The sequence below is a fragment of the Hordeum vulgare genome, chromosome 4H (assembly GCF_904849725.1).
Source record: "Hordeum vulgare subsp. vulgare chromosome 4H, MorexV3_pseudomolecules_assembly, whole genome shotgun sequence".
NCBI lineage: Eukaryota > Viridiplantae > Streptophyta > Magnoliopsida > Poales > Poaceae > Hordeum > Hordeum vulgare.
The window spans coordinates 568,239,549-568,311,134 of NC_058521.1; the positions used below are offsets into that span (position 1 = coordinate 568,239,549).

General features: G+C 47.3%; 5 protein-coding genes across 5 annotated transcripts in view; 2 read left to right on the forward strand and 3 right to left on the reverse strand.

Moving 5' to 3' along the window:
- The window catches only part of LOC123449603 (2-hydroxymuconate semialdehyde hydrolase-like), a 3,128-nt gene extending 996 nt beyond the window's left edge, over positions 1-2,132 (reverse strand). Inside the window, exon 1 of the mRNA XM_045126879.1 lies at positions 1,177-2,132. Coding sequence (XP_044982814.1) covers positions 1,177-1,857 — 681 coding nt within the window. The 5' untranslated portion in view covers positions 1,858-2,132. The remainder of the gene's footprint in view (positions 1-1,176) is intronic.
- A 775-nt stretch (positions 2,133-2,907) lies between these two features.
- Positions 2,908-10,988, reverse strand: LOC123449604 (2-hydroxy-6-oxononadienedioate/2-hydroxy-6-oxononatrienedioate hydrolase-like). The gene is made up of 4 exons (XM_045126880.1): positions 9,926-10,988; positions 3,532-3,627; positions 3,377-3,444; positions 2,908-3,255 (listed from the first exon to the last, which is right to left on the reverse strand). Exons 1-4 carry the CDS (start codon positions 10,673-10,675, stop codon positions 3,144-3,146), a joined length of 1,026 nt encoding a protein of 341 aa, XP_044982815.1. The 5' UTR covers positions 10,676-10,988; the 3' UTR covers positions 2,908-3,143.
- A 16,491-nt stretch (positions 10,989-27,479) lies between these two features.
- Positions 27,480-35,030, forward strand: LOC123449605 (tubulin--tyrosine ligase-like protein 12). The gene is made up of 15 exons (XM_045126881.1): positions 27,480-27,875; positions 28,347-28,604; positions 28,910-29,034; positions 29,816-30,017; positions 30,192-30,317; positions 30,434-30,690; positions 31,137-31,244; positions 31,322-31,463; positions 31,579-31,741; positions 32,323-32,480; positions 32,604-32,927; positions 33,034-33,108; positions 33,337-33,406; positions 33,480-33,637; positions 34,683-35,030. The coding sequence occupies exons 1-15, from the start codon at positions 27,573-27,575 to the stop codon at positions 34,830-34,832; spliced, it is 2,619 nt and encodes an 872-aa protein (XP_044982816.1). The 5' UTR covers positions 27,480-27,572; the 3' UTR covers positions 34,833-35,030.
- Positions 35,031-35,175: 145 nt separating this feature from the next.
- LOC123449606 (germin-like protein 3-1) lies at positions 35,176-36,224 on the forward strand. The gene has a single exon (XM_045126883.1). It carries the CDS (start codon positions 35,393-35,395, stop codon positions 36,089-36,091), a length of 699 nt encoding a protein of 232 aa, XP_044982818.1. The 5' UTR covers positions 35,176-35,392; the 3' UTR covers positions 36,092-36,224.
- Positions 36,225-39,087: 2,863 nt separating this feature from the next.
- Positions 39,088-39,993, reverse strand: LOC123447100. The gene is made up of 2 exons (XM_045123670.1): positions 39,719-39,993; positions 39,088-39,604 (listed from the first exon to the last, which is right to left on the reverse strand). The coding sequence occupies exons 1-2, from the start codon at positions 39,801-39,803 to the stop codon at positions 39,354-39,356; spliced, it is 336 nt and encodes a 111-aa protein (XP_044979605.1). The 5' UTR covers positions 39,804-39,993; the 3' UTR covers positions 39,088-39,353.
- Between the last annotated feature and the right edge of the window lie 31,593 nt (positions 39,994-71,586).

Below are 71,586 nucleotides of genomic sequence, written 5' to 3' on the forward strand. Positions count from 1 at the left end.
GAGGATCCCATGTTTATAGGGGGGAAAAGGAAAGGCAAGAGCACGAATGCAGTTGCATCGGCGTTAATGCAGTGTGATTTTGTTGTCTGTTTCGATCCAAGTATAAATGCTTACGAAATCTGGCATGGAGTAGATTGATTGTTAGGCGGGAGGCGTCGCCTACTACTGTAGTACAGCGTTGTGCTTGGAATTGGAAGTTCTGGTGTTAACTGAATTACTGAAGCCTCACAATGTTCTTCTTTTTTCAACCGCTACTGCGATCTTTATTTACATCAACAGGTCCGTCTTTCGGAAACCTGAGTTATCACTGGCCGTTCAGTTTCTGCAACTCTCTAAGAGCATCTCTAGTGGCTAGTGTATGTGGTAGTCTAAACCAGATATAGACTACCAGAGGTGAAAAAACGCCAGCTCGTGTATAAGGTAGTCTAAATTTTACACATCCATAGGGACAACGAGCAAACAACAATTGCCTGCCCCGAGCTCTCTCCCGCTCCGGTTTCTTCAGTTTCGTAGATAGCAGTCTGCTGGGGAGGGCGCGAGCGGCGGCGGCTGCGAGGGGAGGGCGCGAGATGCGGCGGCTGTGTGCGCGAGCGACGGCGGCGAGCGCGTGTTGCGAGCAACCGAGCGACGACTGCAGGGAAGGCACGAGCGCCGGCTATGAGGGCGAGCGGCAGCGGGGGCTGCGTGCGCGTGCGCGAGCGAGCGTGCGCCAGCGCGTGCAGGGGAGGGCGCGAGCGGCGGCTGGCTCTGTATTTGCCGCCGGCTCTGAATTTGCTCCTCTTTGTATCTTATATTATTGAAAATATAGACTATCAAATTTAGACAATCCGTTAAAAAACAAAGGTTGTCTAAATTTTTAAAAAATTAAATCATTGTCTATATGACGATATAGACTATCATTGTCTAACCGAACCCTTAGAAACTGAATACCATTTACCTGTCTACTTTCAAAAGAAATGCTGGCCGCCCAGGTTTTGCTTTTGTCGCGGCAAAATGCAACATAAAAAAGCCGGTGCACCGCTGACTGCCGCATCTTAAAGTTTTTCTCATGATGTCACCTATGGTTTGTGGCAGGATGATAGGCTGACCTCGTTGACATGCTTTTGCTTGCGAATAACATTCGAGACTTGACTAAGAAAAAGAAAGGCACAAGTGGCATCTGTAGTGTGCGCGCACCTGGATGAAGTCCCGGAGGACGAAGTCCGGCGTCATCATGGCCGGCGGGGGGCGGTACACGGCCATCTCCATCAGCCTCCTCATGGCGGCGGGCTCGGCCGGCAGGAGCAGCTCGTGCGCGCCGCGCCACCCCTCGCCGGCCCTCTTCAGGAACGCGCGGTCGTCGGCCGCCGTCTTGAGCAGGTCGGAGCTCGCGATCACCACGGGGCCGACCCTCCGCGGCCCCGCCGCGCGCGCCAGCCAGTACGCCACGAACCCGCCGTAGCTCGTGCCCGCCACGGCCACCCGCTTGCCCTTCAGCCCCTCCACCGAGTCCAGCAGCGCCGCCAGCGCCGCGGCCTGCGTGGCCTCCGACGGCGGCGGCGCCGAGGGCGAGTCCCACGAGCTGCCGCCGAAGCCGAGCAGGTCCGGGACGATGACGTGGAACTGGCGGGACAGCGGCCCCACCTGGCAGCGCCACTGCCAGGTGGCCCGAGGGCCGAAGCCGTGGATGAGCAGCAGTGGCGGCAGCCGCGGCTCCCCCGCCGGCGCCCAGTAGTGCACGGTGCATGTGGCCGTCGACCCCCCGTCGCCGCCGTCGGGGTAGGGGAGCGTGACTGAGTGCGGGCGGAGGCCGGCGGCGAGGAACTCACGGCGGGCGAAGTAGTCGATAAGCGGCACGAGGCTGAGGCTGGCCCCCATGGCTCTATGCCTCTATCCACCGGCTGTGCCCCCTGACCGATCAAGCAGAGCAACAGCACGGCCGCTGCTGATGCGGCGTCAAGTTCTTGGTGTGCAGCTGTGCATGGAAAGGGAGTGAGAGCTCCACCGATGTATAGCGATGTGCATGTGCTGGTGGAGCTTAGCTTAAAGGTAGACGAAGGATTGTTCTGGTGGGGGGAACGGAGGGTTCACAGCACCCCGGGAGTGCAAGGGAAGAAGGGTGGTTGAGTGGAGCTTGATTATACTACCATCCGAAAAGTCGGCCATGGTGGCGCTTTCAATGGGGCCACGACGACGCCTCAGCAGCGCCGTATAAACTCGCCATGCTGTCATAACGTGAAGCAAGCTTGAGCTGCGTACGGAGAGGGGAGTAAACTGTCATGCCACTGGTTGTTTCCAAAATGCCACTGTTAAAGGGAGACGATTTAAAATACAGGTTGAGTTGGATCAGACAGTGATGCATAAGTGGGAGATTCCAGCATCGTTTCTTTAGAGGGAGGACCGAATGAGTTGTTCGAGTGCAATGCAAACTGTGAAGTTGTGCGTGCGTCAAGTGGGCAGATTGCGGCAAAATAATCCCATATCAGCATCAAAGAATATATATATATATTTGGCATGGACGAGAGCCATTAAAAAGATGCAGCTGAGGTTACTTTGACGCGACTTGCACTTGCAGCCACGGGAAAGAACGGAAACAGACTGTGAGACAGGGCACCAGGCAACCACACAGAACCAAACAACTTTACGTACTGCCAATCCAGCTAGGACATTGCTTCTAGAACTCTTGTATGGCGTGACGTAGAAACAACGACCATGCAAAGTTGCTGTTGCAAACCCATCAGAATTCGAGCCGAGCATCAATATTGGTTTCGAAAGTGTTTAAGAACAGTACATATTTTTTTTTTGTAGACACGACTCCGGAGCAGCAAACGTTTACTATGTTTATGACCAGAGAACAGCCTCTACAGTGCAGTAGAAACACGGCGAAGCAGTAAACATATGGCGTAAACGTGTAAACTTGCAAGGGCATTCAGAACACACTCCATCTCTCTTTTTCTTTCATCTTCTGAGCGAGACATTTAGATCATACTAGATCTTTCTTTACACACAACATTACATGATTACATGCCTAAAAAGACTATAATGTACACCATTTGGGCCTCCGGGATAACTCCGTGTATATATGTTTTCCAGCAAGTAGTACGTAGATGCTCTGAGTAGGCTTCAGTTCCGGGCCGTGCCAAATTCTGGCCTATTCAGTTCATCTAGGATAGGAGGAACGACTTGATGAAACTATTGACCTTGTCGGCGCCCTCCAACTGCAACGCGTGACCCGCGTCCTTGATGATCTCTAGCCTGGATTCTTTACCTAGATGCCTGCACTCACCAACACAAAATGCAACGAGTGTTATACTAATCCTTCAGCAGAAAATACATAAGGTGTTTGCGCTAGTCAAGTAGTCATGCAATCTAAAGTATTGTCCTGTCTTTTTTTTACCTATGCAGTTTGTAGCCAAGATCGACGGGGAACACCTGGTCCTTGTCTCCCCACAGAACTAACGTTTTCTGCACAGCTACTCGTCAAAAAAATGAAGAATCCAAAAAAGAAAGTGACGATGGATCGATGTTGCTTCGAATGAGCAGCTAGCTGACCTGAGTGAGAGCCGGGAGGGGATCGATGCCGGCTCCGCTCTTGAGTAGTTCTCGCAGCAGCTCTGTTCTCTCCTTTCTCTGGTCCACGAACATCAGCTGCAGCAAACACAGGGCTTGAACTTCAGAAACGGCGTAAAGTTCAGTACATCTGCGCTTGTAACTGTATTGTCCCGAATTAACATGCATGGTTATGTGTTACTCCCTCCGTCCCAAAATAAGTGTCGCAAATTTAGTACTAAGCTAGTATAAATTTTATACTAGACCACCGACATTTATTTTGGAACGGAGGGAGTATAAGCTATCTCGTTCTACATTTTTCATGCAAAGTTAGAGTCTCTCCTGAAAATTACGAGCATGCTTTGAGAGGACTGAACTAAGACAGTCGTTGCACTGAGCACGCTCTGCAGGATTACGAATAGAGGTTGAGTGCATATGCCTTCCCGCGATCGAGCCATCAGTTCCACATTGTTGATACCATGATGCATGAACTAGTAGTTGGAAGTGGGATTCTTGTGCATAGCAAAGATCCGGCCAGGTTTGATGTATCGAGGAGATTCTTGTGCAGTTACTTGGATTCGCTGCTGTGCATCACACATGAACCCTTTGCTGATCCATGCAAAAGTATATCAGCGATAGTTCCTGTACATACTCTATCCAAGCCACTTAAATTTAAGTCTGATGCTGTGCCCTTGAGATGGTCTCTTCCATTGCAAGGATGGTCTAAACTGAACTACGACGGTTCTTTCTCTCCGGATGATAGAGTTGGGTCGGGCATGGTATTGCGCGATGAGAGTGGTGCGGTCATTTTCTCTTCGTGCAGGCAGCTTTTCTCTTGCCGGGACGCACTGGAAGCGGAACTTGGCGCGTGTATGGAAGGACTCTCTAGCCTTGTCACCCGCGATTTCGCTAGTGAAATGGATTCTTCAGTAGTAGTGGACGCACTGAAGTTTTTTGATCGTCTTGTGATCAAAGCAACCCCGATCCTAGGATCATCACCCCACTTTGCTTTTTCAATTGCTTTTTGCTATCAATGAATCAGCCAGCTATTGCTGGAACATTAAAAAAAACATTCGTCAATCTCAGAATAAAGTTAGTAATTCTTTGGCGAACTTTGCTCGTTTAGAAGGTAGGACTACGACCTGGCTAGGGTCTGGGCCACCTGAAGCTATTGAGCTGAACAGCATTGATTGTAATTTTCTGAGATATGAGTAATAGAAGTTTTACCCGCAAAAAAAGTTGGAAGTTGGAACATATCGTCCTGATCGACATATACAACAATACAAGTGGAGTTTATTGCGCCATGTATCATGCATTGTTCGATCTTTGGGATGCATGCATGATCCGTAGGCCGAGGCTTTGCACGGCATCAAACTATTAGTGCTAGCTCACCCGCCTAAAAAAACTATTAATGGAGTATCTTTGAGGACTTTTAGCGGGTTTTGATGCTTAGATTAGGTGTCTAACATTCAATAATTTAAGAATGTCATTTTGAAGCCCAATCAATTAAATCATCTAGAGCATGCAATATTTGCTGGTGGCGGCACCTCGACCACAAGGTCACGTCCATTCCACCGCTTCAGCTTTTACATGCCTCCCCTCCCCCTTTGACCGGCACGCCGCAACACATGGAGAGCGGTAAGCCGCTTGAGTCGACATGTAAGGCATGTGTCAATGCATCGTTTCTTAGCACGTTATCATAGGAGCATTAATAACTTAAAAGACTACTAGCCCTCTTTCTTAGATGTTGTTTTTAAATTTATGATTTGGTGCTCATGCATATATGTGATTGGGTTATTAATCATTTTTACCTATGATGGTATGCAAATGTTGTATCTTAGCTAAGACACAACTCTACTCTCTCTCATCATTAACTAATGTGACACATCAAAACGCCTATGAACCCGCGCTAAGAAACCTCCATTGACACAAGCCTAAGATGGTACGGACAAACAATACAAAGGACTAAAGGAGTCTTAGCAGTGTAAATTCGATACATTGCGTGCACTCACACTCTTGAGTTGTCATTCCACTCGCTTCGGCGCCTCCTCTCCCTCCAAGTCCTAGTTGCAGCTCCTCACCCCGTTGACAACCCCTCCCTTATACCCCCCTCCTCCCTCCCAAACACACACACACACACACAAACAAACAAATTAAACTCCCCCTTCCCTATACTAAAGTAGTATATACAATACAACTTTTAATTTGTTTTGACCTCAATCTCCAATGGCAGAAGGCCAATTTATATGTATCTTCTCCTAATGGAATCTATGATGAAGGAATGATGACAACATGACATGTCGCCACTACACGTAAGACATGGATTGATCTTAATCTGATAGGCTTAAAAAGCAACCATGTCGTAAGTATAATTTTTTTATGTTGATCGAGTCCAGCACAACCTCGTTGTTGGCTCAACCATTCTCAACCCCACCCCGCCCCCCATCTCCCACCTTGTTGGCTCAGCTTGCGTCATCGAGATGGCCTTGCTCCTCCTTAAGTCATCAAAATTGATCAAGATCATGGGGCCATTGGCAAGTCCCAGACTGGCATTCGGCGCATCACTGACGGGTCCGGTCGTGAGACGGGTCATTCATTCCTAACATCGGTGTTGTCTAAGTCAGTCCCAACACTATCAATGACAACATGAATGTGGCTATTAAGAAAAGGCTAAGATCATTACAAAAGAGCTCAGCCGAGTGTTTGTTATCTGGTACCTATCATATACAGGTGGAGTTTATTGTGCGGGGCCTATTGTGTATTGTTCGATCTTGGTCATCATATGCATAGTGTTCCAAGGCTGAGGTTGCATAGCAATCATCAAGCTATTAGTGCAAGTGTGTATATCTTTGAGGCCTTAGTACACTGTATGGAGGTTGCATCAATTAATTCGGATTGGAAAGAGTAGGTAATTTAGGTGCCTCAAGACCAAAAATGTCATTTTCAAGCCTAATCAGTCAAGCAATCTAAAAATATCACCATTTCATCTCACGCAGATGCAAAAGACACACGCACACGGCCGTGTACCCATGGCATGGCACTGACATATGTATTAGTCCCTTCATTCTTAAACAAAAGGCATCTTAAAGATTTCAATACAAACTACATACGAAATAAAAATATATGAATATATACTTAAAATACGTCTATATATGTCTGCATATAGTCCGTGTTAAAATATCTAGAAAGGCTTGTATTTAAAAAAATACTTATATTTAAAAACGAAGAAGGAAGTCGTAAACTGGCCACTCGTTGCCTTGCAGCTCAGGCGTTAATTAAACGGTTCTCTCCACTCAACACAGAGCATAGCCGGCGATGAATAAGCCATAGATTTGGGTTTATTCCGGGTCTATTCGTGCTCACTTAATATCCACATACAACGTCAATGTATGGCCTATGGATGGGGATGTAGAGCGGCATCCGATCTGCCCCGCTTCCAAGTTAAAATATCTTAGGTTAGTTATAATTTTTTTGCTAGATTTATCATAGTTTTAACTAATATTAAGTTATGCGGGTTTATGCGGAATGCCCGCCCGATGCAAAGGCCGAGGGCTTTCCTCCTTTTCAAAAAAAAAATGCTACAACTTGCGTCATACATTGAATCGGTACTAAAACTTAACTTGGACGTGCATCTACGGTGCTAATCACGTTATATATATGCACAACATGTTGACGAAGCACACCAACATGGCACGGGACCCAATGTCGGTGACCGGAAGGCGAGGACGGGCGTGAGGCCTGTTTTTTGTTGCAAAAAAACACCATGATATAAAATAAAATAAAAATCTCACAAAAACATCTTAATTTTTTTTCTTAAAATAACCCTGAAATGTTACTATGATAATTGGGCAACACACGTCACGACAAAATACAACAAAGGAAACTTGGGACGCAAAAATTAGCACCGGCCAGGTTCAAACACAACACCTTTAACGCTAGCTCGGGAATGCTAGTCATCACACCGTGTATCACTTGATGTATAAATGGGAATGAGAGTTCTACCTATAATGACCTATTGACAAACACGCACCTAGGGCTTAAATGAACTGCAGTCACCGCGGGCCATTTTCACATGTTAGTTCTTTTATTTTTTTTCATTGCATTTTGTAAGAATACATAAATTAAAAACATCATAAATACAAATAAATTAACTTGTTTAATATAATGTTTCTTTAATTATCAGAAAAATATTTAACATAATGTTCATGTATTTCTAAAATATATTCTTATTTAACATAATGTTCATGTAATTCTAATTTTTTTATCATGTAAAACAATATTCATGTAATTCTAAACATATTATTATTTAAAATAATATTCACATAATTCTAAAAAATGCTTTATTTTAAAGAAGGCAAATGTTATCCTATTATATGCAACTATTATTTCAAAATATTTCTGCATTTAAAATATTTTTTATGAATTATAATAATTTTCATAAATTATAAATAAACCATGCATTATTAATGTATTCAGAAAATATATACATTTACTTTTGGCTGTATTCATGCATTCAAATAAATATTATGTAATCACTTCATGAGAAAAAATATTACTTAGAATATTGTTCTTGTATTTCTAAAATACATTCAATAATTATTTTAAAAAATAATTATATAATTTAAGTAGTAAATTTTAATTTTAATCCTTTTTAAAGGAAAATAGTAAATATGAATTTAATCGTTTTTTAGATAATTTTAGTCATATTTAGTATGAACAAAAACACTATCATGATAATAATGAACCGCGGTCAGTGCAGCCCATTTAAGCCCCATGTGGATCATTATGTTTTTTGGTGCAAAACATGGGTCAGCAGGTATAGCAAGACAACAACCACAACAAGCGTGATTTGACTCGGTTGCTTGTTCCTTTGGCTTGTTAGGATCGCGTGTTTGAACCCTTGAGTTTTGCGTAAATATTTGTTTCCTCTTTGTATAGTTTCCTGATGGATAGGCCTTGCTGGTTTTTCAAGAAAAAAAATCAAGTTTTTTTTTGTGATAAAAAATATTTTAGGATGTTTTTTTTGGAAAAATCCCTCCTTTTAAGTCACTAACAGTGGGTCCTATGCCACGTTGGTGCGCCTCGTCGGCATGCTAAGCGTATACAAACGTGATCAGCATCATAGATGAACACCCAAACCAAGTTCTGTCACCGGTTCAATGTATGCTGCAAGTTTCAGCATCAAACTGACTTTTATTATCAAGTTTAAGCATTTATTGTGTAATTGACTAAAAAAATAAGAATACATAAGGTTTCAAAAGAATTGGAATACACACGCAATACGTCAACCGGAGGAACGTAAATACTTCCTCTATAAACTAATATAAGAATATAAGAGGATTTAGGGGCTATTTGGTTCCCAACCTAAGGTTGCCACACCTAACCTTAGTCATGCCACAATACTTTAGGCATGTGTTTGATTCATTACCACACTTGTGGTTTGCCACACTTTTATAGGTATATGGTCCACATGTCATAAACTTAATTTTTTACCAAATCTTACCACACTTGAGGGGTCCATTTTGTTAGCCATACTTTTTATGACACTCACACTTTGCCTAAAGTCAGTTATGACAAAGTTAGGCATGAACCAAACATGCCCTTAGATAACTGGCAGCCACGTTCGGCGATCCACATCGCTGGGGCATTTTCCTAGCACAGATTTGATCTGCGGCGGTGGACAGTAGCGCCGTCCGCTAGCGTTTTGGGTTTGGACGGATGCTACTGGCGACGTACGGCACGTGGGCCACGTACGTACGCACGCACGGACCCAGCCGAGTGAGACCGAGCCAACAAGGAAAGGAAACCGACGGGGTCGACACGTCCGTCCAGATCTGCTTCCCCTAGCCCCGGGAGTGCTCCCAGCCTACCGATTGACTAGTTACTCACTCCAGCTCGTCTAGGTGTTGGCAGTGGCACACGTGATCGATCGGCTCAAGTGGCGTACCGCTACTTGCTCTGGCACTTGCGTGTACGGCTGAAACGTGCACGCACGCACGCGCTCGATACGCCAATGCATGCTTGCAAGCTGCTAATGATGTTGGCTGCTGGGTCTGCCATGGATCCATCCGACTCCAACTCCAAGTCATGTGCTGCCGTGGCGATCCTCTTGCAACGGGCCGTAAAAATTGAAGTTGAAGACCAAGCGCGCGACAACGCAACCAAACCACGTGATTTACAATGCTCCGTTTAGCTACTGGCATCTCGTCAGATACAAGTTAGTTAACCTCGTGGTAAGTTTGTGACACGTCCGGCGTCGCCGCTCGAAAGGGAAAAAGGGTCCGTGGCACGTCGAGGAAAAGACAATATTGAGATGCAGTAACTTTTTTTTTTATATCGAAGTAAGTAGAGAAAAGTTAGACAAACACGTAGTAGTACGTGTGTGCGTAGTACTGACCTGGATGAAATCGTGGAGCACGAAGTCCGGCAGCCAGGGCGGGGGGCGGTGCATGGACCGGTGCACGAGCCGGCGCAGCCCGGCGGCGCTGTCCGGCAGCAGCGCGTCCTCCACGGCCATCTCCTCCCGCGCCGCCAGCTCGCCCATCTCCTGCACCGTGGCCGCGACGCCGCTGGTCATGACGACGACCCTGGCGACGCTGTCCCGGGCCTCCACGGCCGCCATCCGGTACGCCACGAAGCCCCCGTAGCTGATCCCGGCTAGGTCGTAGCGGCTGACGCCGAGGAGCCGCATGGCGTCAGCGGCGCAGCGGGCCTGGAAGGCCACGGAGCGGAGCGGCGAGGCGGAGCGGGAGTGGGAGCCGAAGAAGACCAGGTCGGGCGCGTAGAGGTGGAAGCTGCGGGAGAGCGCGGCGAGGTTGCGCGCCCACGTCCACTTGGCGTCGCCGCCGAAGCCGTGGAGGAGGAGCAGCGGCGGCTTGCCGGACGGCGAGGCGGGGCACCAGACGCGGAGCGTGGTGGCGTGCGGGCCGGGGAGGCGGAGGGTGACCGGGCGGAGGCGGAGCCGGGCCACGAGGTGGAGCGTGAGCGCGGCGTCGCGGAAGGCGGCGAGGCGGAGCCGGAGGAGCAGACGGAGGAGGAGCAGCGAGAGGGAGAGGAGCGCGAACAGGGACGACGTGGCCGCCGGGTGCTGCTTCGCGGCGGCGAGCGCGGTGGCGCCGCCCGCCGCCGATCCGGCGCGCGCTTGCATGACGTGACGACGCCGGAGCGGGCTCGATGGGCAAGGCTGTAGCGCACAGCTTCTTTCTCGGCGCGGCCCCCGATGGATCCGGACCAGTCGCGACGTGTCTCGCGTGTACGGAGTGCTTGTGTGTGTAGTACTGTTTATATATGCGGCTCGTGTGCTCAGTTCGAGTCGGATGCGGGTTCAAAATCAAGCAGCCGGCGTGACCCGTGTGGTATAGCAAGAAACCCAAAGCTGCCTAGAGTTTATTTATGGCGCTGTTTGCTTCTACGTCTTGGATTGTCATACTTTACCACATATTTTTGTCAAGTTTGTCTAGATTAGTCTATATCTATACCTAATATATATATATATATATATATATATATATATATATATATATATATATATATATATATATATATATATATATATATATATATATATACCTAATAATAAAGCGGCTATTGCTTCCGTAAAAAAACTCATCACGGTATTTTTATAAAAAAACCCTGTAATTTTTGTTATTCAACCCGCGCTCTATTATTTACCTGCAACGTAAAAGAAAAAAACGATTCGCTGCAAAAATTATACCCGTACGCATCGCTTCCTCCCGTCGACCCTTGGCCACCCTGACCTGTGCCCAGGCCGCCGCCACACCACTCGCTGCCGATCTCAACCCACCCGCCTCCGCGGATGTACCTCTCCCCGCTGACTGCCCCCGTTGCGACGCTCGAGCGCATCGCGTCGACCCTGGTCCACCCTGGCCTGTGCCCAGGCCGCTGCCACACCACTCGCCGCCGCGGTCGACCTCAACCACCAATGTTGTTGATCTCAACCCACCTGCCTCCGCGGTCGTATCTCTGCCGCTTGCTGCCCCCGTTTCGGCGCTCGAGCACAGCTTCTGGATCAAATCAACGCGACAGCTACAGCGACTTGGGATGATGTGTCTGCTCGATGCAGAACGGCGACGGCACGCGGATAAGGCGCGGCGGAGCGAAGTACTTGCAGGTGGAGGCGGGCCTCCATGCCTCACACGGGGAACTCCGAGGTTATGGCGCGGCAACGACGACTCCTTATGGCCAGATGGAGGCGCCTAACCCTCATCGTATCCCCTCCTCCGGCAGGAACTCATCATCTGGTGAGATCCCCTCCCCATGCCTCCAACCGTGTGCCAAGCACCGGCAAGAAATTTTGTTTTGTGGGGATTTGTTTGCTGATGAATGAATGTAAGATTTTATTGTTGTAGAGACAGAGAATGAAACACCACCTTCAGTTTGTCATCTGATCCCACATTCTCTACCCCATGAGTGAAATAAAATAACAGTCCATTGATCAATTCACGTAGCCTCTTTGTTTTGCTTTGCTTGTCCCGCTCAATTTCTCATCATGGTGGAATTAACAATGGACGGGTTGATTTCTCAACAAAATAGGATAGGACTGACTACATTAGTTAGTTAGCTTATTATTTTAATAAATCAAAATGATTATAAAAAGAATAAAAGCGTGTGGTATTTTTTTCTCCCGTTGCAACGCACGGGCCCTTTTGCTAGTAATAATAAAGAGGCTATTGCTTCCATCGGAAAACACACCGCGGCATTTTTATAAAAAAGCCCGTGTAATTTTTATTATTCAACCCACGCTCCATCATTATTTTAATAAATCAAAATGATTATAAAAAGATTAAAAACATGTGGTATTTTTTCTCCCGTTGCAACGCACGGGCCTTTTGCTAGTAGTTTATAATAAAAGGAGAGCCATAAGTTGGCAACCCTCAGTGACCCTTGTCACTTTTTTGTGTATATGAAATTTGGGGTCTTAGTGTGGTTTGTCTAAGGTGTGGTTTGAATCAAATACACATCCAAGTTGATCAAATTTGTCTAACATTAAATGTGCCAATTTTTGACAAATTTAGAGGTTGTTTGGTTCATGACTATCTTTGTCACAAACTGACCTTAGACAAAGTATGGCTGTCATAAAAAGCGTGGCCAAAAAAATGGTCATCACAAATGTGGCAAGATTTGGTAAAAAATTAAGCCTATAACATGTGAATCATATAACTAAAAAAGTACGGCAAGCCACAAGTGTGGCAATGAACCAAACACATATCTGAGATGTTGTGACATGACTAAGTTTAAGTAGGCTGGAAACTAAACGGGCCCTTAATCACAAACCAAACAACCCTTGTAGCTCTAAAGGAAAGGTCGAATTGACCCTTTCGAGCGAGTCGGATCCGCGCAGGAAGGGCACACGGCTGCACGCGGGTGTACGCGGGAGACGTCCCATTGTCCCTCGAAGCCGTGCCACAAATCTCTTTACGACTCACTCTCCTCTCTCTCTCCACTTTGACTCTCTTATCGCTCACTCTCCCTTCTCGACGGTGAGCATCGATGTCAGCAAGATCCGAATGGCGAGCACCGACAACGACCATGCACTTGATCACCGCTTCGTCTCCCCTTTGCAACCTCTTCTTCAATGGTGTGAAGTACTTGTCTCCACGATTTAGGGATTGATGTAGACATCGATTTAGGCATGGATTTATACTTTTACAATTCAATCTAGGATCCGACTAAGGGTTCAATACGACTAGAATTAGGGTTCAAGTTGGGTTTGATTTAAGCTTGGGTTTAGTGTCTGACTTAGGTTTTGATTTAGGGTGTAGATTTTTTTTTTCAAGAACAAGCAACAAGTGTTGCATGTCATTTATATTAGGGTGAACTAAAGAAAATTAATCGGTTAAATGAGATCGACTAGGACAAAGCTAGAAGATCCAACACCGCCTACAACATGTTGGAATTATGCCCTAGAGGCAATAATAAATGTATAGTTATTACTATAATTCCTGTATCAAGATAATAGTTTATTATCCATGCTATAATTGTATTGAATGAAGACTCATTTACATGTGTGGATACATAGACGAAACACCGTCCCTAGCATGCCTCTAGTTGGCTAGCCAGTTGATCGATGATAGTCAGTGTCTTCTGATTATGAACAAGGTGTTGTTGCTTGATAACTGGATCACGTCATTGGGAGAATCACGTGATGGACTAGACCCAAACTAATAGACGTAGCATGTTGATCGTGTCATTTTGTTGCTACTGTTTTCTGCGTGTCAAGTATTTATTCCTATGACCATGAGATCATATAACTCACTGACACCGGAGGAATGCTTTATGTGTATCAAACGTCGCAACGTAACTGGGTGACTATAAAGATGCTCTACAGGTATCTCCGAAGGTGTTAGTTGAGTTAGTATGGATCAAGACTGGGATTTGTCACTCCGTGTGACGGAGAGGTATCTCGGGGCCCACTCGGTAATACAACATCACACATAAGCCTTGCAAGCAATGTAACTTAGTGTAAGTTGCGGGATCTTGTATTACGGAACGAGTAAAGAGACTTGCCGGTAAACGAGATTGAAATAGGTATGCGGATACTGACGACCGAATCTCGGGCAAGTAACATACCGAAGGACAAAGGGAATGACATACGGGATTATACGAATCCTTGGCACTGAGGTTCAAACGATAAGATCTTCGTAGAATATGTAGGATCCAATATGGGCATCCAGGTCCCGCTATTGGATATTGACCGAGGAGTCTCTCGGGTCATGTCTACATAGTTCTCGAACCCGCAGGGTCTGCACACTTAAGGTTCGACGTTGTTTTATGCGTATTTGAGTTATATGGTTGGTTACCGAATGTTGTTCGGAGTCCCGGATGAGATCACGGATGTCACGAGGGTTTCCGGAATGGTCCGGAAACGAAGATTGATATATAGGATGACCTCATTTGATTACCGGAAGGTTTTCGGAGTTACCGGGAATGTACCGGGAATGACGAATGGGTTCCGGGAGTTCACCGGGGGGGGGGGCAACCCACCCCGGGGAAGCCCATAGGCTTTGGGGAGACACACCAGCCCTTAGTGGGCTGGTGGGACAGCCCCAAGTGGGCCTATGTGCCAAGAAAAAGAAATCAAAGAAAAAGAAAAAAAAAGAGGGAGGAAGTGGGAAGGGAGGGGGACTCCTCCCACCAAACCAAGTCCAACTCGGTTTGGGGGGGGGAGTCCTCCCCCCTTGGCTCGGCCGACCCCTTGAGGGTCCCTTGGACCCCAAGGCAAGGTCCCCCTCCCTCCTCCTATATATATGGAGCTTTTAGGGCAGATTTGAGACGACTTTCTCACGGCTGCCCGACCACATACCTCCATAGATTTTCCTCTAGATCGCGTTTCTGCGGAGCTCGGGCGGAGCCCTGCTGAGACAAGATCATCACCAACCTCCGGAGCGCCGTCACGCTGCCGGAGAACTCTTCTACCTCTCCGTCTCTCTTGCTGGATCAAGAAGGCCGAGATCATCGTCGAGCTGTAGGTGTGCTGAACGCGGAGGTGCCGTCCGTTCGGTACTAGATCGTGGGACTGATCGCGGGATTGTTCGCGGGGCGGATCGAGGGACGTGAGGACGTTCCACTACATCAACCGCGTTCTATAACGCTTCTGCTGTACGATCTACAAGGGTACGTAGATCACTCATCCCCTCTCGTAGATGGACATCATCATGATAGGTCTTCGTGCGCGTAGGAAAATTTTTGTTTCCCATGCGACGTTCCCCAACAGTGGCATCATGAGCTAGGTTCATGCGTAGATGTCTTCTCGAGTAGAACACAAAAGTTTTTGTGGGCGGTGATGTGCGTTTTGCTGCCCTCCTTAGTCTTTTCTTGATTCCGCGGTATTGTTGGATTGAAGTGGCTTGGACCGACATTACTCGTACGCTTACGACAGACTGGTTTCATCGTTACGAGTAACCCCCTTTGCTCAAAGATGACTGGCAAGTGATGGTTTCTCCAACTTTAGTTGAATCGGATTTGACCGAGGAGGTCCTTGGATGAGGTTAAATAGCAACTCATATATCTCCGTTGTGGTGTTTGCGTAAGTAAGATGCGATCCTACTGGATACCCTTGGTCACCACGTAAAACATGCAACAACAAAATTAGAGGACGTCTAACTTGTTTTTGCAGGGTATGATTGTGATGTGATATGGCCAATGATGTGATGTGATATATTGGATGTATGAGATGATCATGTTGTAATAGAAATATCGACTTGCACGTCGATGGTACGGCAACCGGCAGGAGCCATAGGGTTGTCTTTATACTAATGTTTGTGCTTGCAGATGCGTTTACTATTTTGCTAGGATGTAGCTTTAGTAGTAATAGCATAAGTAGCACGACAACCCCGATGGCAACACGCTGATGGATGATCATGGTGTGGCGCCGGTGACAAGAAGATCGTGTCGGTGCTTTGGTGATGGAGATCAAGAAGCACGTGATGATGGCCATATCATGTCACTTATGAATTGCATGTGATGTTAATCCTTTTATGCACCTTATTTTGCTTAGAACGACGGTAGCATTATGAGGTGATCTCTCACTAAAATTTCAAGACGAAATTGTGTTCTCCCCGACTATGCACCGTTGCTACAGTTCGTCGTTTCGAGACACCACGTGATGATCGGGTGTGATAGACTCAACGTTCACATACAACGGGTGCAAAACAGCTGCGCACGCGGAACACTCGGGTTAAGCTTGACGAGCCTAGCATGTGCAGACATGGCCTCGGAACACATGAGACCGAAAGGTCGATCATGAATCATATAGTTGATATGATTAGCATGGGGATGCTTACCACTGAAACTATACTCAACTCACGTGATGATCGGACTTGGCATAGTGTAAATGGATCATGAACCACTCAAATGACTAGAGAGATGTACTTTTTGAGTGGGAGTTTAGCATATAATTTGATTAAGTTGAACTCTAATTATCTTGAACATAGTCTAAGTCCACTTTGAATATATTTGTGTTGTAGATCATGGCTCACGCAAGTGTCATCCTGAATTTTAATACGTTCCTAGAGAAAGCTAAGTTGAAAGATGATGGAAGCAACTTTGTAGACTGGGCTCGTAATCTTAAGCTAATCTTACAAGCTGGGAAGAAGGATTATGTCCTTAATGCCGCGCTAGGAGATGAACCACCCGCTACGGCTAATCAGGATGTTAAGAACGCTTGGTTAGCACGTAAGGAGAACTACTCAGTAGTTCAATATGCAGTCTTGTATGGCTTAGAACCGGGACTTCAACGTCGCTTTGAGCGTCATGGAGCATTTGAGATGCTCCAGGAGTTGAAGTTTATCTTTCAGAAGAACGCTCGGATCGAGAGGTATGAGACCTCCGATAAATTCTATGCTTGCAAGATGGAGGAGAACTCGTCTGTCAGTGAACATGTGCTCAAAATGTCTGGGTACTCAAACCGTCTAGCTGAGCTGGGGATTGAACTCCTGCAAGAAGCTATCACTGACAGAATCCTTGAATCACTGCCGCCAAGCTATAAAGGCTTTGTGTTGAACTACAACATGCAAGGGATGAACAAGTCTCATGGCGAGTTGTTTGTGATACTGAAAGTCGCAGAGTCTGAACTCCGTAAAGAGCATCAAGTGTTGATGGTGAATAATACCAAGTGGGCTTATTCACCATCAACACTTGATGCTCTTTACGGAGTTCAGACTCTGCGACTTTCAGTATCGCAAACAACTCGCCATGAGACTTGTTCATCCCTTGCATGTTGTAGTTCAACACAAAGCCTTTATAGCTTGGCGGCAGTGATTGAAGGATTCTGTCAGTGATAGCTTCTTGCGGGAGTTCAATCCCCAGTTCAGCTAGACGGTTTGAGTACCCAGACATTTTGAGCACATGTTCACTGACAGACGAGTTCTCCTCCATCTTGCAAGCATAGAATTTATCGGAGGTCTCATACCTCTCGATCCGAGCGTTCTTCTGAAAGATAAACTTCAACTCCTGGAACATCTCAAATGCTCCATGACGCTCAAAGCGACGTTGAAGTCCCGGTTCTAAGCCATACAAGACTGCATATTGAACTACTGAGTAGTCCTCCTTACGCGCTAACCAAGCGTTCTTAACATCCTGATTAGCCGTAGCGGGTGGTTCATCTCCTAGCGCGGCATTAAGGACATAATCCTTCTTCCCAGCTTGTAAGATTAGCTTAAGATTACGAGCCCAGTCTACAAAGTTGCTTCCATCATCTTTCAACTTAGCTTTCTCTAGGAACGTATTAAAATTCAGGGTGACTGTCGCGTGAGCCATGATCTACAACACAAATATATTCAAAGTGGACTTAGACTATGTTCAAGATAATTAGAGTTTAACTTAATCAAATTACTCGCTAAACTCCCACTCAAAAAGTACATCTCTGTAGTCATTTGAGTGGTTCATGATCCACTTACACTAGCTCAAGTCCGATCATCACGTGAGTTGAGCATAGTTTCAGTGGTAAGCATCCCTATGCTAATCATATCATCTATATGATTCACGATCGACCTTTCGGTCTCATGTGTTCCGAGGCCATGTCTGCACATGCTAGGCTCCTCAAGCTTAACCCAAGTGTTCCGCGTGCGCAACTGTTTTGCACCCGTTGTATGTGAACGTTGAGTCTATCACACCCGATCATCACGTGGTGTCTCGAAACGACGAACTGTAGCAACGGTGCACAGTCGGGGAGAACACAATTTCGTCTTGAAATTTTAGTGAGAGATCACCTCATAATGCTACCGGCGTTCTAAGCAAAATAAGGTGCATAAAAGAATTAACATCACATGCAATTCATAAGTGACATGATATGGCCATCATCACGTGCTCCTTGATCTCCATCACCAAAGCACCGGCATGATCTTCTTGTCATCGACGCCACACCATGATCTCCATCAACGTGTCGCCATTGGGGTTGTCGTGCTACTCATGCTATTACTACTAAAGCTACATCCTAGCAAAATAGTAAACGCATCTGCAAGCACAAACGTTATTATAAAGATAACCCTATGGCTCCTGCCGGTTGTCGTACCATCGACGTGCAAGTCGATATTATCTATTACAACATGATCATCTCATACATTCAATATATCACATCACATCGTTGGCCATATCACATCACAAGCATACCCTGCAAAAACAAGTTAGACGTCCTCTAATTTTGTTGTTGCATGTTTTACGTGGTGACCATGGGTATCTAGTAGGATCGCATCTTACTTACGCAAACACCACAACGTAGATATATGAGTTGCTATTTAACCTCATCCAAGGACCTCCTCGGTCAAATCTGATTCAACTAAGGTTGGAGAAACTGACACTTGCCAGTCATCTTTGAGCAACGGGGTTACTCGTAGCGATGAAACCAGTCTCTCGTAAGCGTACGAGTAATGTCGGTCCAAGCCGCTTCAATCCAACAATACCCCGGAATCAAGAAAATACTAAGGAGGGCAGCAAAACGCACATCACCGCCCACAAAAACTTTTGTGTTCTACTCGAGAAGACATCTACGCATGAACCTAGCTCATGATGCCACTGTTGGGGAACGTCGCATGGGAAACAAAATTTTTCCTACGCGCACGAAGACCTATCATGGTGATGTCCATCTATGAGAGGGGATGTGTGATCTACGTACCCTTGTAGACCGTACAGGAGAAGCGTTAGTGAACGCGGTTGATGTAGTGGAACGTCCTCACGTCCCTCGATCCGCCCCGCGAACCGTCCCGCGATCAGTCCCACGATCTAGTGCCGAACGGACGGCACCTCCGCGTTCAGCACACGTACAGCTCGACGATGATCTCGGCCTTCTTGATCCAGCAAGAGAGACGGAGAGGTAGAAGAGTTCTTCGGCAGCGTGACGGCGCTCCGAAGGTTGGTGGTGATATTATCTCAGCAGGGCTCCGCCCGAGCTCCGCAGAAACGCGATCTAGAGGAAAAACCGTGAAGGTATGTGGTCGGGCTGCCGTGGAAAAGTCGTCTCAAATCAGCCCTAAAACCTCCGTATATATAGGGGGAAGAGGGGGAGCCTTGCCTTGGGGTCCAAGGACCCTCAAGGGCTTCGGCCGAGCCAAGGGGGGCAACCCTCCCCTTCCAAACCGAGTCCAACTAGGTTTGGAAGGAGGAGTCCTTCCCCCTTTTCCCACCTCCTCTTTTTTTTTCTTTTCTCTTTGATTTTCTTCCTATGGCGCATAGGGCCTTCATGGGCTGTCCCACCAGCCCACTAAGGGCTGGTGCGCCACCCCCAAGGCCTATGGGCTTCCCCGGGGTGGGTTGCCCCCCCCCCGGTGAACACCCGGAACCCATTCGTCATTCCCGGTACATTCCCGGTAACTCCGAAAACCTTCCGGTAATCAAATGAGGTCATCCTATATATCAATCTTCGTTTCCGGACCATTCCGGAAACCCTCGTGATGTCCGTGATCTCATCCGGGACTCCGAACAACATTCTGTAACCAACCATATAACTCAAATACGCATAAAACAACGTCGAACCTTAAGTGTGCAGACCCTGCGGGTTCGAGAATTATGTAGACATGACCCGAAAGACTCCTCGGTAAATATCCAATAGCGGGACCTGGATGCCCATATTGGATCCTACATATTCTACGAAGATCTTATCGTTTGAACCTCAGTGCCAAGGATTCATATAATCCCGTATGTCATTCCCTTTGTCCTTCGGTATGTTACTTGCCCGAGATTCGATCTTGAGTATCCGCATACCTATTTCAATCTCGTTTACCGGCAAGTCTCTTTACTCGTTCTGTAATACAAGATCCCGCAACTTACACTAAGTCACATTGCTTGCAAGGCTTGTGTGTGATGTTGTATTACCGAGTGGGCCCTGAGATACCTCTCCGTCACACGGAGTGACAAATCCCAGTCTCGATGCATACTAACTCAACGAACACCTTCGGAGATACCTGTAGAGCATCTTTATAGTCACCCAGTTACGTTGCGACGTTTGATACACAAAGTATTCCTCCGGTGTCAGTGAGTTATATGATCTCATGGTCATAGGAACAAATACTTGACACGCAGAAAACAGTAGCAACAAAATGACACGATCAACATGCTACGTCTATTAGTTTGGGTCTAGTCCATCACGTGATTCTCCTAATGACGTGATCCAGTTATCAAGCAACAACACCTTGTTTATAATTAGAATACACTGACTATCTTTGATCAACTGGCTAGCCAACTAGAGGCTTGCTAGGGACAGTGTTTTGTCTATGTATCCACACATGTATATAAGTCTTCATTCAATACAATTATAGCATGGATAATAAACGATTATCTTTATACAGGAATTATAATAATAACTATATTTATTATTGCCTCTAGGGCATAATTCCAACAATACCAACATCCCCCACATTGTGTCATCTAGTCTAGTGTCGATGCAAGAGTGTCTCTCTTTGGCTCGTTCCCATAATGGTGCCCATCGTTTTTAAGGGCTTGATTTGCGTTGAGGACGTTGCATGGAAAACAAAAAATTTCCTACGCAAACGAAGACCTATCATGGTGATGTTCATCTATGAGAGGAGATTAGATCTACGTACCCTTGTAGATCACTAAGTGGGAAGCGTTAAGAAACGCGGTTGATGTAGTGGTACAGCTTCGTGATTCAAATCACCGTCGTCCCACGATCCGTTCCGATCTAGCGCCGAACGGACGACACTTCCACGTTCAGCACACGTACAGCTCGATGACGATCTCGGCCTTCTTGATCCAGCAAGAGAGACGGAGAAGTAGATGAGTTCTCCGACAGCATTACGACGCGCCGGTGTTGGTGATGATCTATTCCTGCACGGCTCCACCCGAGCTCCGTAGAAATCTAATCTATAGGAAGAACTACGAGGTGTAGGTTTGAGTTGCACGTGGCAAAGTTGTGTCTCAAACAGCCCTAAACCTCAAGTATATATAGGAGGAGTCAAGGGGTGGGGCAAGCCCTTAGGGTGCCGGCCAAGAAGGCCTCCTTGGGTCGGTCGACTTGGGGAAGGGAGGAGTCCTTCTCCAATCCCACTTGGATTAGGACTCCTTCCTTATTTTCCCATCTCTTTTGGATTTTTTACTTTTTCCTCATGGGCTTTTCTTGGATGACTTTGTCAGCCCATTATACCTTATTGTGCATCCAATAAACCCACGTGCCCCCCCTGGAACCCATTCGTCATTCCCGGTACACTGCCGACAATGCCCGAAAACTTTCCGGAATCCAAATACCAACTTCCTATATATCAATCTTCATTTCCGGACCATTCCGGAAACCCTCGTGACGTCCGTGATCTCATCCGGGACTCCGAACAGAACTTCGGTCACCAACACATATAACTCAACTATACTAAAACACCATCGAACCTTAAGTGTGCAGACCCTGCGGGTTCAAGAACTATGTAGACATGACCCGAGACACTCCTCGGTCAGTATCCAATAGTGGGACCTGGATGTCCATATTGCATCCTACATATTCTACGAAGATCTTATCGGTTGAACCTCTGTGCCAAGGATTCATATAATCCCGTATACCATTCCCTTTGTCCTTTAGTATGTTACTTGCCCGAGATTTGATCGTCGGTATCCCTATACCTATTTTCAATCTCGTTACCGGCAAGTCTCTTTACTCATTCCGTAATATAAGATCCCGTGACTAACACATTAGCCACATTGCTTGCAAGGCTTATATGTGATGTTGTATTACCGAGTGGGCCCCGAGATACCTCTCCGTCACACGGAGTGACAAATCCCAGTCTTGATCCATGCTAACTCAACGGACACCTTTGAAGATACCTGTAGAGCACCTTTATAGTCACCCAGTAACGTTGCGACGTTTGATACGCACAAGGTATTCCTCCGGTGTTAGTGAGTTACATGATCTCATGGTCATAGGAATGAACATTTGACTCACAGAAAACAATAGCAACAAAATGACACGATCACATGCTACGTTCATAGTTTGGATATTGTCCATCACATCATTCTTCTAATGATGTGATCCAGTCATCAAGCGACAACACTTGCATATGGTCAGAAAATCTTAACCATCCTTGATCAATTGGCTAGTCAACTAGACGCTTACTAGGGACATTGTTTTGTCTATATATCCACACATGCATCTATGCTTTCATTCAATACAATTATAGCATGGATAATAAACGATTATCTTAAAACAGGAAATATGATAATAACTATTTTATCATTGCCTCTAGGACATATTTCCAACAAAGCCTCCAGGGGCAAGTAGGCCGCAAAGGGCGAGCACGTGGCGGACGTGAGCGCCTGAAAGAGGTCTCGGGTGAGGAAGAAGAATTCTAACCATTTTTATGAGGACACGGGTCCATGAGACTTCTGCAAGGTCATTCTAACAACCAAGTTGGAGTGATTGCCCCTTCGTGTTTGCTTCCTTGAGAAAATGACATCGTTCCTAATTTTGACGCCCTCTCATTCGATTGAGGTGTTCAATTTTGTATTTGATTCATGTTTTGACATGGACAATGACTGCCGATATGCACCATTATAGCATCTATATAGTACGTGCAACCAACAATACAAGAAATTTCCCCACATACGTGTGGGTTGATTAGCAGATATCACTCCGCCAAAAAGGGGCCACCAAAACACCGCATTTCGTAAAAAAAACACATTCCATCATCTCCCCATGCGCCAATCAAGATAACATCCTGAATGAAATCTCAATAATACCAACGACAAGGTGAAGCGCGTCCAACCCTTCCAGTGATGTGTTAAGGCTAAGTGATAACAACGTCGCTTAAAAGGCTAAGTGATAATAACGTCGCTTAAAATGGGAACCGACAAATATCGATCCACAACTTTTAATTGCCTTAACTTCTATCTCCAATGGCATGTGCATGTGAGTCCTGATTTTCACATCTCGTCGTCCTCAGGCCCTGTTTGTTTCAGAAGTCCCAAGACTTTTTTAAGTTCCTAGTCCCTACCCGTTTGTTTCCATGGACTAAACAGGGACTAGAGGTCATTAAATGACATGCAAAAAGATCATGTTACCCCTAGTAATGTAGTAGCAGTTATTAAATAACATGCTAAAAGTAGAGGCGCTGTTGGAAAAAGTGTCAAAAAAGTTCCCAAAAGACCCTCCCATAGGGACTTCTTCCTTTAGTCCCAAATACCCCCTTTTAGTCCCTAAAAGTCCCTCCTGTTTATTTCACATGAGACTAAAAGAGACTTTTTTTAGTCCCTACACCAAAAAGTCCGTGAAAACAAACACCCCCTCAAAATGCGAGGTCTAGTCTTCTATATTTAATAGCTAGCCCCTATTAACAAGTTTCTCAATATGCAAGCATGCTATCTTAGCACGCCAATATGAGAAAAAACTCGCCTCAATATGCAAACTATGCATAGGAAAAACCCAACTCAACATGCAGAAATGCATGATAATTTCCACTCCATTATGCTATTTATAATTAATAAATATTTTGAAACTATACGATAGTAACAAAAATAAATCATATATATTTCAATTTAGTTCTCATATTAATACTCTAACATTCATGTCTCATACAAGCAAATCTTATTAAAATATGTTTTGTTACATTCCCGCAAAAATTTGTAGAATATCATCTACTCTATTCGTTCAGAATTAGTTGATGCTCACTACATTCATTTGAGCGTCAACTTATTTCGGACAGAGAGAGTAGTTTTTACAGCGTGCATGAAATTTGATGTGTGTGTGAGCTCTGTACCTTTATTTCGTTGAGCAATGCACTTTGAGAGTTAAATCGCGGGGCTAGCTCAGTGAGTTGGCCCATAAATTGCTTGAACTAGGTATGGTCACATGTGTGCATTCGGGGGTGAATGTGTGTGCGTGTATGTTGTGAGTGTCTGTGTATGTATTGTGTTTCTAAAAAAGTTAAACCAAGCTTGTTTAAAAAATGATTACTCCGACGATTATGATTCACACAATCATTTACTAAAAAACCCAAGTATCAAAGTCTAGTACTATGCGAAAATGAAAACAACCACACTCCATAGAAATAGGGATATATGCGTATACACATAGCCTCTACTATTGAACTGTCATCAAAATTAGTTATATATCCCGTGCTATCATCTTTCATTAGTTCCACCCATTGATCATAAGCTTCCGTACTTTCGCATGGTTAATTAAGGAGCATGTATGGATCCATAATGTAGCTCGGTATATAGTTTGCAGAAACTAATGGACTTGTGTTCAGTTATAAGCACCATCTTTCCGACAATTTCATATAGCCCAAACTAAGTTACCCATACCCACATAGATTCACGCCTTAATTTTAGAATCCACACCCATCAAGTTACCAAACATATTTAACATACTCATAGATGGTGGCAAAATAAAAGCCACATGAATTACACGCCATAATAACTTGGCAAGAGGGCAAACAAGAAACAAAGGCTGAAATGTTTCCTCCTGATCACAAAAACAACATTATTTGCTACCTTGTCAATTATGTTTTGCTAATTTGTCCTTAGTAAGAATGGGACCTCTGTGAAAAAGCACATGCAACTTTAATATTTAATGTCACTTTGGTCTTCCAAATATGATGTGAACGAACACAAGCCCAATACTAATCATGTCCGTGTACATCATACATGCCAAGTATTAATCAAACTAGGGATAATTAATGGATTTGTCTATTTCCTAGTCGAACAAAAATGTCATGGAGATCATAACGATGAAAGGATAAAATCGCAGAGATCATGACATGTGTTATTTGCCAAAAAATAGCTATGTAAAAATATATTACAAGTACCAAAACCCTAAACCCAAATCAGAATGCCCAATTAGGGTCTTACTAGTAAGTTGTCGTTATACTCCTTCCGTCAAGATTTATTAGGCACCTTCGTATTTTGAATCAAACTTTGGTATAGACTTGATTTGCACAATATGATATGTCATAAAAATTATATTGTTAAATAATTTTCAAAAGAAGTTTCTAATGGCACCCCACTAGTTTTGTTACATATAACTCATACTTTGTTATGCAAATGTATGGGGGCCTAATAAACAGGACACAGGAAGTAGAGTTTGAGACTTTGAGTGTACCCTTCGACCCTTTTCAGTTAAAAAAAAACTGAATTTGTAGAATGTACATTATTTTTTTGATAATTTTAGTCATTTAGTTGTACTATGTAGGGCTCAAGGGTATCCTAAGGCCTTTCATAACGTGATCGACCCTCAACACAATAAATAACCGGCTATCTGTTTCTATAGTCCGAAATGAACCGGACCCCACATAAATAGAAAAAATCCAAGTAAACAATCAACTATGTACCTTTAGAGGGTGCTTGGATCCAAGAGACTAAAACTAGTCTGATTAAAACTAGTCTCTTTGAGAGGCTAAAGTTTCAAGCATCCTTGACTAAAGAGAGGCTAAAACTAGTCTTGAGGCTAAAATCTTTTAGTCAGGGGTACCCCTACTAAAATGTGCATTAGTCTTCTCTCTTCTCATTTAACTCCCCATGCAAGTTCTGGATTGGAGGGTTTGGAAGATAATAAATGCTCATTAACTTGATTTTAGTCTCTTTAGTACTTGAATCCAAGCATGGGTGAGGCTAGCAAGTTTTAGTCTCATTACTTTTAGTCATGGAACTAAAACGTATCCAAACACCTTCTTAGTCTACTTTACTTTCTTGCGTGGGCCATCGCGCTAACTGTTTGTAAACTTATAAGTTTTGACATTGGAATAAGTAGGTGTCCCGGTGCCCAATTTTTTTCCTATAGCAATTGGCACCGGCTGGGCAATGGGGGACGCAAGTGCCAAATAAAGCAACAATTTCAAATTTGCATGACTAATAGATCGAATTTAACATAAACTAAGGGGAACGCTACGCGTCCGTCGGATGATTTTAAAAAATTATCCGCCACCTAGCTAGCCGTCGGATGTCGATCTAACGTCCCGCATCCCCGCCGTATAGTCAGTAGTTATTTCTTGAAACGCCGTTCGAGTTGCGGAAACTTTCGCTTTGTTGCAAGAAATAAATTTTGGATCCGTTAATTCCTGAAACAACGGTCGAGTTTCAGAAACAATTTGCTTGTTGCAGATTTTTTTTCTTCGTCTTTCTGTAACATAGGTATTTTTACGAAAGATTTTTTGCAACAATGGTCGAGTTTCAGGAACTTTTGCAACGAAAGTCACGTTGCAGCTGGGATCCATGCTCAACGGAGAGTCGGACGCGCGAGCAGGGACGCATCTCCAGCGAGGTAGAGAAGCTCCCCGGCGGCGGGAGCTCGCTGGCGTCCGCGCCGCACACCTCCTCGTTCGCCACGCGAGGTGGGGATCCGACGAGGGGCTGGATCTCGTCGGCGAGGTGGGGATCCGGCGAGCTGGCGAGGACCGACGGCGTCCGCGGTTCGCCAGACTCCGGCGTGCTCGTCCTCGGTAGTCGGTAGCAGAGGAGGCACGACGAGGAACCTGGAGTGCTCCAGCTTCAGCCCCCGTTTCTGAAACAACGCTCTAGTTTCTGAAAGAACGAGCCAATTTCGGAAGATGGTTCGTGATCGAGGCGAGATCTAACGGACAAGCGGGCGGCGGATGGATCAACCGGATCAGCCGGTGGGATGTAATCTCTTCCCATAAACTAATCCACCCATCACAAGAATCGTAAATATATACTACTTCCTCCGTTCCTAAATATAAGTTTTTAAAGAAGTTTCATTAGTGGACTACATACGGATGTATATAGACATAATTTAGAGTGTAGATTCACTCATTTTGCTCCGTATGTAGACTATTAGTGAAATATCTTAAAAGACTTATATTTAGGAACGGAGGGAGTAGTACTTATATTCGAAAAAAAACATAAATATACACTTGCAGAAAAACGAAACAAGGAATATACTGTCGAAGTGTCCACCAGTCACTCAGGAGTGTCAGGAACGTACGATTCTCCAGCACGAATCGTAAAGCGACGGCATCTCCACGGTCCAGCTCCAGCCTCCAGACGGGGTACCCGTAGCCCGCTCCTCCATTTGGGGTTAAGAAACATCTAAACCCTCCTTCTCCCCCCAACCGCCGCCGCCGCGGTGAACTACCGCGATGTCGCCCGCTGCCGCCGCCCCCGCGCCACGCGATGACCGCATCCGCAGCTTCGAGGACTTCGCGAGGGTGCACCAGTTCCTGCTGATTGCGGCCGGCGTGCCGCCGTCGCTGCATCGGCGGCTGTACCGCAAGCTCGCCGACGAGGTGTTCGACGGCGGGGAGAGCTTCTCCGTCGAGCCCTGCGAGGAAGGGAGGCAGCGCCGCCTCGTGCTCGCCTCCGGGGCGCCTCTAGGGAGCGAGGCGGACGTCTTCCTCGTCGACCACGCGTGGTCCTTCCGCCTCTCCGATGCGCTCAAGCAGGTCCGCCTCGTCTGATGCCTGCTATCAATTACCCGTGCTACTTTACTCAGAAGCTACTAGCCAGGATGCTGTCTGGCTTGTGACCCTATTCAGTAGTATAACCAGTCGCTTCGTTTGAACTTTGATAACAATGAGTTTCAGGTTGTGCTGTCATCCACTTTTTGTACATTGTATTGGCAGTGATCTTTGCTGAGTTTGTTGACAGTTGACGCTGCTATACTGTAAATTAATGCCCCGATTAGTCAAGTGAGTGGTCGCTACAATTCGATCCAGGTTAAAATGCTCTGATTTTTGTCTGTTGATCTCTGTTCACGAGCATTTTGTTGTCAATTCATGGCTGTTAAGGATTTAATAAGTATCTACTGTTTTTGTTCCACCGTCAAGTACTAGCAATAGCAATAGGTGCTGACCTGACAAGCAGGAATAAGTATCCATGAGCTATCTCATTTTTGTGTGTTGGTGATTTTGTAGCTACGTGAAGTACCAGGATTGGCCGAGAGAATGGCAGCTCTAATGTGCGTGGATCTGGATAGGAGAATTGAGGTCGAAGAGGCAGATGAGCAAGACAGTGAAAAGGGTGGTGGTTTGGAGCATGTCTTGAAGGTTGTGGAGAAAGAAAGGATTAGAATCCAGGAGTCGGGAGGTGATTTTGCAGCATGGCTGGAGCTTGAGGAGCTCGGAATCGATGATGATATGTTAGTTGCACTGGATTTATCTGCCAATTTTCCGGTATGACTCTTCTCCATATATGTTTTTAGTTGCCGTTGCCTGTAATGTACAGTATAGCATATCTGGTCGATCTCATATAAGTATGACAGTATTATTATATTGCAGTGTGTATGTTTACATTTGACAATTCCGTGGTTTTATTTGTGATGAAAAGAAGATAGCAAATGTTCTCTTCTAAATGTCAAAGTTCATTTCAGAAGAGCTTTTCTCTGTTCTTCTATGTTATTTGTCAGGAGAACTATTTCTGAATGATCTATGATTTGTATTTGATGTTTTCCTGAAACTGGTCTTTCCTTTCTCACTAGAATCTGGTAGCCCTCAATCTATGGGGGAACAAGCTGCAGGATCCAGAAAAAGTAATGCGAGAAATCGGAAAGTGTGGAAGGTTAAAGGCACTTTGGTTGAATGAGAACCCTATCCTTAACCAATGGTCAGAATTGTGATTTACATATTTTCTTAAGTTATCTATTTTTTAAACTCTCTTATGCATATTTTCCATGTTCTTAATTGGTTATAGGTCTAACTATGAAACAAAAAATAGTGATCCTGATATATGGAGTTAAGAAAGCAACTACATATTTGCCTTCAAACTATATAATGCTTGCCACTGAGTGTCGGACTGTAGCACTGCTGCAAATGATAACCTAGAAATTCTACTTTCCTAGTTCATGAAATGATCGGTCTGGCATGATGAATCTAAATACGGATGGAACAGTAATAAAAAAGTGGCTTCTTGAAAGTAAGAAGTAAACCTGCCTGGCGTCTGCCAGTTTCTGACTCATTCATTGTCTGTGTTCTTACAGCCAAACCCTGTGTTTGGAATGTATGAATGGATGGCTAAGTAAAATTTGGCTTATGCTAATTTGGGGCATAGAATTATGTTTATCTGAAAAAAAGCTAGAGTATTGTATTTGGTCATGCTGCATGTATGTGGTAAAAACAACACGATATAGATTTGCAATTTCTGGGCTTTAACAAATAGCAAGTGAACAACAGTTGGCTTTAACAAATACTCACTCTGTCCCACAATATAAGACGTTTTTGTTAGCTTGCAAAAACGTCTTATATTGTGGGACGGAGGGAGTAGCAAGTGAACAACACTCTGACTAATTGAAATATTTCAGAACTTATGTGTGATGTCTATTTCAGGTAATATTGTTGTAAAGTCCTGCTATGTCATTATAATATCTTTTTGATTTTGATTTTGACAGCACTGAGAAAGATGTTCTTGATGGTCTTCCTGAATTGGAAATCTACAATTCACATTTTACAATGAAAGCTAGAGAGTGGGCTTTAGGTTTCTGCGGAGATATGGTTGGAGCAGAAAATCCCTGTTTGTCTGTGGGAAACATACCATTGGATAATATTGTGACTCTTGACCTTTCTGATAGGTCCATCCACAAACTACCTGAGGTAAGATACCTAATATCTACAATTGTTTCTCTATAATTTTAAAACACTATGTCACGAAAAGACTACCTGTATCATTTTGCCCAAGTTTAAGCTATCATTTTGTCAGAAATGTACACTCAGAAAAGGTGAACCACTCCACTGACAATTTTCCTCTGTACATTTTAATTTTTGAAGGCGTTCTCCTCTAGTAAACTGTCATCTCTTTCAAAGTTGAACATCCGTGGCAATCCTTTGGACCAAATGTCTGGCGATGATCTCTTGAAGTTATTTAGTGGGTTTACACAGTTACAGGAGTTGGAGGTATCATTGGCGAAACTTCATATTTTCTCAGACATTTATTGTTATCTCCCGTCTTCTTTCTGGACTAGGGATGAGTGTTATCAACTCATACATGGAAAATGATTATCTTTTGACAGGTAGACATTCCTGGCCCTCTTGGAAACAGTGCAATTTCCATTCTTGAATCTCTTCCCAATATAACTTTGCTGAATGGTGTCAATGCGTCAAGTATAGTTGAGAGCGCTAAGCATGTAGTGGACTCTGCACTTAAACCACGTGTTCCAGAATGGTCACCTGAAGAACCCCTGGCTGAAAGAGTTATTGGTGCAATGTGGCTGTATCTTATGACCTACCGGCTTGCTGATGAAGAAAAGTTTGATGAAACACCCATTTGGTATGCCATTGCTGCAATCTTTTTTCATCCCTTTCTGGACGAGTGGTTGGTGTAAATTTAGAGCATAATTGGTTTGGTGCCAAAAAAGGCATGCTAATGTTTGGCATTGTGCCAAACATTGGCTACTAATTGGTTGGTTACCAAGTTATCTTGCCTATCTCATATAAAGTTGCCAATATTTGGCAAGTATTGGTATTGCCAATATTTGGCAATGCCAACATTTGGCTAGCCAAATAGTTACTATGAAGTTAAATCCTGCAAGAGTTCGTGCAAAAAGAATCATGTTAACATTATGACCTTGACTAACACCTACTGCTGAAGTAGAGTTTTATCCAGGAAATATGTTTGCTTTCAGTTTTGGACAATGAGAAACATTCTATTAGGACATGAAACACATTTGATTGTTTTACTGTATTATATCTTTTCATGATTGGTTATTTATGCAGGTATGTCATGGATGAGTTGGGCTCAGCCATGCGCCATAGTGATGATGCTAACTTTAGAATAGCTCCTTTTTTGTTCATGCCAGAAGGAAAATTATCTTCTGCTATAAGGTATTGCCATTTGAATTGTAGGAACATGCTACCATTTGTGATGGATGAGTTTGTTAATTAATATCCAATATTTCCAGTTACACAATTCTGTGGCCTATTTGTGATGTTCATACTGGAGAAGAATGTACCCGAGATTTCTTGTTTGGTATTGGCGAAGACAAACAACGCTCAGCTAGGCTTACAGCTTGGTTCCACACACCAGAGAACTATTTTATTCAGGTACTTTTTCCCATGTCAATACTGACTTGTGGGGGGTGGGGGTGGGGGGGGGGGAGCTGTACACGGACCGATGAATTAGTCTTATGTTCTCTCTTGCTTTTTGGCTACTTTGTAGGAATTCAGGAAGTACCAGGAGCAGCTTCAATCAACTAGTATTTGTCCTACAAAAGAGACGCCCTCAACCAGAAGTGTACGTCCAAGTGATGGCCGTCCACTTCGAGTATTTACTGATATACCCCAAGTAGAGGAGTTCTTAACACGCCCAGAATTTGTTCTCAGTAAGCAAAGCTGTGTCCCCCTTTATTTTTTTTTCTGTAACTGTTTTTCAAGGATTGACTAACTTTTCGGATGGGAATGCACCCTGGCTATTGTTCCTGCAAAGTTTTGCCTTGTGGTTCCTGCAGTCCATTTCCTGTCCTTCCTTTCATCACTTGTCCTCCTTTTGTTGGAACATTTGTTCATGTGGAAAGACACAACATGAAAATCTTGTTATGATACCTTTTCGTTGTACGTAAGGATAAATAAATATTATCATCATTTTGCTGATTTAGTGTACACCTAATGATAGCACTCTGCTATCGTATGAGAGTAGGTAATAGTTTACTATTTAAGTTGTAAATTATGGTATCGCTTGGTGAATAATGTCTTGTAATATTTGTCAGTGAACTGAACAAAACTGAAGTTGTGCTAATTTTTGGCATACTCTTCTAACGAGACATTATTTGTATGCCACTTGGTTTTATTGGCTCCTTTAATATGCTTGTACAGTCATGGCGATTCATGACGTATCCCTTTATTTCTGCAACATATGCTTCAAAGGAATTAGCTCCTCGTTCACATCTAACTTGTTTTCCTGCAGCAACTGATCCAAAGGATGCAGACATCATCTGGGCAGGCATGCAAATTGATTCTGAATTAAAGAGTTCACTAGGTCTCACAGACCAACAGTACATGAATCAGTTTCCTTTTGAGGCTTGTCTGGTCATGAAGCACCACCTAGCGGATACCATCCACAGGGTGAGCTACTGAGCTGTTTGGTGTATGCCTTCTTTTTGAAGAAACATTCGGCATAACTTTACTGCTTTGAATTTAGTACCTTTAACGTTAGTGACATCTGAAAACTAAGATGAACTCCTACAGGCATGGGGCTCACCTGAGTGGCTTCAACCTACATATAACCTAGAGACCCATTTGTCTCAACTAATTGGTGAATACTCTGTGAGGAAACGGGATGGTATGGATAACTTATGGATCATGAAGCCTTGGAATATGGCAAGGACAATTGATACCACTGTCAGTGGTGATCTATCTGCAATCATCAGACTTATGGAGACGGGTCCCAAGATATGCCAAAAGTATATTGAGTGCCCTGCGCTTTTCCAAGGAAGAAAGTTTGATCTCCGGTACATTGTTTTGGTCCGCAGTATATGCCCTTTGGATATACTTCTTTGTGATGTTTTTTGGGTATGCCTGAAAGTTTAATGATACTTAGTGAATATCTGTGGCCATTACTTGATGATGATATCCACTTATGCAGTGGCTGTTGCGCATCTATCTTTTCTTATTGTAGGTCAGGTTAGCAAACAATCAGTACACTTTGGAGAAAACTAGCCTTTTTGAGTACGAGACCCATTTTACTGTGATGGTAAGAACAAATTTCACTAAAATTATACATGTCATTTTATGATACCACATCATGAATGTCAGTTGTGCAGAAGCTTGTTGATGTTGTATTGTATCTCCTGTTATAATAAATGTGATTATATCTTCTAGTCTGTAGCTGTATGCTTATATAGTGACCAGCTGTCAACTTTTTCTTGGTAATAAATGTTTAAGAGTGTAATCTAGCTCCCTAATTTCTCTTTTCATCCAGAATTATAATGGAAGGATGAACCATATGAATACTCCAGAGTTCGTCAAGGAGTTTGAGAAGGAGCATCAAGGTTTACAACAGCTTGCATTCCTCCTCTTTGAATAGCGGTGTCTTATGTTTCTAATTTATTGTCAAATTTTCAGTTAAATGGCTGGAGATTCATGAAAGCATACGTGATATGATAAGGCGTGTCTTTGAGTCAACCTCAGCTGTCCATCCTGAGATGCAGAACTCATTCTGCAGGGCCATTTATGGCGTTGATGTTATGCTTGATAATAGATTCAAGCCAAAGATTTTGGAGGTATGCCTTGACTACTTTGTATAACTGCAGCTCACACACACATACATTGCTAACAAAACCTATCTGAGCCCTGTGCATATCAGTTATGGTGATACAGTGCATGGTTATAGCTTAGTGCTTGTTCCATTCGAGCTAGAAAAACACTTAGGAGCATATCACCTATGTTGCAGGGATACTTGGATACGTATCGGATACGCGATACATACGTATCGGATACGCGATACGGGGATTCACCCGATACATCAATTTTCTAAAAACATGGATACGGGGATACGTTTATATGTAGATATTACATATATTAATTATAAAAAATATGAAAAAAATAAGGAATCTTCTAGGTCAAAAGCATGACTCAATAGGATTACCCCCTTTCTTTTCTTACACTTGGTCCACTTCCATTAGTTGGCAGTGGGATTTCCCTAGGTTTCCTATTCCAATCAGTGCATCGACTCTCTCTTGCTCACCTTTCGTTTGAACTAGAACATTGACAGACATGTTTCGACATGAACTCACATTCATGTTGGGAATCTTCAAAAGATGCGCCTTTGCTATTGAGGGGATTTCACATCAAACGAGGGGTTTCAGGTATCCAAAACGTATCGCAGAAGTATCCTAGGAGTATCAAACATTATTTTCTTTTTTTCTTTTAAATCAGAAAATCAAGGGATACTTACGGGATACGTATTGGGGCAGTATCCCTTTCTGAGGTATTCGCGCAACGTAGCATATCACTATGTCAATCGAGATATTCTTGATGTAGCATTTCCTTGGTCGATTTGGCAGGATAGTAGTATTACGGAAACTGGTAAAGTGTACGAGTGAAGCAACACCATATGACAATGCTGTAATTTTTAGCTGAATACAGTTTCTTGCAGACGGGGATGCCCAACTTCATGTTATGGGAATATATTTGGATTGTGATGCTTACCGTTTCCACATGTTCTAACAAAATGACTACTTAATTTTATGGGAATACATTTGAACTGTGATGCCTAGTTCTGTTTCTTCATGTTCCAGCGACTCACCACTTGACCATGAAATGCAGGTGACATATTGTCCGGACTGCACGAGGGCGTGCCAATATGACACACAAGCTCTCGTTGGAAGCCAGGGCCCCATCAAAGGCAGTGATTTTTTCAACACGGTGTTTGGCTGCCTCTTTCTCGACGACTTGACGAATGTGTCACCACTGTAATAGTCTTGTCGAAAAGCTGTTGTAACACCAATGTTCTTGTACCTTGAGATGGATTAGGGATGTTGTACGTTCATGCATCAAGGATCTGACATCCATGAAAGGATAGGGCACCCGTGAACTCTGAAATGATATTGTGAGTGAAGCTTAAGATGGAATTTGCTTGTGTTGCTTGATAAATATTGCTGCTTCCGATTCTAATGTTGCATGCTTATAAGTTTGAACTATCCAATGGTACGTGGCCAAGTAGTAATAAACTGCACAATGCCATGCCATTGCAAAACTGCCGCTACATCAGTGAATTTCCTGTTCTACAGGTTTCAGGTGGATTCCAACAGACGTTCAAGAGTGACTTGAAAAGAAAACCCTCCATCACCAAAAGTATATGTGTCTCATTCTCAAGACAATGGTAACGTAACGTAGCCAATGCAGCCACTCGCACCCACAGTAACTTCAAAGCATCATCTGCCAACTCCTCAAAGCCCAAAGAGCATACAATCATATGCACATGAGCCGTGACTGCTGAATGTACTGATCGCTGATCATACGTTCGAGGCGTAGCCATGGGCGCCACAAGCAACCATGCCGCTCCCATCTCTCGAGCCATCCTTTCGCTCGTGACGATCATCTTCTCCGCCGTCTGCGACTCTGACCCGGACCTCCTCGTCGACTACTGCGTCGCCGACACGAGGGCCGCCGCCGGCGCGCTCGACTTCCACTTCAACGGCCTGCCGTGCATCGACCCGGCGACGGCGCGCGCGGGCCACTTCGCGACGTCGGCGCTCTCGGCGCCCACGGACCCGTCGGCCACGCTCTTCGGGTTCAACGCGACGGTGACCAGCCCGGCGGCGTCCCTCCCAGGCGCGAACGCGCAGGGGCTGGCCATGGCGCGCGTGGACCTCGCGCCCGGCGGCATGGCGCCGCTGCACTCCCACCCGCGCGCGTCGGAGGTGGCGCTGGTGCTCTCCGGCGGCGTGCTGGTGGGGTTCGCCGACACGTCGTACCGGCTGTACACGCAGCGGCTGCGCGCCGGCGAGGCGTTCGTGTTCCCGAGGGGCATGGTGCACTTCATTCGCAACGAGGACACGTCGTCGCCGGCCGTCGTGCTGTCCGGGCTCAACAGCCAGAGCCCCGGCGCGCAGCTCCTGCCCTTCTCGGCGTTCCGGACGGAGCCGCGGCTGCCCGACGAGGTCGTCAAGAAGACCTTCAGGATCACCGGGCAGGACGTGCAGAGGATACAAAGGAGCCTCGGTGGCTCGTAGCCTCGTAGGGGAGATGTATGCCCTCTGCTCGCCTCGATTTAGTATTACCACATAATATAATTATCCATGTGTTACCACAGGTGGCTAAATATTCTGTACGGAATTTCATGATTTATGTATTATTTTATTATTATAATGTGATTACATATTAAAAGTAGATACTCCGCGAAAAAAAAGTCATATCGAATGTAGATGTAACATTAGAATGTGTGCCGTGTCGTTGAAGGTTTTTATCTCGGTAGCTCTGCACCCTTTATTAACGGTGTGACTAATTAGGTTCTATTTGGAATGATAATAGAATATGATAATCTGAATCATGAAAATAGATTATATAATCTGGTTTATAAAAATAATCTAGGTGAGTATGTTTGAAGATCAGATTATATAAACTGTAATTCAGGTTTTACATTGCATAATGATTTGTCTATCCTTTGTTTTTTTTATAGAAAAAAGAGGGTGACGGTGGCAATTATCTTTAACTTTATAAAGGTAATGAATCATTAGTAATTCATAATCTGATTTTAGCTAGGGTAGAGTAGATTGTGAGTTTTTAATAATCTGTTCATCTAGTTTTATAATCTACACCATAATATGTCCTGTTTGAAGACAGAATAGATTATAAAAACTAGATTATATAATCAAGTGGTTCCAAACAAGGCCTTAGAGGGTTGCAATATCTTATTCTCACCATTCCTAATATTTCGTTTGCTGTCAACAAGGTGTGCCAATATCTAGCGAAACCTACTCATATGCATTGGGAGGTGGTCAAGCCCATATTAAGGTACATCAAGGATACTATGGCTACTAGACTCTATTCGTTGGTCAACATCAGCGAACACATCAAGGATACAAAGCATATTGGGACAGATTTTCAGTTCATAACAAAAAAAGGTGGCGCAAGGAGTTTTGGATGTTCGCTTTGCGTCCTCCGGCGATCAAGTGACAGATGCTTTCACTACACCTGCTACTAAGGTCATGTTGTTGGAGAAATTACTACATAATCTCGACCTTGTGGCCTGTTCAGATTAAGGGGGGATGTTAATGTTTATCTCAACATGTAATCAATGTAGTTGACTACAATTTTTTTAAGGGTGCTACGCCGGTCGAGACCATTTTCATTATAAATAAGAAATATGCAAGACAACGGTACAACGGATAGCAGCTAACCACATCCGAGAGGGAAGAAAGAACAACAGAAAGAAGAACAGACAACGGGCTACGAACAAAGAACAAAGAACAAAGTAAAGAGAGCCAGAACTGGGCTGTGACAAACAACCAACACCAAGAACTTAGCACCATCGCCACCAGCTGTCCGAGAAGAGCGGGGACTAGCTTTGTTGGATCAGTCAAAGGAGATCCACTGCCAAGAAGACGTAGAGAAGAAGACGTCTGCTGCCGTGCGCTCACTATGCACCTTGAAGAGTTAGGAAGTCGCGGCCACCGTCGAAGGGCATCACACTGCCTAGGAACATCGCGACAGAGAGAGCCACAGACCGTACCGAAGGGCAATGATCCTCTGAGACAATCCTGCACCTCCTGTGGGCCACACCATGACCGCCATCGCAAATAGAGAGAACCAAAGCACTATGCGAGGCAACCAAACCTAAAACGCCATCGAAGAGCAATGACCATTGAGACCTCACCGTTGCCACGAGCCCCCAAAAGGAGAGGTCAACCATCAACACAGGATGACCAAGGCATTGGTCACCACCATAGAGCACCTCCACCGCCGCCGTTGTACAAACCAACAACCCGAACCAACGCTCCAACCCAGACATCAGCAGACCAACTGCGGATCCATGGCTCCTAGAACAATGTCCCAAAGGAGGAAAATGACATCGACGATGGCATCATCGCCCGACCCAGAAAAGAATACAAGGCTTTTGCATGGAGCATAGGAAAATAGCGGGCAACGGAAGCTACCCCACGATGCCTTCATGAAGAGAAACGACGCGCGAGGACGTCGCCATCATAGCTGCCGACGATGTCGGCAAGAGGCTTTCGCCTGAAGCATCCAAGCCCGGCCATCTCCGCCAACGCTAGCCACCAAGTCCGGCAGCGCTAGACCTTCCCCATCCTGCCGATCCACGTGAGCATCCCTGCTAGTTCCATCAAGAGACTTCCGCTATCGCAACCACTCACCTTGGGCACCTGCACAGACAGAGCCGGTCGGTCTCGGCCGCCACCAGCACCCAATCCCTCACTGCCGGCCACAACACTCCACCACACACCTACCCCGCCGACCCTACATCCGCAACCATGGTGCCCGCCGGGCCGTGCGAGCCACCGCAACGGTGGGATATAGATCTGTGCGTAGAAAAGCCCCCAGATCGGGCATGGCAGCTCACAGGGACACCGCGTCGCCCGAGCCCCCACGCTGCACTGACCACCAGCTCTGCCTTGCACCATCAGCCCCTAGTCTCGGCCACGGGGACCGCCGACGAAGGGAGCAAGCTGCCGCCCCAAGGGAGCAAGATCTGAGGTTGGAGCTCCCCGGGACGGAGCAACGTTGGATCTCCTGTTGATCAAGCCGTTCGCGGCTCCACGCTGCCTGCGCCACTGCACTGCACACCCATTGCCCGTGCACGCCCACATCCGCGCGCGAGTCCCCGTTGCCAGCCGAGCGCCCCACGCCACCATGCCTGGATGAGAGGAGGGCGAGACGTCCCCACCGCTGCCAGCGCTGTGCGGGCTTTGCCCTCGACGGCGGCGGGAGGAGGAGGAGTGGAGGTGGGATAGGTGTCGGCGGCGGCTAGGGTTTCTCCCGAGCCGCCCGTGTGAGCGACACGGGAGTCAGGTCCGTTGTTGTTGTTGTTGTTGTTGTTGTTATTGTTGTTGTCAAGGTCTTATGACTACAAATTAGCTAGGATTATTTCCTATTAGTTTGATCCTTTGGATCCCATGTATTCTTGGCAGCCAAGATTGCCTCCATATTAATACAGAGCAAGTCCATCAGATTTCCTACGACAAAACATATTGTTTCTGAAACGTGCATATGTTGAAAAGGTGTGGTATTAATTTGACAGTAGGCAGCTATAGTACAGTATGCTCAGTGGAGTATGATCTCCATTTTCTAGCTAAATTTTCACCCAGAGTCTAGTTAGAGAGGGGCAGGAACTATTACTACTCTAGATCAGATACTAAATACAATACGATGAACCAAAAAGCAAATTAGCTGGCTAACATACTTAGGGACAGTTGGGCTTTGAGCTAAGTACTGATGGTCACAAAAGAAAATTCACCCACTCCGGACCACGGTGCCTCAGTTGTGTTTCTTTGGGTGAGGCTTGGGTGGTTCTCCACGACGAGCAAGTACGGCCACCTTATCAGACTCAACACCATGGCTCCCCTGGTTGCCAAAGCTTGGTTCAAAGGAACCCTTCGATGACTCCTCCACTCCCACATTTTCAACTTTCTTGGTCTTCCCAGCTTCATCGAGCTTCATGGTATTCCCTTGCTGTAATCCTTTCTTTACAGACGTGGAATCACCGGTTGGCATGGACGGGTCCTTCACTGCAACAAGCAATGTATGAGCAGCTGGTGGAATCAACAATACTACTTGTGACTGAATACATGCTACAAACTTGAGATGGACAATGCAAATAAGAAGAGAAAAATTGGACTCACCATGGCGAGCATGAGCGAGCGGATGGCCAAGGGCGAGCAAGGAGATAACCAGGGCAAGTGTAAGAAGAACTGAGGCAGTAGTCATGGTGAACTCCAATTAACCGGTACGTACACCTTGTCGACGCCGGTAAATCTTGGTCGGCTGGTGAAGGGGGTGATGGCAAGGAGAGTGAAGAGAGGAGGAAGGCTGAGGCTTGCTGGGCTCTTAACTTCTTATAAAAGAATGGCCAGTGAGCTTGTTAGTTTAAGCACTGCTAGTAGTCAGATACAGATCGAGATGACTAGCTGGGTGCTGGGCGGTCAAAGCTCAGATTTCTTACAAACTTGATATATACAAGTATAGAACATCTGCATCCATCCGTACCCGGTGTAGTTTAACAAACCCTACGAGGGTAAGCTTTCTCTCCTTTTTACTACTACTATACAGCTACTCAGAGGGCCACGCAGCATGCACGCGCTGATGCATAGCGTGTGGCTTCTGACGATAGGGGTGTGCCAACCACTGGCTGCCTTTCGGGATCCGAGCTCCCTGTTAAATTGCAGAGAAAGAGCTCCCTGTTGGAGTTGGACTCCCGACAGATCGGCGCCACAGGCCAGAAGGTATGACTGTGCGTGCCACGGCGCCAGTTTTTAAAAACCCAGTTTCACATCGCTTTGATCCATCTCCCGGTCCCGGGTCACGCATAAGACCAAGATCCTATGTTCCAAGGCAACTTGTGACACCCGAATGAGTTTTAAAGGGCAAGCGTTCAGGAATCCAACCAACCTTCAAAGAAAAAAGAGTTTTAAAAACCATGCATTTCAGGAATCTGACAGAAGCCGGTTCCCGAATCCCGACGAAGGAAGGACGAAGGGTAAATCTGTAACCACCGCAGGCGCAAAGGTGACGGCCGGTGAATCATTTTTAGTACAGTAGAGTGAATTCCATTTTCTTTACCCCCCAGAATTCACATTTATAACAGATATTACCCCCAGAGTAGCAAAAACTAGAAGGACCGGACATGCTTTGCTGCGCTGTTACATTAAAAAAACCTAATCATTCTGTTTCAAAATACAATGTGTATTATTTTTGTGAAATGTCAAATCTTTTAAATTTGATTAAATTTGTAAATAAATATATTAAAATCCATAATATTAAATTGGTGGGATTAGATTCATCATTAAATGAGTTATCATATTTTTATTTAATATTGTAGATGTCGATATTTTTACTCTCAACTTGATGAAAGTTGAAGAATTTAATGTCACTTCAGGGATTTACTACCTTCTTGATGACGGATAGAGGAGGTATTTAGTGACGGTAATTATCTCCCTCCTTCCCTGATCTTAGACAGGGGAATGATCGAGAACCCTAAGGCCTTGTTTGGTACCAGTGTATTTTAGGGAATTTATGGGGATTATCCCGGTCAAACCCCTCAATCCCCACATATCCCATAATACCATTTGGTTCTAGTGTATTTGACATGTTTCATCCCCACATTTTCCCTCAAATCCCTAAATTATAGTGCATTTTTCTCAATACCCAATACACTACCCCTACCTAGTGTATTGGGGATAAATGGGGATTTGAAGGGATTGGGTGAAGGTTGGGGTTTCACCCAATCCCTTGAGGGATTATCCCCACCAATCTCCTCAAAAACACTAGTATCAAACAAGGCCTAAAGCTTTATGCCGAGTTCATGGGAAAACCCTTAATCACTGGTACCGAAAATGACACCTGCGGATGCACGATGGTGGCGTGCGTAATACGTGTCTGCTGCATGTTTGCATATATTTTTATTTGGCTTCACCCACACATTACACATATATGGAGGATTAGAGATGCAGACCTAGAACTATGCTTGCACATAAGTTGTGCTGGTCATACTATTGGTAATGACTTCAAAAGCTCTGAGACCGCCTTTACTACTCAAGCACCCCTACATTTAGTTTAGTCCTTTTATTTAGCATTTCTACCTTTTGTTCGTGGTTTAGTAAACCCCTCCCCCCTTTACTATTTTTCCTAGCAACCGGTTAGAGTAAATTATTTCCAAACTCTGGTTTGTGTGCGAGCGTATTTGTGTCCGTGATAGCGCAACTGCACGGTAGGTAGTTGATGGGGTTATAGTCCTACGGTAGGGTCATAGGCCTGCCCTGTAAGTCCTACCCAAGGACTACCCCTCATAAGGGACAAGGCCCTTAGTCAGTTCCGACTGAATTAAGGAGTCCCCATCGTCCAGTCGGTAACAGGTCCTCGACTATCCAGTCGGAGACTAGCATTCAGAGAGCATCCAACTAACTGACTGGATGCCACTCGGAACATCGTAACCCCCCTGGAGGGAAACGGTCGTACGTTTCCCGGTGCATTTATTAGCATTTAGGACGTACGTTACCTATAGCGTACGCATTCAATCGCCACTACTCCACCCCTGTACCGGAACCGTTGTGGAGGGCAGCGCACTCTATATAAGCCACCCTCCCCCGCTGGTGCAGGGGTTAGCAAATCATTGTATTCCATATTCCACTCGACAACAAGCTCCCAGAGCACTGAGACGTAGGGTTATTACCTCCACCGTAGAGGGGCCTGAACTCATACAACCTCGCCGTAGCTGGGACTCTGCCCATCCTTTTCGTACCCTACACATCTACTGTCAGGCTTATACCCACGACAGTTGGCGCCCACCGTGGGGCAGGCGTCTAAGCGACTTTCGGTGAGTTTGCGACTACTTCCCTTCGTCATGTCGTCCGGTGGAGATTCGAGCATGGGTCACCAGATCTTCTTCGGCGCTCTCTCCTTCATCGTCGACGATTCGGCGTGGCTTCGGGATGCTCCTCTCGATGTCGAGGCGCTTCCCCGTCGTGGGGCTACACACTTCCGTGCCGGCGCCCGCGGCATTCTTCTTCTCCAGCAGTCGGCTCCGGTGTCGACCTACACTGCCGTCACGCGCCGCAGCAAGCGGTCCCGCCGTCCGCGACTTCAGCGTTGGGTGCAACACGCCGAGGCGCGCCAGAACGCGTCTTCACAAGTGGCGATTCTAGAGTCTGTTGTGGTTGCCCCGCTGTCCCAGCACTCGGGCTCGGTTCTGACTGAGTTTCCTTCCGAGTACGCGGGTCGCGGGCCTGCAGCAGAAGTACACATGGCCAACTCCCATGAAGATCCCCGTCAAGCTGGCCGGAACGAACACGAGATCGGCGAAACGTCCGGCGCGCGTCGTCCGCCCCGCCGTTCTGCCAGTCGACACACTCGGCGGAGCAACGTGGAGTTGTTCCGCACACCCCTCCTCAATTTGGCTGCAGCTGCCAAGATAGCCGATTCCCTCCAGCCGACTGATTCAGAGGCTGGTAGGGGAATCGAGCAGATCTGAGCCCTGTTGCACATGGCGCAACAACAGAATTCGGCAGTCTCCCAGTCGCATAACAGGATCCATAATAGTTCTGTTCATGCGAATACGCATCGGTCGGTTCACAGCCCTGGTTCCCATCAACGGCACAGAGGAGGCAGCCGTTTCATAAATCATGAAGATCGCCGCCGTTCACGCACCCCTCCGCGGGGTGGGCCCTACGGACCCCGACATCATGATGATCGGCGTTCAGTCGGTGACACTTACGACCCAAGGCCCGACGCAAGAGGGCATATCGCCCAGCGGAGGGTCGACAGGGGCCGAGCCCACCGCGATGGTCACGATATTGACCGTCCGAGTGGAAGCAGGACCATCGTTTCTGGTCCCGAGTGTTTCAGTCGAGCCATCCGTTCGGCTGACATCCCTCCCAACTTCCGATTGGCAACGGGAATTAGCAAGTTTACAGGGGAGTCCAAGCCAGGAACGTGGCTGGATGATTACCGAGTAGCAGTCCAGATCGGAGGAGGAGACGACCATGTCACCATGAAGCACCTCCCTCTGATGCTCGACGGCTCGGCGCGAGCGTGGCTGAACCAGTTGGCCCCCTCAAGCATCTACAGCTGGGCAGATCTGGCCCGAGTGTTCATGAGGACCTTCGAAGGGACGTGCAAGCGCCCTACTGGCCTCGTGGAGCTCCAGCACTGCGTCCAGAAGCAGAATGAGCCCCTGCGAGACTTCATTCAGCGTTGGACAACTCTCTACCACACGGTGGAGAATGTCACTGAGCATCAAGCAGTCTGCGCCTTCAAGGCAGGTGTGCGGTACAGGGATCTGTACCTGAAGTTCGGCCGAACAGGCGACATCTCCATGAGCAAGATGATGGAGATAGCAACACGCTATGCAAATGGCAAAGAGGAAGACCGCATCCGAAGCGGCAAGCACAAAACAGTCGCTGATGGAGATGGGGGCAACGCTCGGAAGCAGAAGCAGAAAGCTCCGACCGCTCCGCAAGCAGAAGCTGCAGCCATAACCAATGCCAAGTTCAAGGGCAAAGGGAAGGCTCAGTTCACCCCCAAGAAGAAGCAGTTCAATAACCCCATCCTGGACCAGCCATGTCCGATTCATACGAAGATGGATGAAGAGGGCAACCCCATATATGCGAAGCATACCACTCGACAGTGTCGCCTCCTGATCCAGGGGTTCGGCGAAGGGCAACCGAGTGAAAAGGACAACGAACAGGATGAAGAGGATAAGGAGGATCCGTTCCCCCAAGTCCATGCAACTCTCATGATTTTTGCTGACATTGAGAGCAAGAGTCGACTGAAGCTGGTGAACAGAGAGGTGAACATGGCCACCCCTACCAACCCCAAGTTCCTCAAATGGTCTCAGACTGCGATCACCTTCGACCAGTCGGATCATCCGGCACATGTACCCACCCCGGGGAGACAGGCTCTGGTCGTCGACCCGGTGGTGGAAGGAGTCCGACTGCGCAAAGTCCTCATGGACGGCGGCAACGGCTTGAACATCATGTACGCCGACACACTCAAGGGGATGGGCATCCCGATGTCCAAACTCAGCGAGAGCAGCATGCAGTTCCATGGAGTCGTCCCTGGACGGAAGGCCAAGTCACTCGGCCAGATCGCGTTGGACGTCGTTTTCGGCTCCGACAAGAACTTTCGCAAGGAAAAACTGACGTTCGAAGTGGTCGACTTCCAGAGCGCTTATCACACAATTCTGGGCCGCCCAGCGTATGCACGTTTCATGGCCCGTCCATGTTACGTATACCTGAAGCTGAAGATGCCAGGCCCGAAGGGTGTGATCACTATCACAGGCAATCGGCAGCGGGCCGAAGAGTGTCTGCAGCAGGGATCAAGAATCGCCGACCAGCAGATGGCCGTCCTCGAGCTTGACGAGTACAAGAAAACAGTCGACCCCGCCGACCTGATGCGCTCGAAGAAGCCAGCTTCAGAGTCTGCATTCCAGTCGGCGGGAGAGACGAAGAAGGTCAGCATCCACCCGACGGACGACACTGCTGCCCCGACGAACATCTCCACCACCCTCGATCCTAAGTAGGAAGCCGAGCTCACCCAATTCCTCCGTGAAAACTGGGACATCTTCGCATGGAAACCCTCTGACATGCCAGGTATACCCAGGGAATTGGCTGAGCACCGACTGCACGTGGATTCCACCGCTCGGCCCGTCCGAGAGCGCCTGCGCCGGTCCGCCGCGCACAAGAGGAAGGCAATCGGGGAAGAGGTAGCCAAGCTGCTGGCAGCCAACTTCATTCGCGAGGTTCACCACTCCGAGTGGCTCGCCAATGTTGTCATGGTGCCCAAGAAGGATAAGTCGCTCCGAATGTGCATCGACTTCAAGCTTCTCAATAAGGTCTGCCTGAAAGACCATTTTCCGCTCCCCCGCATAGATCAAATTGTCGATTCGACTGCAGGTTGCGAGCGTCTGTCATTTCTTGATGCCTATTCGGGCTATCATCAGATCCGTCTGTATGGTCCCGATGAGTTAAAACCAGCCTTCATCACCCCATTCGGGTGCTTCTGCTACATCACTATGCCATTCGGTTTGAAGAATGCAGGAGCTACCTTTATGCGCATGATCCAAAAATGTCTCCTCGACCAGATCGGTCGGAATGTGGAGGCGTATATGGATGATATCGTAGTCAAGTCACGCAAAGGTTCCGACCTGCTGACTGACTTGGCAGAAACATTCGCCAACCTTCGTAGGTATGATATCAAGCTCAACCCCGCCAAATGTTCATTCGGCGTTCCCAGCGGAAAGTTACTCGGTTTCTTCGTTTCCGAACGAGGGATCGATGTCAACCCCGAAAAGATCGGGACCATCGTCCGAATGGAGAGGCCAGTCAGAATACACGATGTTCAACGGCTCACAGGTTGCCTAGTGGCTTTGAGCAGGTTCATCAGTCGACTCGGCGAGAAAGCACTTCCTCTGTACCGACTCATGAAGAAATCAGATACTTTCGAGTGGACAAACGAAGCCCAAGTCGCATTCGACGACCTCAAAGTCCTACTTTCCACCCAGCCGGTTCTTACTGCTCCGCTCAGTAAAGAGCCCCTTCTTCTGTATATCGCGGCTACAAATCAAGTCGTCAGTACTGTTCTTACAGTCGAACGAGAAGAAGAAGGCAAAGCATACAAAGTTCAGCGGCTAGTGTACTACGTCTCCGAAGTCCTGACTCCTTCCAAGCGGAGGTATCCCCACTATCAAAAACTTATCTACGGGATCTACATGACTGCAAAGAAGGTGGCCCATTATTTCCAAGACTACTCGATGTCTGTCGTTTCTGATGCTCCGTTGTCGGAAATTCTCCACAATCGAGACGCGTCAGGCCGAGTGGCGAAGTGGGCGATGGAGATGCTGTATTGCGATATCAAGTTCGAGGCCAAGAAAGCTATTAAGTCTCAAGCTCTGGCTGACTTCATAGCAGAATGGGTAGAACAACAGCAACCGACCCACATCTACTCAGCCCATTGGACAATGTTCTTCGATGGGTCCAAGATGTTGAATGGCTCCGGCGCTGGCGTTGTGATCATATCGCCAAAGGGCGACAAACTCAAGTACGTGCTACAGATACACTTCGATTCCTCCAACAACGAGGCAGAGTATGAAGCTCTCCTCTACGGATTGCGCATGGCCATCTCACTCGGCGTCCGTCGCTTGATGGTCTACGTCAATTCGGATTTGGTGGTCAATCAAGTGATGAAAGAGTGGGACGTCAGGAACCCCACCATGACCACATACTGCAATACAGTGAGGAAGCTTGAATAGAAGTTTGAAGGTCTAGAACTTCACCATGTTCCGAGACTGAAGAACCAAGCAGCTGATGAGTTGGCAAAACTCGGATCCACTCGGAGACCAGTCCCGAGTGACGTCTGCCTCGAGCACCTTCACCTTCCCTCAGTCAAAGAAGATCCTTTTACAGAGGAACCAGTACAACCAAAGAGTTCAACAGATCCGACTGAAGTCGATGTACCTGCCGTGGTTGATCTGGTCATGGAGATTCTTGCTGTCATCCCCGATTGGACTGTGCCGATCATTGCATATATCCTGAGGCAGGAACTACCAGAAGACGAAGTCCAGGCCAGGCAGATAGTCCGCAGGTCGAAGTCATTCACTATCATTGATGGCCAATTGTACAAGGAAAGCGTTTCAGGCGTTCTTCAACGATGCATCTCCCCAGAGGAGGGACAGCTAATCCTGGAAGATATTCACTCAGGAACCTGCGGCCATCACGCCTCTTCGAGAGCAATCGTCGCCAAGGCATTCAGGGCTGGTTTCTTCTGGCTGCAGGCAAACGAGATGGCTAAAGATATGGTCGACCGATGTGAGGGTTGTCAGTTCTACTCCAACAAGTCACACAAGCCAACATCTGCGCTGAAGACAATCCCTCTTGTCTGGCCGTTCGCAGTGTGGGGATTAGATACAGTCGGTCCATTTAGGACATGCCAAGGAGGATACACACATCTGTTGGTGGCAGTCGACAAGTTCATGAAATGGATCGAAGCCAAGCCCATCAAGAAGCTCGACGCCTCAATAGTCGTCAAGTTTGTCAGGGACATCATCTCCAGATTCGGTGTACCTCACAGCATAATCACGGACAATGGGACAAACTTTGACTCGGACAGATTCAAAGGTTTCTGTACAAGCCAAGGTATCCGAGTGGATTTTGCTTCCGTGGCGCATCCGCAGTCCAATGGACAAGCAGAGCGGGCGAACGGACTTATTCTGCAAGGTTTGAAGCCCCGACTCCTGCGAGAGGTGGGACATGCCGCTGGCGCATGGGTCACCGAGCTACCTTCAGTGCTTTGGGGTCTTCGCACAACCCCAAACAGATCTACAGGGCGATCACCGTTCTTCCTCGTCTACGGAGCAGAAGCAGTCCTTCCGAGTGATTTACTTCACAACGCTCCACGAGTCGAACTCTTCTCCGAAGCTGAAGCAGAACAAGCAAGGCAAGATGGAGTGGACCTTCTGGAGGAGGAGCGCGAGATGGCACTGACTCGCTCAACCATTTATCAACAAGATCTGCAGCGTTTTCACGCGCGACACGTCAGGAGTCGTACGTTCCAAGAAGGCGACCTGGTGCTCCGAGTGGATCAGTAAAGACCTCACAAGTTGGCTCCTGCCTGGGAAGGACCCTTCATCATTTCAAAGGTGCTGAACAATGGAGCATACAGACTCTACAACGTCGACAGGGAGATAGACGAGCCACGAGCATGGAACGGAGACCTCCTGAAGCGCTTCTACACGTGACCGTCGACTGAAGCAATGTAAATAACAAGTATTGGTGAAATAATATAAAGCAGATTGAGTTTTTTGCAGGTTCAAAGTTCTTCCGCGGTCGCAGACTCCGGTCTCAAAAAAAAACTTAGCTGCGATCCAGAATCGCCTAAGTATTAACTTTCTCCGAGTGTGCACTTAACGTCACACTCGGGGACTTAGCTGCGATCACGAATTGCCTAAGTATTAACTTTCTTCGAGTGTGCACTTAACGCCACACTCGGGGACTTAGATGCAATGCAGAATCACCTAAGCACCCACACGCCTTCGACTGTATCCTACAGGTACACTCGGGAACTCAACAGACCCTCATTGAGGCTCATGTGGATGTCAAAACAACTGACAACTACACGAGTTGCAGACCCTCATTGAGGCTCATGTGGATGTCAAAACAACTGACAACTACATGAGTTGCAGACCCTCATTGAGGCTCATGTGGATGTCAAAACAACTGACAACTACATGGGTTGCAGACCCTCATTGAGACTCATGTGGATGTCAAAACAACTGACAACTACATCAGTACCAACTCGCCCCGAGTGCGACCTGATAGTCGCACTTGACAACCTAGCGGCGATCCTACCGATCCACTCGGTGACAATGCAGATCCAATCGGAAATTCCACGAACCCTCAATGAGACTCATGCAGATGTCAAGACAACTGACATGTTCCGAATGTTTGCCTTTGGCTTCACCAAGAAACGCCAAACAAAAACTCGAGTCAAAATTGCAACAGAAGAGCAAAAGGTTCGATTCAAAGTTCAATGGCTCGGTGTGGATCAAGCTTACCCACATCGAAACAAGAATGTGACGGCCAACAGCAGTGGCCAAAGTTTCTTACAAATTAACACTCGGCATACCGAGGATAAAGTTTTCTTACGCGTCGTCTGGAGTAGCGCCAGGACTGGAGGGCTCCACGAAGGTGTCCAGGTCGATTCCGTCGGTGATGCGGGTGGCACTTTCAAGGAAGGTTTGCATGAAGTCTTCGAATCGAAGTTTCTTCGTGTTGGCGACCTTCAACGCTTTCAGCTTCTCCTCACGCACCTCCTTGCAATGCACTCGGACCAAGGACAGAGCAACATCTGCACCACAGCGAGCCGCAGATTTCTTCCATGACTGCACTCGGTTGGGGACCTCCTCCAGTCGACTCATCAAGTCCATCTCCTGCCACGACTCATCTTCCGGCCAAAGCTCCTTGTCGATCCGGCCGACGACTTCTCTCAGTCGACCGATGAAAGGACCAACTTTGCCCACGCGAATGTGCGCTGCGAGCAGATCTCGATTGGCGTCCTCGCCGAGTGGAACGTTTTCATGAATCGACCGCTCCACATCAGCTGCTTCAGCTTCAGCGTCAACGCAAAAATCTGCAACAATAGGACAAGCAAACAATAAGCGCCGAGTGTGACGCACATACCACAAGCACTCGGAAAAAGCAGGACTTACCAGCCAGACGCGTCATCATCTGCCGAGCCCAGTCACTGACGTATTTCTCCTGCGCTCTGCACCGTTTGTTCAGCACATCCATTTGTCCCATCAGAGCAGTCCTTTGTTTCCCCATCTTCCCAACTTCCTCAGTCAGCACTTTGTTCGCTTCATGAGCCTGCTCCAACGACTTCTCTCGTTCCGCCAGAACCTCCTTCATACCAGCCATTGCAAACAGTGTCGCATCCCGCTCACCAGCAAACTGAATCTTCTCCGCCCTCAGAGTCTCATATGCTGTCCCCATTTCACAAGTTTTCTGCCAGCCAACACCAAGAGACAATCAGACAATTCAACAATAAAAGTCTAAGTTCTTCAGACCCCTGCCGACGCAAGCAGTCGACAGCGGTCTCGGGGACTACACCCAGTGGGTTCACTGAGAGTGACCCCACTGGCATGCAACTCAAGCAGGCCCGCCCTATTGAGATACATGTTACCACCTATGCCTACGAGGCTAATACTACCCGACCTGAGTAAAATTACTCTCGGGGACTCTTACAGTAAGTGCACCCCGACTGCCACAACTGTTTGCAGTCGACCATATTATTTCCAGATCTGACCAAGGCAAAGACAATATGTATAAAGACAACTGCCGGTGCAAGCACTCGACAGAAGTCTCGGGGACTACACCCACTGGGTTCACTCAGAGTGAACCCATTGCAAACATCATCCGATATCCGAGATCACCCAGTGGGTTACAAGAGAAAAGTAAATACTTACTAGCCCACTTACTCGGATATCTTCCCGCAGCTCCAAACTCCGTTGGTACAGGGATGCGATGGAGTCGTATGCCTTCTTGGCTTCTCCCGCCATCAGCTCCGCCTACACCATGGCCCCCTTGGCCGCTCCCACTTGCTCCTCCGGGAGACGCTGGATGTTGAACTCGACATTCGACGAGCCTGGCATCGTTGGAAGTTCCTGGGGCATCCCAAGACCCGCTCCAGTAGGTTCATCAGCCACCAGCGCCGTTTCAGTCGGCGGCATCGCCTCAGTCGGCAACACGTTTGCGGCGAGAGCAGTGACTGGCGGGGCAGCCTCAAGAACAGGCTCCGCGGCTTGCTCAGGTCTCCCCTGGTCGCCCTCGTCCATGCAACTCGCCCTTGATAGACCGAACGACACGAGATCTCAGAAAAAGAAAGAAGCAAGACTTAAGATAGAATTCGCGACGCGATAGTATAACACTCTCGGAGTCACTACAACGCACCTGGCTGGGATGAGACGACATTGTCCGCGTCCATGGGATCATCCTCCTGGCGCGCCGGAGAGGTGGCAGCCCTGTCGAGTGAAATTCATTCGACCTTCAAACAGGAGTTCAACCGAATATCGTAAGAGGTTGGAGGAACAGAGCACTTACGTCGAGGTGACAGGAACGATGACCCTTATTCGCGGCAAAGCCTTCCGAGGTTTAGACCCACTCGGTTTGGCCACCTTGGAAGGCTGACCCACGGACTCGACAGCAGCGTCCCTGGCCCTCTTGGTGCTCCGAGCACTCGGAACCACGGGAGCAGCAGGCGGAGCACTCGAAGATGCCGGAGGGGCCGAGGGAACCGCGGGTTCGTGTCGGCGCTTGGTCCGGTGCTCTGGCAGCGGAGGCGGAGAGTCCTACTCTTCGTCATCCTCCTCTTCTTCACCAGACTCCTCCTCCGTCTCCCCACTGTCGGAGACATACTCGCCGCTCTCCACACTGCCCTCCTGGCTGCCTTCTTCCTTCTCCTCGTCCGGGTTCCCGTTCGAGACAGGAGAAAACCAGTTGGTCCACTTCTGCATGAAATACAGTCGGCGACATCAAACGACAGGCAGAGATTCAAGAAAGCGATAAAACTAAAACAGATACGTGCACTCGACAAAGGGTACTCACCTGGTTCGGAGGAGGATTGTCCGCGCTGAAAGCCCTCACTCGCCGAGACCCTCTGGGGTTCTCGCAGGCGCCTGTGATCTGGAGCACCCATGACGCCACCTTCTCCTCGGTCACGCTCAAGACGTTGGTCCGAGTGGAGTCTTCGGGCCCCGTGTAGTGCCACATGGCGTGGTCACGAGCCTGCAGTGGTTGTATGCGCCAACCAAGGAAAGTCTCCAGCAAATCCATGCCGGTGACTCCCCTTCTAACGACGTCTACAAGTGCGTCGACCAGAGGCTGGATGTCGATCTTCTCCGCCTTCGTGAGCGCGAGCTGCTTAGGTGGAGCGGGACGATCTAAGCTAAAAGGAGGCAACCCCGTCGAGGCATTCGGGCAGGCAACGTCTTGGCAGTAGAACCACGCCGACTGCCAGTTCCTAACCGACTCACTCAGCTGAAGAGCAGGATAACTACTCCGACTCTTTTTCTGGAAACCTAAGCCTCCGTAGAGTTGGAGAAGATGCGTTTTATCATCCGACTGACTAATTCGTTTGATAGTTTGAGATCTAGCAGAGAATATATGTTTGAACAACCCCCAATGGGGAGGTCAGCCGATGAAGCACTCGCACATAACTATGAAAGCAGAGAGATGGGCAATAGCATTCGGAGGAAAGTGGTGAAGCTGTGCCCCGAAGTGGTTCATAATGCCCTTGAAGAAAGGATGCGGGGGCAGAGAGAAACCTCGATAGACATGGCTGAGCAGCAGGACGCGCTCCCCCTCATTCTCCGCCGGCAGCCTCCAAGACTTGTGCACGATCATCCCGTGCTCCACCAGCTGCAGCAGATCCCCCTCCGTCACCGTGGAAGGGAGGAAATCACCTTGGATCCACCCCGCCGGCAACGGCCGCTGCCGCCGCTGAGCAGGAGCCGCCGCCTTCCCCTTCTTCTTCCTCGCCTCCATCTTGCTGGTCTGACCCTTGGTCATGGCGGAAGCTGCGAATCCGCGGAAGGGAAGGAGGAGTGGAGAGGTTAGGTGCACTGGAGGCGGCGAGGAGGACGAAGCAAAGGCAAAAGATCCGGGGGGCGTAACGAAAAACCCTTGCCGCTGGGATTTAAGTAAGGTTCCGACTGGGTCGCTGGCAGGTGGCCCCGAAACCTTATCCCCCGACCGACCGCGGCGATATCAGTGGAGAAGTTGAAGGCGCGAGAGTCGAGGCGTCAGGCGCTACTCGAGCACGCTGGCGTCATCCCCGCTGAGCGCGCAGAAACCGAAATTTGAGGATCCCGGAAAATCCGCTACTGTCACTTGACTAGTCGCGTCAAGAGATACCGTGGAAGCACTCGGTTTCCGACAGTTTGTTCCACAAAGATTTCCACTCGGATCGTTGGTCAGAGAAGATAAAATGGATCGAGGCAAGCAACGCCAAAGTCACATCCGTTCCAGTCAGATCCAAACTTCAAGCATCGCTTCGTCGTTCCAACCCCAATCCATTCGGGGACTAATGATGGGGTTATAGTCCTAGGGTAGGGTCATAGGCCTACCCTATAAGTCCTACCCAAGGACTACCCCTCATAAGGGACAAGGCCCTTAGTCAGTTCCGACTGAATTAAGGAGTCCCCATCGTCCAGTCGGTAACAGGTCCTCGACCATCCAGTCGGAGACTAGCATTCGGAGAGCATCCAACTAACCGACTGGATGCCACTCGGAACATCGTAACCCCCCTGGAGGGAAACGGTCGTACGTTTCCCGGTGTATTTATTAGCATTTAGGACGTACGTTACCTGTAACGTACGCATTCAATCGCCACTACTCCACCCCTGTACCGGAACCGTTGTGGAGGGCAGCACACTCTATATAAGCCACCCTCCCCCGCTGGTGCAGGGGTTAGCAAATCATTGTATTCCATATTCCACTCGACAACAAGCTCCCAGAGCACTGAGACGTAGGGCTATTACCTCCACCGTAGAGGGGCCTGAACTCATACAACCTCGCCGTAGCTGGGACTCTGCCCATCCTTTTCGTACCCTACACATCTACTGTCAGGCTTATACCCACGACAGTAGTGTCATCATTTCCGCTGCCAATGGGTTCGACACTTTCTTATGATGAATTATGCTACATAGTCATGTGCACTTGCAGAACATCAGCGACCTCAAATGCTATTCCGGGGTCTTGCGTCACTTCCCTCTCTTTGAGCAACTTATGTCGATCTTTTCTTTGCAAGTAGTCATTTCACCCATTGAATGTTCTACGATGGGTGCACGCCATCGCCACTCCTCCTTATCGTGTCTAATAATCCACACACCTCCGGAAAATAGCCAATTTTCTCATAGTTAGCATCTAACATCAACCTATCTTCATCCAAGTTCAATTGTGTCCATCAGATTAGTGGCTTGCTAACATCAATACACATGCTCACCCGGATGCAATTTCCTTCATAAAATCTGGTAGGGTTCATCTCCACACTCGTAACAATGCTGATTCTTCTAGCAAGCTGATCCACAATGTGTTTCCACTTCTATAAATCAGGGATTCATGGATTTGTTCCCAAACTAAGGCCCTCTCAAGTTTCATAGATTTCTTCTTGCCATCCAACTCGTCGATCTAAACCATTAGGCCACTAAAAATGCATTGCCCCTGGTACAACACTAGCTTCCAATCGCCAAGGCAAACCATCTGGATGATGAAAAAGGTTGTCATCAACCTATTTGATTTCCGATACATGCGCAAGGATCCATATGAACTTCAGGGTTTCCTTTAGAGCTGCGATGCTAAACATTTTTGTGGCATTGACTTTTGCCACTACTAGCCAGTGAGCCTATTTCCTCTCCCCCAATGTACACATTGTCTAGATCCCCCTCATGCAGTTTCATATTCCTCGTCACAACTTCCAGATCCTTGTAAGATGCCTTCTCCTTTCCCGTCGCTACACCTCCAAAGCTCATTTCAAATTTTGTCATTGTGAAGATCAAACCGTTAGAATAACCAACAAATGCAATCTACCTTTGTTGTCACCTCACAACATAGCTCCAATGCTGGGAATACGAAACAACCATCCCCGTAGTCAACTCTAGAGCTTGTGCTAGATATTAGGGTGAGTCAAAAGGAATGAATTGATGTGACTTATGCGTCAGGCCTGGCCTTGCATTTATACACATGTAGGATACAAAATAGATCGAATTCAGTTAGGATTTATCTATAACAACCTAACTACATCATTATCTATACAACACACGAGCTAATCCTAACAACCTACAATTAGGCTATAGACTTGTTTAACATTCCCCCGCAATCTCAGTCGGTACAGAGGTTGAGAGTGGAACGAAGGTGCTCGAGTGTCTGTTTGGTGAGAGGTTTAGTAAAGGCGTGTGCAACTTGATCTGCTGAAGAGACAAACCGAACGTCTATAGCACCCATGGCAACCTTTTCTCGTACAAAATGGAAGTCCAACTCTATATGCTTTGTGCGCGCATGAAATACTGGGTTTGCAGTGAGATACGTTGCCCCGAGATTGTCACACCACAATACAGGTGGTCGAGTCTGAGCTACCTGCAGTTCCTGTTGGAATTATGCCCTAGAGGCAATAATAAATATAGTTATTATTATAATTCCTGTATCAAGATAATCGTTTATTATCCATGCTATAATTGTATTGAATAAAGACTCATTTACATGTGTGGATACATAGACAAAACACCGTTCCTAGCAAGCCTCTAGTTGGCTGGCCAGTTGATCAAAGATAGTCAGTGTCTTCTGATTATGAACAAGGTGTTGTTGCTTGATAACTGGATCACGTCATTAGGATAATCACGTGATGGACTAGACCCAAACTAATAGACGTAGCATGTTGATCGTGTCATTTTGTTGCTACTGTTTTCTGCGTGTCAAGTATTTATTCCTATGACCATGAGATCATATAACTCACTGACACCGGAGGAATGCCTTGTGTGTATCAAACGTTGCAACGTAACTGGGTGACTATAAAGATGCTCTACAGGTATCTCCGAAGGTGTTAGTTGAGTTAGTATGGATCAAGACTGGGATTTGTCACTCCGTGTGACGGAGAGGTATCTCGGGGCCCACTCGGTAATACAACATCACACACAAGCCTTGCAAGCAATGTAACTTAGTGTAAGTTGCGGGATCTTGTATTACGGAATGAGTAAAGAGACTTGCCGGTAAACGAGATTGAAATAGGTATGCGGATACTGACGATCGAATCTCGGGCAAGTAACATACCGAAGGACAAAGGGAATGACATACGGGATTATATGAATCCTTGGCATTGAGGTTCAAACGATAAGATCCTCGTAGAATATGTAGGATCCAATATGGGCATCCAGGTCCCGCTATTGGATATTGACCGAGGAGTCTCTCGGCTCATATCTACATAGTTCTCGAACCCGCAGGGTCTGCACACTTAAGGTTCGACGTTGTTTTATGCGTATTTGAGTTATATGGTTGGTTACCGAATGTTGTTCGGATTCCCGGATGAGATCACGGACGTCACGAGGGTTTCCGGAATGGTCCGGAAACGAAGATTGATATATAGGATGACCTCATTTGATTACCGGAAGGTTTTCGAAGTTACCGGTAATGTACGGGGAATGACGAATGGGTTCTGGGAGTTCACCGGGGGGGGGGGGGGGGGCAACCCACCCCGGGGAAGCCCATAGGCCATAAGGGTGGTGCACCAGCCCTTAGTGGGCTGGTGGGACAGCCCAAAAGGGCCCTATGCGCCATAGAGATAAAAATCAAAGAGAAAGAAAAAAAAGGGAGGTGGGAAGGAAGGGAAGGACTCCCACCCACCAAACCAAGTCCAACTCGGTTTGGGGGGGGTCTTCCCCCCTTGGCTCGGCCGACCCCCTTGGGGCTCCTTGAGCCCCAAGGCAAGGTCCCCTCCCTCCCACCTATATATACGGAGGTTTTAGGGCTGATTTGAGACGACTTTCCCACGGCAGCCCGACCACATACCTCCACGGTTTTTCCTCTAGATCGCGTTTCTGCGGAGCTCGGGCGGAGCCCTGCTGAGACAAGGTCATCACCAACCTCCGGAGCACCGTCACGCTGCCGGAGAACTCTTCTACCTCTCCGTCTCTCTTGCTGGATCAAGAAGGCCGAGATCATCGTCGAGCTGTACGTGTGCTGAACACGGAGGTGCCGTCCGTTCGGTACTAGATCGTGGGACTGATCGCGGGATTGTTCGCGGGGCAGATCGAGGGACGTGAGGACGTTCCACTACATCAACCGCGTTCACTAACGCTTCTGCTATATGATCTACAAGGGTACGTAGATCACTCATCCCCTCTCGTAGATGGACATCACCATGATAGGTCTTCGTGCGCGTAGGAAATTTTTTGTTTCCCATGCGACGTTCCCCAACAGTGGTATCAGAGCTAGGTTCATGCGTAGATGTCTTCTCGAGTAGAACAGAAAAGTTTTTGTGGGCGGTGATGTGCGTTTTTCTGCCCTCCTTAGTCTTTTCTTGATTCCGCGGTATTGTTGGATTGAAGCGGCTTGGACCGACATTACTCGTACGCTTACGAGAGACTGGTTTCATCGCTACGAGTAACCCCGTTGCTCAAAGATGACTGGCAAGTGTCGGTTTCTCCAACTTTAGTTGAATCGGATTTGACCGAGGAGGTCCTTGGATGAGGTTAAATAGCAACTCATATATCTCCGTTGTGGTGTTTGCGTAAGTAAGATGCGATCCTACTAGATACCCATGGTCACCACGTAAAACATGCAACAACAAAATTAGAGGACGTCTAACTTGTTTTTGCAGGGTATGCTTGTGATGTGATATGGCCAATGATGTGATGTGATATATTGGATGTATGAGATGATCATGTTGTAATAGAAATATCGACTTGCACGTCGATGGTACGGCAACCGGCAGGAGCCATAGGGTTGTCTTTATACTAAACGTTTGTGCTTGCAGATGCGTTTACTATTTTGCTAGGATGTAGCTTTAGTAGTAATAGCATGAGTAGCACGACAACCCCGATGGCAACACGTTGAAGGAGATCATGGCGTGGCGCCGGTGACAGGAAGATCGTGCCGGTGCTTTGGTGATGAAGATCAAGAAGCACGTGATGATGGCCATATCATGTCACTTATGAATTGCATGTGATGTTAATCCTTTTATGCACCTTATTTTGCTTAGAATGACGGTAGCATTATGAGGTGATCTCTCACTAAAATTTCAAGACGAAATTGTGTTCTCCCCGACTGTGCACCGTTGCTACAGTTCGTCGTTTTGAGACACCACGTGATGATCGGGTGTGATAGACTCAACGTTCACATACAACGGGTGCAAAACAGTTGCGCACGCGGAACACTCGGGTTAAGCTTGACGAGCCTAGCATGTGCAGACATGGCCTCGGAACACATGAGACCGAAAGGTCGATCATGAATCATATAGATGATATGATTAGCATAGGGATGCTTACCACTGAAACTATACTCAACTCACGTGATGATCGGACTTGAGCTAGTGTAAGTGGATCATGAACCACTCAAATGACTAGAGAGATGTACTTTTTGAGTGGGAGTTTAGCGAATAATTTGATTAAGTTAAACTCTAATTATCTTGAACATAGTCTAAGTCCACTTTGAATATATTTGTGTTGTAGATCATGGCTCACGCGACAGTCATCCTGAATTTTAATACGTTCCTAGAGAAAGCTAAGTTGAAAGATGATGGAAGCAACTTTGTAGACTGGGCTCGTAATCTTAAGCTAATCTTACAAGCTGGGAAGAAGGATTATGTCCTTAATGCTACGTTAGGAGATGAACCACCCGCTACGGCTGATCAGGATGTTAAGAACGCTTGGTTAGCACGTAAGGAGGACTACTCAATAGTTCAATGTGCAGTCTTGTATGGCTTAGAACCGGGACTTCAACGTCGCTTTGAGCGTCATGGAGCATTTGAGATGTTCCAGGAGTTGAAGTTTATCTTTCAGAAGAACGCCCGGATCGAGAGGTATGAGACCTCCGATAAATTCTATGCTTGCAAGATGGAGGAAAACTCATCTGTCAGTGAACATGTGCTCAAAATGTCTGGGTACTCAAACCGTCTAGCTGAGCTGGGGATTGAACTCCCGCAAGAAGCTATCACTGACAGAATCCTTCAATCACTGCCGCCAAGCTATAAAGGCTTTGTGTTGAACTACAACATGCAAGGGATGAACAAGTCTCCCGGCGAGTTGTTTGCGATGCTGAAAGTCGCAGAGTCTGAACTCCATAAAGAGCATCAAGTGTTGATGGTGAATAAGACCACTAGTTTCAAGAGAAACGGCAAAGGCAAGAAGGGCAATTCGAAGAAGAGCGGCAAGCCTGTTGCCAATCCGACGAAGAAACCCAAAGCTGGACCTAAGCCTGAAACGGAGTGTTACTATTGCAAGGGTATGGGTCACTGGAAGCGCAATTGCCCCAAGTATCTGGCAGATAAGAAGGCGGGCAAAGAAAAATCAGGTATATTTGATATACATGTTATTGATGTGTACTTAACCGGCTCTCGTAGTAGTGCCTGGGTATTCGATACCGGTTCTGTTGCTCATATTTGCAACTCGAAACAGGAACTGCGGAATAGACGAAGGCTGGCGAAAGATGAAGTGACGATGCGCGTAGGAAATGGTTCCAAGGTTGATGCAATCGCCGTCGGCACAGTGTCACTTCAGTTACCATCAGGATTAGTGATGAACTTAAATCATTGTTATTTAGTGCCTGCGTTGAGCATGAACATTATATCTGGATCTTGTTTATTGCGAGACGGTTACTCTTTTAAGTCAGAGAATAATGGTTGTTCTATTTCTATGAGTAACATCTTTTATGGTCATGCACCCAATGTGAGAGGATTGTTCATATTGAATCTTGATAGCGATACGCATATACATAACATTGAGACCAAAAGGGTTAGAGTTAACAATGATAGCGCCATATTTTTGTGGCAGTGCCGCTTAGGTCATATTGGTGTAAAGCGCATGAAGAAACTCCATGCTGATGGACTTTTGGAGTCACTTGACTTTGATTCACTTGACACGTGCGAACCATGCCTCATGGGCAAGATGACTAAGACTCCGTTCTCAGGAACAATGGAGCGTGCAAGTGACTTGTTGGAAATCATACATACCGATGTATGTGGTCCGATGAGTGTGGAGGCACGTGGCGGATATCGTTATTTTCTCACCTTCACTGACGATTTAAGTAGATATGGTTATGTCTACTTAATGAAGCACAAGTATGAAACATTTGAAAAGTTCAAGCAATTTCAGAGTGAAGTGGAAAATCATCGTAACAAGAAGATCAAGTTCCTACGGTCTGATCGTGGGGGTGAATATCTGAGTTTCGAGTTTGGTACTCACTTAAGACAATGTGGAATTGTTTCACAGTTAACACCGCCTGGAACACCACAGCGTAATGGTGTGTCCGAACGTCGTAATCGTACTTTATTAGAGATGGTGCGATCTATGATGTCTCTTACCGATTTGCCGTTATCATTTTGAGGTTATGCATTAGAAACAGCTGCATTCACTTTAAATAGGGCACCATCAAAATCCGTTGAGACGACACCATACGAACTGTGGTATGGCAAAAGGCCAAAGTTGTCGTTTCTTAAAGTTTGGGGATGTGATGCTTATGTCAAAAAGCTTCAGCCTGAAAAGCTGGAACCCAAAGCGGAAAGGTGCGTCTTCATAGGTTACCCAAAAGAGACAGTTGGGTACACCTTCTATCTCAAATCCGAGGGCAAAGTGTTTGTTGCTAAAAACGGAGCTTTTCTCAAGAAGGAGTTTCTCTCGAGAGAATTGAGTGGGAGGAAGATAGAACTTGACGAGGTTGTCGAACCTCTCATCCCTTTGGATGGTGGCGCAGGGCAAGGGGAAACCTCTGTCATTGCGACGCCGGTTGAGGAGGAAGTTAATGATGATGATCATGAAACTCCAGTTCAAGTTTCTGTCGAACCACGCAGGTCGACGAGATCACGTGCTTCTCCACAGTGGTACGGTAATCCCGTCTTATCAATCATGTTGTTAGACAACAATGAACCTGCGAATTATGAAGAAGCAATGGTGGGCCCAGATTCCAACAAATGGCTAGAAGCCATGAAGTCCGAGATAGGATCCATGTATGAGAACAAAGTGTGGACTTTGGAGGTACTACCTGAGGGCCGCAAGGCCATTCAGAACAAATGGATCTTTAAGAGGAAGACGGACGCTGACGGTAATGTGACCGTTTATAAAGCTCGACTTGTGGCAAAGGGTTTTTCACAAGTTCAAGGAGTTGACTACGATGAGACTTTCTCACCCGTAGCGATGCTTAAGTCCGTCAGAATCATGTTAGCAATAGCTGCATTTTTCGATTATGAAATCTGGCAGATGGATGTCAAAACGGCGTTCCTTAACGGTTTCCTTAAGGAAGAATTGTATATGATACAACCCGAAGGTTTTGTCGATCCTAAGAATGCTAACAAGGTGTGCAAGCTCCAGCGATCCATTTATGGACTGGTGCAAGCATCTCGGAGTTGGAACAAACGCTTTGATGAGGTGATCAAAGCATTTGGGTTTATACAAGTGGTTGGAGAATCTTGTATTTACAAGAAAGTGAGTGGGAGCTGTGTGGCGTTTCTAATATTATATGTGGATGACATATTGCTGATTGGAAACAACGTAGAGTTTTTAGAGAGCATAAAAGGTTACTTGAATAAAAGTTTCTCTATGAAGGACCTAGGAGAAGCTGCTTACATTCTAGGCATTAAGATCTATAGGGATAGATCAAAACGCCTGATAGGACTTTCACAAAGCACATACCTTGATAAAGTTTTGAAGAGGTTCAAAATGGAACAGTCCAAGAAAGGGTTCTTGCCAGTTTTACAAGGTACAAAATTGAGTAAGACTCAGTGCCCAGCAACTGATGAAGATAGAGAGCATATGCGCTCCGTCCCCTATGCTTCAGCCATAGGTTCTATCATGTATGCAATGCTGTGCACTAGACCGGATGTTAGCCTGGCCATAAGTATGGCAGGTAGGTTCCAGAGTAATCCAGGAGTGGATCACTGGATAGCGGTCAAGAATATCCTGAAGTACCTGAAAAGGACTAAGGAGATGTTTCTCGTGTATGGAGGTGACGAAGAGCTTGCCGTAAAAGGTTACGTCGATGCAAGCTTTGACACAGATCCGGACGACTCTAAGTCGCAAACCGGATACGTATTTATTCTTAATGGGGGTGCAGTAAGCTGGTGCAGTTCCAAGCAAAGCGTCGTAGCAGATTCTACATGTGAAGCGGAGTACATGGCTGCCTCGGAGGCGGCTAAGGAGGGTGTCTGGATGAAGCAATTCATGACAGATCTTGGAGTGGTGCCAAGCGCACTGAATCCAATAACCTTGTTCTGTGACAACACGGGTGCCATTGCCTTAGCAAAGGAACCGCGGTTTCACAAGAAGACCAGACACATCAAACGATGCTTCAACCTCATCCGCGACTACGTCGAGGGAGAGGACGTAAATATATGCAAAGTGCACACGGATCTGAATGTAGCAGACCCGCTGACTAAACCTCTTCCACGGCCAAAGCATGATCAACACCAGAACTCTATGGGTGTTAGATTTATTACAATGTAATTCACATGATGATGTGAGGGCTAGATTATTGACTCTAGTGCAAGTGGGAGACTGTTGGAATTATGCCCTAGAGGCAATAATAAATATAGTTATTATTATAATTCCTGTATCGAGATAATCGTTTATTATCCATGCTATAATTGTATTGAATAAAGACTCATTTACATGTGTGGATACATAGACAAAACACCGTCCCTAGCAAGCCTCTAGTTGGCTGGCCAGTTGATCAAAGATAGTCAGTGTCTACTGATTATGAACAAGGTGTTGTTGCTTGATAACTGGATCACGTCATTAGGAGAATCATGTGATGGACTAGACCCAAACTAATAGACGTAGCATGTTGATCGTGTCATTTTGTTGCTACTGTTTTCTGCGTGTCAAGTATTTATTCCTATGACCATGAGATCATATAACTCACTAACACCGGAGGAATGCCTTGTGTGTATCAAATGTCGCAACGTAACTGGGTGACTATAAAGATGCTCTACAGGTATCTCCGAAGGTGTTAGTGGAGTTAGTATGGATCAAGACTGGGATTTGTCACTCCGTGTGACGGAGAGGTATCTCGGGGCCCACTCGGTAATACAACATCACACACAAGCCTTGCAAGCAATGTAACTTAGTGTAAGTTGCGGGATCTTGTATTACAGAACGAGTAAAGAGTACTGTTCTTACAGTCGAACGAGAAGAAGAAGGCAAAGCATACAAAGTTCAGCGGCCAGTGTACTACGTCTCCGAAGTCCTGACTCCTTCCAAGCAGAGGTATCCCCACTATCAAAAACTTATCTACGGGATCTACATGATTGCGAAGAAGGTGGCCCATTATTTCCAAGACTACTCGATGTCTGTCGTTTCTGATGCTCCGTTGTCGGAAATTCTCCACAATCGAGACGCGTCAGGCCGAGTGGCGAAGTGGGCGATGGAGATGCTGTATTGCGATATCATGTTCGAGGCCAAGAAAGCTATTAAGTCTCAAGCTCTGGCTGACTTCATAGCAGAATGGGTAGAACAACAGCAACCGACCCACATCTACTCGGCCCATTGGACAATGTTCTTCGATGGGTCCAAGATGTTGAATGGCTCCGGCGCTGGCGTTGTGATCATATCGCCAAAGGGCGACAAACTCAAGTACGTGCTACAGATACACTTCGATTCCTCCAACAACGAGGCAGAGTATGAAGCTCTCCTCTACGGATTGCGCATGGCCATCTCACTCGGCGTCCGTCGCTTGATGGTCTACGGCAATTCGGATTTGGTGGTCAATCAAGTGATGAAAGAGTGGGACGTCAGGAACCCCACCATGACCACATACTGCAATACAGTGAGGAAGCTTGAGTAGAAGTTTGAAGGTCTAGAACTTCACCATGTTTCGAGACTTAAGAACCAAGCAGCTGATGAGTTGGCAAAACTCGGATCCACTCGGAGACCAGTCCCGAGTGACGTCTGCCTCAAGCACCTTCACCTTCCCTCAGTCAAAGAAGATCCTTTTACAGAGGAACCAGTACAACCAAAGAGTTCAACAGATCCGACTGAAGTCGATGTACCTGCCGTGGTTGATCTGGTCATGGAGATTCTTGCTGTCATCCCCGATTGGACTGTGCCGATCATTGCATATATCCTGAGGCAGGAACTACCAGAAGACGAAGTCCAGGCCAGGCAGATAGTTCGCAGGTCGAAGTCATTCACTGTCATTGATGGACAATTGTACAAGGAAAGCATTTCAGGCGTTCTTCAACGATGCATCTCCCCAGAGGAGGGACAGCTAATCCTGGAAGATATTCACTCAGGAACCTGCGGCCATCACGCCTCTTTGAGAGCAATCGTCGCCAAGGCATTCAGGGCTGGTTTCTTCTGGCTGCAGGCAAACGAGATGGCTAAAGATATGGTCGACCGATGTGAGGGTTGTCAGTTCTACTCCAACAAGTCACACAAGCCAACATCTGCGCTGAAGACAATCCCTCTTGTCTGGCCGTTCGCAGTGTGGGGATTAGATACAGTCGGTCCATTTAGGACATGCCAAGGAGGATACACACATCTGTTGGTGGCAGTCGACAAGTTCATGAAATGGATCGAAGCCAAGCCCATCAAGAAGCTCGACGCCTCAATAGCCGTCAAGTTTGTCAGGGACATCATCTCCAGATTCGGTGTACCTCACAGCATAATCACGGACAATGGGACAAACTTTGACTCGGACAGATTCAAAGGTTTCTGTACAAGCCAAGGTATCCGAGTGGATTTTGCTTCCGTGGCGCATCCGCAGTCCAATGGACAAGCAGAGCGGGCGAACGGACTTATTCTGCAAGGTTTGAAGCCCCGACTCCTGCGAGAGGTGGGACATGCCGCTGGCGCATGGGTCACCGAGCTACCTTCAGTGCTTTGGGGTCTTCGCACAACCCCAAACAGATCTACAGGGCGATCACCGTTCTTCCTCATCTACGGAGCAGAAGCAGTCCTTCCGAGTGATTTACTTCACAACGCTCCACGAGTCGAACTCTTCTCCGAAGCTGAAGCAGAACAAGCAAGGCAAGATGGAGTGGACCTTCTGGAGGAGGAGCGCGAGATGGCACTGACTTGCTCAACCATTTATCAACAAGATCTGTGGCGTTTTCACGCGCGACACGTCAGGAGTCGTACGTTCCAAGCAGGCGACCTGGTGCTCCGAGTGGATCAGTAAAGACCTCACAAGTTGGCTCCTGCCTGGGAAGGACCCTTCATCATTTCAAAGGTGCTGAACAATGGAGCATACAGACTCTACAACGTCGACAGGGAGATAGACGAGCCACGAGCATGGAACGGAGACCTCCTGAAGCGCTTCTACACGTGACCGTCGACTGAAGCAATGTAAATAACAAGTATTGGTGAAATAATATAAAGCAGATTGAGTTTTTTGCAGGTTCAAAGTTCTTCCGCGGTCGCAGACTCCGGTCTCAAAAAAAAACTTAGCTGCGATCCAGAATCGCCTAAGTATTAACTTTCTCCGAGTGTGCACTTAACGTCACACTCGGGGACTTAGCTGCGATCACGAATTGCCTAAGTATTAACTTTCTTCGAGTGTGCACTTAACGCCACACTCGGGGACTTAGATGCAATGCAGAATCACCTAAGCACCCACACGCCTTCGACTGTATCCTACAGGTACACTCGGGAACTCAACAGACCCTCATTGAGGCTCATGTGGATGTCAAAACAACTGACAACTACACGAGTTGCAGACCCTCATTGAGGCTCATGTGGATGTCAAAACAACTGACAACTACATGAGTTGCAGACCCTCATTGAGGCTCATGTGGATGTCAAAACAACTGACAACTACATGGGTTGCAGACCCTCATTGAGACTCATGTGGATGTCAAAACAACTGACAACTACATCAGTACCAACTCGCCCCGAGTGCGACCTGATAGTCGCACTTGACAACCTAGCGGCGATCCTACCGATCCACTCGGTGACAATACAGATCCAATCGGAAATTCCACGGACCCTCAATGAGACTCATGCAGATGTCAAGACAACTGACATGTTCCGAATGTTTGCCTTTGGCTTCACCAAGAAACGCCAAACAAAAACTCGAGTCAAAATTGCAACAGAAGAGCAAAAGGTTCGATTCAAAGTTCAATGGCTCGGTGTGGATCAAGCTTACCCACACCGAAACAAGAATGTGACGGCCAACAGCAGTGGCCAAAGTTTCTTACAAATCAACACTCGGCATACCGAGGATAAAGTTTTCTTACGCGTCGTCTGGAGTAGCGCCAGGACTGGAGGGCTCCACGAAGGTGTCCAGGTCGATTCCGTCGGTGATGCGGGTGGCACTTTCAAGGAAGGTTTGCATGAAGTCTTCGAATCAAAGTTTCTTCGTGTTGGCGACCTTCAACGCTTTCAGCTTCTCCTCACGCACCTCCTTGCAATGCACTCGGACCAAGGACAGAGCAACATCTGCACCACAGCGAGCCGCAGATTTCTTCCATGACTGCACTCGGTTGGGGACCTCCTCCAGTCGACTCATCAAGTCCATCTCCTGCCGCGACTCATCTTCCGGCCAAAGCTCCTTGTCGATCCGGCCGACAACTTCTCTCAGTCGACCGATGAAAGGACCAACTTTGCCCACGCGAATGTGCGCTGCGAGCAGATCTCGATTGGCGTCCTCGCCGAGTGGAACGTTTTCATGAATCGACCGCTCCACATCAGCTGCTTCAGCTTCAGCGTCAACGCAAAAATCTGCAACAATAGGACAAGCAAACAATAAGCGCCGAGTGTGACGCACATACCACAAGCACTCGGAAAAAGCAGGACTTACCAGCCAGACGCGTCATCATCTGCCGAGCCCAGTCACTGACGTATTTCTCCTGCGCTCTGCACCGTTTGTTCAGCACATCCATTTGTCCCATCAGAGCAGTCCTTTGTTTCCCCATCTTCCCAACTTCCTCAGTCAGCACTTTGTTCGCTTCATGAGCCTGCTCCAACGACTTCTCTCGTTCCGCCAGAACCTCCTTCATACCAGCCATTGCAAACAGTGTCGCATCCCGCTCACCAGCAAACTGAATCTTCTCCGCCCTCAGAGTCTCATATGCTGTCCCCATTTCACAAGTTTTCTGCCAGCCAACACCAAGAGACAATCAGACAATTCAACAATAAAAGTCTAAGTTCTTCAGACCCCTGCCGACGCAAGCAGTCGACAGCGGTCTCGGGGACTACACCCAGTGGGTTCACTGAGAGTGACCCCACTGGCATGCAACTCAAGCAGGCCCGCCCTATTGAGATACATGTTACCACCTATGCCTACGAGGCTAATACTACCCGACCTGAGTAAAATTACTCTCGGGGACTCTTACAGTAAGTGCACCCCGACTGCCACAACTGTTTGCAGTCGACCATATTATTTCCAGATCTGACCAAGGCAAAGACAATATGTATAAAGACAACTGCCGGTGCAAGCATACGACAGAAGTCTCGGGGACTACACCCACTGGGTTCACTCAGAGTGAACCCATTGCAAACATCATCCGATATCCGAGATCACCCAGTGGGTTACAAGAGAAAAGTAAATACTTACTAGCCCACTTACTCGGATATCTTCCCGCAGCTCCAAACTCCGTTGGTACAGGGATGCGATGGAGTCGTATGCCTTCTTGGCTTCTCCCGCCATCAGCTCCGCCTACACCATGGCCCCCTTGGCCGCTCCCACTTGCTCCTCCGGGAGACGCTGGATGTTGAACTCGACATTCGACGAGCCTGGCATCGTTGGAAGTTCCTGGGGCATCCCAAGACCCGCTCCAGTAGGTTCATCAGCCACCAGCGCCGTTTCAGTCGGCGGCATCGCCTCAGTCGGCAGCACGTTTGCGGCGAGAGCAGTGACTGGCGGGGCAGCCTCAAGAACAGGCTCCGCGGCTTGCTCAGGTCTCCCCTGGTCGCCCTCGTCCACGCAAATCGCCCTTGATAGACCGAACGACACGAGATCTCAGAAAAAGAAAGAAGCAAGACTTAAGATAGAATTCGCGACGCGATAGTATAACACTCTCGGAGTCACTACAACGCACCTGGCTGGGACGAGACGACATTGTCCGCGTCCATGGGATCATCCTCCTGGCGCGCCGGAGAGGTGGCAGCCCTGTCGAGTGAAATTCATTCGACCTTCAAACAGGAGTTCAACCGAATATCGTAAGAGGTTGGAGGAACAGAGCACTTACGTCGAGGTGACAGGAACGATGACCCTTATTCGCGGCAAAGCCTTCCGAGGTTTAGACCCACTCGGTTTGGCCACCTTGGAAGGCTGACCCACGGACTCGACAGCAGCGTCCCTGGCCCTCTTGGTGCTCCGAGCACTCGGAACCACGGGAGCAGCAGGCGGAGCACTCGAAGATGCCGGAGGGGCCGAGGGAACCGCGGGTTCGTGTCGGCGCTTGGTCCGGTGCTCTGGCAGCGGAGGCGGCGAGTCCTGCTCTTCGTCATCCTCCTCTTCTTCACCAAACTCCTCCTCCGTCTCCCCACTGTCGGAGACATACTCGCCGCTCTCCACACTGCCCTCCTGGCTGCCTTCTTCCTTCTCCTCGTCCGGGTTCCCGTTCGAGACAGGAGAAAACCAGTTGGTCCACTTCTGCATGAAATACAGTCGGCGACATCAAACGACAGGCAGAGATTCAAGAAAGCGATAAAACTAAAACAGATACGTGCACTCGACAAAGGGTACTCACCTAGTTCGGAGGAGGATTGTCCGCGCTGAAAGCCCTCACTCGCCGAGACCCTCTGGGGTTCTCGCAGGCGCCTGTGATCTGGAGCATCCACGACGCCACCTTCTCCTCGGTCACGCTCAAGACGTTGGTCCGAGTGGAGTCTTCGGGCCCCGTGTAGTGCCACATGGCGTGGTCACGAGCCTGCAGTGGTTGTATGCGCCAACCAAGGAAAGTCTCCAGCAAATCCATGCCGGTGACTCCCCTTCTAACGACGTCTACAAGTGCGTCGACCAGAGGCTGGATGTCGATCTTCTCCGCCTTCGTGAGCGCGAGCTGCTTAGGTGGAGCGGGACGATCTAAGCTAAAAGGAGGCAACCCCGTCAAGGCATTCGGGCAGGCAACGTCTTGGCAGTAGAACCACGCCGACTGCCAGTTCCTAACCGACTCACTCAGCTGAAGAGCAGGATAACTACTCCGACTCTTTTTCTGGAAACCTAAGCCTCCGTAGAGTTGGAGAAGATGCGTTTTATCATCCGACTGACTAAGTCGTTTGATAGTTTGAGATCTAGCAGAGAATATATGTTTGAACAACCCCCAATGGGGAGGTCAGCCGATGAAGCACTCGCACATAACTATGAAAGCAGAGAGATGGGCAATAGCATTCGGAGGAGAGTGGTGAAGCTGTGCCCCGAAGTGGTTCATAATGCCCTTGAAGAAAGGATGCGGGGGCAGAGAGAAACCTCGATAGACATGGCTGAGCAGCAGGACGCGCTCCCCCTCATTCTCCGCCGGCAGCCTCCAAGACTTGTGCACGATCATCCCGTGCTCCACCAGCTGCAGCAGATCCCCCTCCGTCACCGTGGAAGGGAGGAAGTCACCTTGGATCCACCCCGCCGGCAACGGCCGCTGCCGCCGCTGAGCAGGAGCCGCCGCCTTCCCCTTCTTCTTCCTCGCCTCCATCTTGCTGGTCTGACCCTTGGTCATGGCGGAAGCTGCGAATCCGCGGAAGGGAAGGAGGAGTGGAGAGGTTAGGTGCACTGGAGGCGGCGAGGAGGACGAAGCAAAGGCAAAAGATCCGGCGGGCGTAACGAAAAACCCTTGCCGCTGGGATTTAAGTAAGGTTCCGACTGGGTCGCTGGCAGGTGGCCCCGAAACCTTATCCCCCGACCGACCGCGGCGATATCAGTGGAGAAGTTGAAGGCGCGAGAATCGAGGCGTCAGGCGCTACTCGAGCACGCTGGCGTCATCCCCGCTGAGCGCGCGGAAACCGAAATTTGAGGATCCCGGAAAATCCGCTACTGTCACTTGACTAGTCGCGTCAAGAGATACCGTGGAAGCACTCGGTTTCCGACAGTTTGTTCCACAAATATTTCCACTCGGATCGTTGGTCAGAGAAGATAAAATGGATCGAGGCAAGCAACGCCAAAGTCACATCCGTTCCAGTCAGATCCAAACTTCAAGCATCGCTTCGTCGTTCCAACCCCAATCCATTCGGGGACTAATGATGGGGTTATAGTCCTAGGGTAGGGTCATAGGCCTACCCTATAAGTCCTACCCAAGGACTACCCCTCATAAGGGACAAGGCCCTTAGTCAGTTCCGACTGAATTAAGGAGTCCCCATCGTCCAGTCGGTAACAGGTCCTCGACCATCCAGTCGGAGACTAGCATTCGGAGAGCATCCAACTAACCGACTGGATGCCACTCGGAACATCGTAACCCCCCTGGAGGGAAACGGTCGTACGTTTCCCGGTGTATTTATTAGCATTTAGGACGTACGTTACCTGTAACGTACGCATTCAATCGCCACTACTCCACCCCTGTACCGGAACCGTTGTGGAGGGCAGCACACTCTATATAAGCCACCCTCCCCCGCTGGTGCAGGGGTTAGCAAATCATTGTATTCCATATTCCACTCGACAACAAGCTCCCAGAGCACTGAGACGTAGGGCTATTACCTCCACCGTAGAGGGGCCTGAACTCATACAACCTCGCCGTAGCTGGGACTCTGCCCATCCTTTTCGTACCCTACACATCTACTGTCAGGCTTATACCCACGACAGTAGTGTCATCATTTCCGCTGCCAATGGGTTCGACACTTTCTTATGATGAATTATGCTACATAGTCATGTGCACTTGCAGAACATCAGCGACCTCAAATGCTATTCCGGGGTCTTGCGTCACTTCCCTCTCTTTGAGCAACTTATGTCGATCTTTTCTTTGCAAGTAGTCATTTCACCCATTGAATGTTCTACGATGGGTGCACGCCATCGCCACTCCTCCTTATCGTGTCTAATAATCCACACACCTCCGGAAAATAGCCAATTTTCTCATAGTTAGCATCTAACATCAACCTATCTTCATCCAAGTTCAATTGTGTCCATCAGATTAGTGGCTTGCTAACATCAATACACATGCTCACCCGGATGCAATTTCCTTCATAAAATCTGGTAGGGTTCATCTCCACACTCGTAACAATGCTGATTCTTCTAGCAAGCTGATCCACAATGTGTTTCCACTTCTATAAATCAGGGATTCATGGATTTGTTCCCAAACTAAGGCCCTCTCAAGTTTCATAGATTTCTTCTTGCCATCCAACTCGTCGATCTAAACCATTAGGCCACTAAAAATGCATTGCCCCTGGTACAACACTAGCTTCCAATCGCCAAGGCAAACCATCTGGATGATGAAAAAGGTTGTCATCAACCTATTTGATTTCCGATACATGCGCAAGGATCCATATGAACTTCAGGGTTTCCTTTAGAGCTGCGATGCTAAACATTTTTGTGGCATTGACTTTTGCCACTACTAGCCAGTGAGCCTATTTCCTCTCCCCCAATGTACACATTGTCTAGATCCCCCTCATGCAGTTTCATATTCCTCGTCACAACATCCAGATCCTTGTAAGATGCCTTCTCCTTTCCCGTCGCTACACCTCCAAAGCTCATTTCAAATTTTTTCATTGTGAAGATCAAACCGTTAGAATAACCAACAAATGCAATCTACCTTTGTTGTCACCTCACAACATAGCTCCAATGCTGGGAATACGAAACAACCATCCCCGTAGTCAACTCTAGAGCTTGTGCTAGATATTAGGGTGAGTCAAAAGGAATGAATTGATGTGACTTATGCGTCA

Coding starts and splice junctions, on each gene's coding strand:
- LOC123449605 (XM_045126881.1), top strand. CDS start 27,573: ATGTCGCCCGCTGCCGCCGCCCCCGCGCCACGCGATGACCGCATCCGC. Junction 30,691..31,136: donor TTTGATGAAACACCCATTTG/GTATGCCATTGC, acceptor TTATTTATGCAG/GTATGTCATGGATGAGTTGG. Junction 32,481..32,603: donor TAGCGGATACCATCCACAGG/GTGAGCTACTGA, acceptor GAACTCCTACAG/GCATGGGGCTCACCTGAGTG.
- LOC123449604 (XM_045126880.1), bottom strand. CDS start 10,675: ATGCAAGCGCGCGCCGGATCGGCGGCGGGCGGCGCCACCGCGCTCGCC. Junction 3,628..9,925: donor TGCTCCACGATTTCATCCAG/GTCAGTACTACG, acceptor TGTTTGCTGCAG/CTGATGTTCGTGGACCAGAG. Junction 3,445..3,531: donor CCCTCCCGGCTCTCACTCAG/GTCAGCTAGCTG, acceptor GTAGCTGTGCAG/AAAACGTTAGTTCTGTGGGG.
- LOC123449606 (XM_045126883.1), top strand. CDS start 35,393: ATGGGCGCCACAAGCAACCATGCCGCTCCCATCTCTCGAGCCATCCTT.
- LOC123447100 (XM_045123670.1), bottom strand. CDS start 39,803: ATGACTACTGCCTCAGTTCTTCTTACACTTGCCCTGGTTATCTCCTTG. Junction 39,605..39,718: donor GCTCGCTCATGCTCGCCATG/GTGAGTCCAATT, acceptor TGCTTGTTGCAG/TGAAGGACCCGTCCATGCCA.